The sequence below is a fragment of the Enhydra lutris genome, unplaced genomic scaffold (genome assembly GCF_002288905.1).
Source record: "Enhydra lutris kenyoni isolate GAN:26980312 unplaced genomic scaffold, ASM228890v2 scaffoldscaffold66, whole genome shotgun sequence".
Taxonomy (NCBI): Eukaryota; Metazoa; Chordata; class Mammalia; order Carnivora; family Mustelidae; genus Enhydra; species Enhydra lutris.
Window position 1 is genome coordinate 8520686 of NW_019154150.1, and position 72089 is coordinate 8592774.

The following is a 72089-nucleotide window of genomic DNA, read 5'->3' on the forward strand; positions in this document are numbered from 1 at the left end:
AAATATGAGGGATTTAATACCTCTTGTAGCAACTCTGACCATTGGGGCATGGGAGATAACAGAAAACTGCTCCAGTCCTTGAGCAGAAAGTTCTGGGGTAAGCTATGCATGACCATTTAGAGGAATCTAGCAGTACTGAGTCCCATTTGCCAGAGCAGTGACAACCTCAACAAAGTAACCTTGGAGTTGCTTTCTCTCTTTTCCTCTTTTGTACCTGTCTTTTTCCTATTCTTGTACCCTGGGATTACTTCCTAAATAAACTACCCACTTGTGTACATTTTTCTTTGGCATTGCTTTCTGAGACCCAGACTAGGACGGGATACTCACTAGCCATGATGAGGAAAGACACTTTCCAATCCTGACTTATCATGTAGGGTTGCCTCAAGACTTTCTACCCACATACACATGCTGATTTAAAAGGGACTCCTAGTTTCCAATCAAAGAATGGATGTGTAAAACCAGGGGAGTAAATACAGCCAAGTTTCATGTGCTTCAAATTAAAGTAAACTCTAAGATTGAAAAAAAGTAATGTCTTCCAAAACTAGTTATAGGGAAAATGTGAAATATAAAGGGCCATAAGTTTTATCCAGCTCCCACCATGTGACTTTAGGATCCCAGTAACATTATACTAGTGCAAAAACAATTAACCTGCATTGTGGATCACAAGAATGATGATTCTAAAAATATTTGATGATCACGTTACCTGATTCCAAGCTTTACTACAAAGCTGTGATCACCAAGACAGCATGGTACTGGTGTAAAAACAGACACATAGGCCAGTGGAACAGAGTAGAGAGCCCAGATATGGACCCCCAATTCTATGGTCAAATAATCTTCAACAAAACAGGAAAAAATATACAGTGGTAAAAAGTCTCTTCAATAAATGGTGCTGGGAAAACTGGACAGCTATATGTAGAAGAATGAAACTCGACCATTCTCTTACACCGTACACAAAGATAAACTCAAAATGGATGAAAGACCTCAACGTGAGATAGGAATCCATCAGAATCCTAGAGGGGAACATAGGCAGTAACCTCTTCTATATCAGCCACAGCAACTTCTTTCAAGATATGTCTCCAAAGACAAAGGAAACAAAAGCAAAGATGAACTTCATCAAGATCAAAACCTTCTACACAGCAAAGGAAACAGTCAACAAAACAAAGAGGCAACCCACAGAGTGGGAGAAGATATTTGCAAATGACAGTACAGACAAAAGGTTGATATTCAGGATCTATAAAGAACTTCTCAAACTCAACACACACAAGACAGATAATCATATCAAAAAATGGGCAGAAGATAGTAACAGACACTTCTCCAATGAAGACATACAAATGGCTATCAGACACATGAAAAAATGTTCATCATCACTAGCCATCAGGGAGATTCAAATTAAAACCACATTGAGATACCACCTTATACCAGTTAGAATGGCCAAAATTAGCAGGACAGGAAACAACGTGTGTTGGAGAGGATGTGGAGAAAGGGGAACCCTCCTACACTGTTGGTGGGAATGCAAGTTGGTGCAGCTACTTTGGAGAACAGTGTGGAGATTCCTCAAGAAATTAAAAATGGAGCTTCCCTATGACCCTGCAATTGCACTACTGGGTATTTACCCCAAAGATACAGATGTAGTGAAAAGAAGGGCCATCTGTACCCCAATGTTTATAGCAGCAATGGCCACGGTCACCAAACTGTGGAAAGAACCAAGATACCCTTCAATGGACAAATGGATAAGGAAGATGTGGTCCATATACACTATGGAGTATTATGCCTCCATCAGAAAGGATGAATACCCAACTTTTGTATCAACATGGATGGGACTGGAAGAGATTATGCTGAGTGAAATAAGTCAAGCCGAGAGAGTCAAGTATCATATGGTTTCACTTATTTGTGGAGCTTAACAAATAACATGGAGGATATGGGGAGATGAAGAGGAGAAGGGAGTTGAGGGAAATTGGAAGGGGAGGTGAACCATGAGAGACTATGGACTCTGAAAAACAATCTGAGGGTTTTGAAGGGGGGAGTGGGAGGTTGGGGGAGCCAGGTGGTGGGTATTAAGGAGGGCATGTATTGCATGGAGCACTGGGTGTAGTGCAAAAACAATGAATTCTGTTATGCTGAAAAGAAATTAAAAAAAAAAAGTACACAAAATTAAAAAAAAATTTGATGCTAACAGTTTGGAGGGATACTTTAAATAAATGAACTCAAAGACCGTGTTAATAAAATCTGTAGGAGGTGTGTCCTTAGATATATAAGCTAACATAAGATGAAAGATAAAAACAGTAATATGAAGAAACTAGGTGTGGTAAGGCGGAGGTCTGGGGATAATAACACATATGTCCATCTATTTTTAACTGAGAAAGACAATCTCTAGTCTTGGGTCTACTTGTATCTGTGTATGTGGTAATCCCATTGAGACTTGGGACAGTTGGAAATGTGCCTACTAAGCAATAACTGCTGACTGTTGGGTTGAGCATCTTCTGACTAGAAATCAATGTGACAAACAGAAGAGTGTATTCAAGATGCTAGACTCAACTTAAAGGGAAAGGATTCACTGGACATTTAGTCAAAATACTTGATTTGAGTAGCTTAGTAGCTATGTGTCTTGGACAAGTCACAGACTCCCAAGGTCTTGCTTTGCTGTTGATAAAAGAGGATGTTAATTCTTTTTTTTAAATATATTTTTAAATTTTTTTATAAACATACAATGTATTATTAGCCCCAGGGGCACAGGTCTGTGAATTGCCAGGTTTGCACACTTGAGGATGTTAATTCTTGGTTGACCTGTCTTACAAGGTTGATAATGGTATCAATGGAATATATATGTGATAGAGAATTTTGATCATACAATATCATATACATTTGAAGTATTCTTTCTTATTGGAGCCCTTTTAGATCAGGCACAATGCCTGAGGTTTTGTATTTTCCAGGGAACCTGGAACAGACTACTAGAGAAATGAAGCCTTTTCCAATGAGTCCTCTGAAGATTAAGAAAACAATTCAAAGGCTGAAGGGACTGATCTACAGGACAAGATTAAAGGAGAACATGAGTTTATCATTCTGTTAGACAATGCCTAATGGAGGGTCAGGACTGAAAAGGTATATTTTAAATGGGTAAACATTAAAGGTGGGGAAGCATTATTTCTGTTGAGACAAAAAGAAAAAAGTAGTAAGATCATTGAAAATGAAATAAAAAGTATCTGGATACCAAAAAATGATCAAAGTTCTTTTATTTGGAATAAGCTAACAGTAAAAAGCCTAGATTTTCCCATCTTTGCTCCAGTTTATCATTGAGATGGTTTCCAATGGTATTGCTCTGTCCCACTGACCCCCTTATTAGATAGACACTCTTCCTAAATCACAATCTTATCTTTTGAATTCAGATATTGGGAGAAAAGTCATCACAAAATATGTTGTTTGTGCCAAGGTATCAAATTCTTTTCCACTTGGTGTTTAATTTTTTTTTTAAATTGTCTTTCTACAAACTTTTCATTTCATACTTTCCTTGGGGAATGCTTCTGTAAGTGTATGAGTGGAACTAATTGAAAAGATCAAATTTAATAGAATTTAAACTTACTGAAGGGGGAGATAAGTTTAGTCACAGTACTATCTGGAGAGAAGTGACAAGACCAAGTGAGAGCCTAAGAACTAAATTACTAGAACAGCTCTGTGAATGTTGTGAAGGCAGGGGTCTGCTTTTATATATATATATTTTTTTTGCAAGAAGATTGAAGCAATTCAATATAAATTGTGATAATTTTTTTTTTAATACAGGGGAGCATCAGTATTTCCCCCCCACCCCGGCAAAAAATTTTGATCCAAAGATAGGAAGAAAAAAAATTAAATTCTTCCCACTCTCAAAATAGGAAGACTGTGTTTCTCTTCAGATTCAATAAAGAACTGTTGTTTCATTTGAACAAAACAATGGTTTAAAACGATAATCTTCAACGGATAAACTCTTGGCAAAACTGGGACATTGGGCAAGTTTGTTTTCAGCATTGTTTAGAGTCAATTTTGAGTTGGTCTTGAGCCCTATACTCCTCTTTTCACATTGGTGAGAGTCAGTTACCTGGATTCCCATTTAGGTCTGATCTCACTGGGTGGGGCCTGCTGATAGTAAATGATGATGAGGTCTTGCTGCCCAGCTTAGTGCGGTGTGTGTATTTTCCCAGGAATACTAGGCATGTTGATTCCTAATTCAGAGGTCCCTCCACTTGCTCCCATTATACTAAAGTTTCAGGTTCTGGTTCTTTTGACCCTGGATCTTCACCACCATCAAAATTAGCCATTCTGTGACTTTTTATAATCTGGGAACTGTCATTTGCTAATACTGAAGTATGTAGGGATTTAGTCTTTAATATCAGTGTTGCCAATAATCATTTGTGATTTCTTACATTAGTCACCCACTTCTTTGACTCTGTTTCTGCGTGTAATTTAAAGACAAGATGATTTTTAAACATTGTGTCCCCTGACCTTAAACCAGGACTTCTCAACTTTTGAACTATTGACATTTTGGGCTGGATAGTTATTTGTTGTAAGAGGTTGACCTGTGCATTATAAGGCATTTAGCAGCATCCTTGAACCCTACCCAGTAGATGCCCTGGTAAACAGCACCCCTCCAACAGCCATCAAAAATATCCAGACATTGTTAAATATTTTCCGGTGGGGCCAGGGGTGGGGGAGCAAAACCACCCACAGTCAAGAGCCACCAATCTAAATTCATGTTTAAAAAAAGCGTTTCCTCTTACGAAATGATAACACAGGTCTCAGGCAATTATCTTGAGGAAATTCCTCAAGCATAAGGTGACCTAAAATATGAATTCCATTTTTAGTAGACTTCCATTGTCCCCTTACCATTCCTGCAAATATAACAGACACATCTTTTCTCTTTTTTCCCTGTCTAATGCTGCTATCACATCGCCAGACGTGGCCTGATCAAGGCTCCCCTGACACTGTGCTCTGAGCCAGTTTGCCACAGCTGGCATTGCTACAATCAGTTACAGTCTCTGTCTGAGGCTGCAAGTAGGTCTGTTTCAATATCAGTGTATGTGCCATCTGGTTCTGCTCCTTTTCTCCCTGACGTCCTATCTGCACACTCACCTCACCCTAACCTGCCCCACCTGAAAGAGGTTCACAGTTTCCTTTTTGTGGTTTACCCACCCCCACCATGACCGTTAAGGGGAACCACATCCGTGAAGAACTGTTTTTTCACCTGGACTGTGTCTGGGAGAGACCATGCTGTTGTGTTCTCTGTGTGATGTGCCCACATCTCAACACTGCACTGTCAGGGAAACTGTATGAATAATAATAATGCACAATGCATGTGCAGTCTGATGCTATGCAATGAATATTTGAAGTTCCATGCCTTATATTTACACACTTTTTACTTTTAATTCCCAGCATGCTATATAATGCCAAAATTAAAAATCATTCATAAGCATTATTTTATGTACTCGCTAATAATAACCCTATATGGATTAAAAGTGTGTTGATATTTGTTGAAGACTCATAACAAAATTTTAGTTTTCTTTTTTGTCAATAATGCAAATCTTTTGGATTCTTTAAATAATTATCCATTCCCTTATCTAAGGCCCTGTTAGGAGGATCATTTTATTTGAATTACTAGGGGACAAAACTATGTCATAAATATATTTTCTGGAAACATTATGTGGTTAAATTTATTCAATCAGGCCATGAGGTATGCCAGGCAGAAGAAATCTCTACCTACCTAGAGATTCAATAGGCTGTGGAAGCTCTGACAGGTAGTAATACCTCCATTCCACAACTCCTCATTTCTCTAATACTTCCACCTCCACTGGTAAATATTAATGAGAAGAACTGTTGTAATTAGTAAGCACGCTGGTGTCTCTTAGCATGATTATTGCGTTTAATAACTTCAGAGTTGATTAATGGCCTGTTTGCATTATCAGACCTGCTCCAAGCAAGCCTAACTAGGACTGGACTTTTCTTTCTTGGGCCATGAAGAAACCACGGAAGGCACCTTCTCATTTAAAACAGTCACAAAATGGGGGCACCTGCGTGGCTCAGTGGGGTAAGCCTCTGCCATCGGCTCAGGTCATGATCTCAGGGTCCTGGGATCGAGCCCCACATTGGGCTCTCTGCACAGCGGGGAGCCTGCTTCCCCCCTCTCTCTCTGCCTGCCTCTTTGCCTACTTGTGATCTCTCTCTCTCTGTCACATAAATAAATAAAATCTTAAAAAAAAAAAAGTCACAAAATGGAATCCTTAGTCTGAACTAAGAGAGGCAGAAGCCTGGATCCCGCCATTGGTGTGTGTTCTGAATTCCTCGGCTCTAGGCAAAAAGAACAGCCCCAGAGTAGTGAACAATCTAGTTAGAGACATGGACTAAGCACCAAATACATACAGGGGAGAAAGTCAGGGGACATATCCATGTGTAGTTCTTCACTGAATGGGATGGTCCACACAATAAGTGGAAATAGTTATCAGGAAGAAGATAGTACCATCTAGGATTCATTTTTAGAGATAACAACTCTGCCCTTAAAATTCAACTAGAATATTTCCCATCTTGTAATAAAACCCTCATAGTATATATAGTCCATTGGCTGCCCTTAAATAACATTTTGTAAAACATCTTTACTCAGATATAATTCACATGCCATAAAATTCATCCGTGTAAAGGTATATAATTCAATTATCTTTGGTTTATTACATGATTAATTTACTTAAGTTGTGGCAAAATGCATGTAACAAAATTTGTCATTGTTACCATTTTTAAGTATATAATTCATTGGCTTTAATCACATTTACAATATTATGCAACCATGACTCCTGTTTCTAAAACTTTTTTATCATGCCAAACAGAAGCTCTATAACCTTTAAGCAGTAGTCTCTCCATTTCTCCCTCTCTCCTGCTCCTGAGGGAGGGGTCTAATCCACTTTTTGTCTCCTTACATTGTCCTATTTCAATTATGTCATACAAGAGAAATAATATAGTATTTGTTGTAGTTTTATCTGGCTTATTACAATATTTTCAAGGTTTATCCATGTTGTAGCTTGTTCTGTAACTTCATTCATTGTTACTGTTGAATAATATTACATTGCATATTGCATGCAATTGCATGTATATTGTACATATTGTCTTTTGGGTTGTATCTACCTTTGGGCTATTGTGATTAATACAGCAATGAACCTTGAAATACAGATATCTATTACAGTCTTGCTTTCAGTTCCTTTGGGTATATACCTAGGAATGGAATTGCCAGGTCACATAGGAATTCTATATTTAGCTTTTGGAGGAACTGCCAACTCTTTTCCATAGTGGCCGCATCCTTTTACACTGCCATCAGCAGAGCATGAAGGTTCTAATTTCTCTATATCCTGGCTACAACTTGTTATTTTCTTTTTTATTATGACCATCCTAGTAGATGTGAAGAGGTATCACACTGCAGGGTATTTTTTTTTTATTTGTCTTTCTCTAACAATTAGCAATGTTGAGGATCTTCTCATACGCTTATCGGTCATTTGTATATCATCTTTGGAGAAATGTCTATTCAAGTTCCTTTGTCATTTTTTAATTTGTCTCTTTTTATTGTTGAGTTGTATATATTGGGTATTAGCCCCTTATCAGATATATGATTTCCAAATATATTCTCCTATTCTGTAGGTTGTCTTTACATGTGCTTAATAATGTACTTTATACACAAAAGTTTTTAATTTAGATGAAGTCTTTTGTCTATCTTTTTTATTGCATAACTTTTAATAAAGCAAGGATTAAATAGAAGATGTCATTGGGACTTCTATTTTCTGTACTTTTTGAGCAATATTATTTTGAGGTCACTTGTCCATCTGCTTATCAAAAACTTAAAACTTATGTTATTAGTAACACAGGAAAATGTCAGACTACTTCCCAAGCAGATAATTCAATGTCCTTATACTTACCTTTTGTTCAAACATTATTCAAGTATACCAAGGGCTTAGCAATACATTAGGCACTGAGGGGAAAAAAAAATTTTAAAAAAATACAGTATTACCCCTACTTTGAGGGAATTCACACATTAGCAGAGAGGATGGATATATAAACAACCTTCTTAAAAGCAAAAGGGTAAATTCTACCATTGATATTTTATAAAGTACAAAAAGAACAGAGGTAACAAATTAACAAATGAATTCCAATTGTTAGGGGTAAAGAAGCAAGTGACATTTAAAAAGGGACTTTGTTTCTACTTTCTTTTTTTTTTTTTTAATTCTAGTAAGTTAACATTTAGCATAATATTAATTTCAAGTGTAGAATTTAGTGATTCATCATGTGTATACAGCACCCAGTGGTCATTATTACAAGTGCCCTCCTTAACCCATCACCCATTTAATGCATCCCCCTACCCACCTTCCTACCAGTAACCCTTAGGTTGTCTCCTATAGTTAAGAGTCTGTTTCCTGGTTTGCCTCTCTTTTCTTCCCCATATGTTCTTCTGTTTTATTTCTTCATTCCACATGAGTGAAATAATATGGTATTTGTTTTCTCTGACTGACTTATTTAGGTAACATATTACTCTTTAGGTCCATCCACATTGTTGCAAATAGCAAGATTTCCCCCTTTTATGACTAATATTCTATTTTATATATATACCACTCTTCTTTATCCATTCATCAGTTGCTGGATATTTGGGCTCTTTCCATAACTTGGCTATTATTGATAATACTGCTATAAACATTGGAGAGCATATATCCCTTTGAATCAGTATTTTTTTTAAAGATTTTATTTACTTTTATTAGACAGAGAGAGACCACAAGTAGGCAGAGAGGCAGGCAGAGAGAGAGGGGGAAGCAGGCTCCCCACCGAGCAGAGAGCCCAATGTGGGGCTCTATCCCAGGACCCTGAGATCATGACCTGGACCGAAGGCAGAGGCTTAACCACTGAGCCACCCAGGAGCCCCTGAATCAGTATTTTTGTACTTGTTTGGTAAATACCTAGTAGTGCAGTTGCTGGATTATGGTATAGTTCTGTTTTTAACTTTCTGAGGAAACTCCATACAGTTTTCCAAAGTGGTTGCTCTAGTTTGCATTCCCAATAATGGTGTAAGAGTGTTGCCCTTCCTCCACATCCTCACCAAGACCTATTGTTTCATGTGTTGTTAATTTTAGTCATTTTGACCAATGTGAGGTGATATATTATTGTAGTTTTGATTTGTATTTCCGTGACGATGAGTGACATTGAGCATCTTTTCATGTGTCTGCTGGCCATCTGTATGTCTTCTCTGTACGTCTTATTTATGTCTTCTGGCCATTTTTAAATGGGATTATTTGTTTTTTAGGTGTTGAGTGATAAGTTCTTTATAGATTTTGGATAGTAACCCTTTATCAGATATGTCACTTGCAAATATCTTCTCCTGTTCTGTAAGTTGCCTTTTAGTTTTGATGATTGTTTTCTTCAACGTGTGGAAGCTTTTTATTTTGATGAAGTCCCAATAGCTTGATTTTGCTTTTATTTCTCTTGCCTCAGGGGACATATCTAGCAAGAAGTTGCAGTGGCTGAGGTCAAAGTTGTTTCTGCGTGTGTTCTCTAACATTTTGATGGTTTCCTGTGTCACCTTTAGGTCTTTCATTCACTTTGAATTACTTTTGTGTATGGTGTAAGAAAGTGATCCAGTTTCATTCTTTTGCATGTTGTTCAGCTTTCCCAACACCATTTGTTGAAGAGACTGTCTTTTTTTCCACTGGATATTCTTTCCTGCTTTGGCAAAGATATATTTGTGGGTCTATTTCCAAGTTCTCTGTTCTGTTCCACTGATTTCTATGTGTCTGTTTTTGTGCCAGTACCATACTATATTGATGACCACAGCTTTGTACTATAGCTTGAAATCTGGAATTGTGAGGCCTCCAGCTCTGCTCTTCTTTTTCGTGATTGCTCTGGCTATTCAAGGACTTTTGTGTTTCCATACAAATTTTAGGATTGTTTCCTCCAGCTCTGTGAAAAATGCTGGTGGTATTTTGATAGGCATTGCTTTAAATGTGTAAACTGTTTTGGGTAATATAGACATTTTAACAATATGTATTCTTCCAATCCTTGAGCATAGGATATTTTTCCATTTCTTTGTGTCATCTTCATTTCTTTCATCAGTTTTTTTATAGTTTTCAGAATAAAGATCTTTTACCTCTTTGGTTAGGTTTATTCCTAGGTATCTCACTTTTTTTGATACACCTGGAAATGGGATTGAATTGTTGATTCCTGCTGCTTCATAATTGGTGAATAGAAATGCAACAGATTTCTGTATGTTGATTTTGTATCCTGTGACTTTACTGAGTTCATGTATCAGTTTTAGCTTTTTTTTTTTTTTTTTTTTTGTGAAGTCTTTTGGGTTTTCTATATAGAGTATCATGTCATTTCTAAATAGTAAAGTTTTACTTCTTCCTTGTCTATTTGGATGCTTTTTACTTCTTTCTGTTGTCTTATTGCTGAGGCTAGGACTTCCAGTACTATGTTAAATAACAATAGTGAAGGCAGATATCCCTGTCTTGCTTGTTTCTAACCTTAGATGAAAAGCTCTCAGTTCTCCCCATTGAGGATGCTATTAGTTGTGTGTGTGTGTGTGTGTGTGTGTGTGTGTGTTTTATGGCCTTTATTATGTTGAGGTATGTTCCTTCTATCCTACGTTGTTGAGGGTTTTTATCATGAATGGTTGCTGTATTTTACCAAATGCTTTTTCTGCAACTATTGAGTGGATCATATAGTTCTCCTTTTTTTAATTAATGTGGCATATCACATTGATTGATTTGAGAATATTGAATCATCCTTGTAGCCCAGGAGTAAATCCCACTTGATCATGGTGAATGATCCTTTTAATGTTCTGTTAGATTCAGTTTGCTAGCACTTTGTTGAGAATTTTTGCATCTGTGTTCATCAGGGATATTGGCCTGTAGATCTCTTTTTAGTGGAGTTTTTTCTGGTTTTAGAATCAGAGTAATGCTGACCGCATAGAATTAGTTTGGAAGTTTTCCTTCTATTTCTATTTTTTGGAATAGCTTGAGAAAAAAATAGGTATTAACATTTCTTTAAATGTTTGGCAGAATTCCCCTGTGAGGCCATCTGACCCTCAACATTTGCTTGTTGGGAAATTTTTGATTACTGATTCAATGTCTTTGCTAGTTATCAGACTGTTCAAGTTTTCTATCTCTTCCTGTTTCAGTTTTGGTAGTTTATATGTTTCTAGGAATTTGTCCATTTCTTCCAGATTGTCCAATTTGTTGTTATATATAACTTTTCATAATATCCTCTGACAATTGTTTTTATTTCTGTGGTTTGGTTGTTATTTCTCTTCTCACATTTGTGATTTTATTTATTTGGGTCTTTTTTCTTTTTGATATATCTGGCTAGGTGGTTATCAATTTTATTAATTTTTTTCTAAGAATCAGCTCCTGGTGTCATTGATCTGTTCTATTGATTTTTTAAATTTCTAATTCATTTATTTCTCTTCTAATCTTTAGTATTTCCCTTCTGCTGGCTTTAAGCTTCATTTATTTTTCTTTTTCTAGCTCCTTTAGGTTTAAGGTTAGGTTGTTTATTTGAGATTTTTCTTGCTTCTTGACTAGGCCTGTATTGCTATATACCTCCTTCTTAGGACTCCCTTTGCTGTATCCCACAGGTTTTGGACTACCATGTTTTCATTTTCACTTGTTTACATGTATTTTTTTTTAATTTCTTCTTTGATTTCCTGGATAATCCATTCATTCTTCAGTAGCATATTGTTTAACCTCCCTGTATTTGTGGTTTTTCCAATTTTTTTCTTGTGTTTAACTTCAAATTTCATGGTGTGGTCAGAAAATATACAATGTATGATCTCAATCGTTTTATATTTGTTGAGGTCTGATTTGTGACCCAGTATGTGATCTATTCTGGAGAATGCTCCTTGTGCACTTGAGAAAAAAAAATATGTCTTCTGCTGCTTTAGGATGAAATGTTCTGAATGTATCTGTTAAGCCCTTCTGGCCCAGTGTCCTTCAAAGCCATTGTTTTCTTATTGATTTTCTACTTAAATGATCTGTCCACTGCTATAGGTAGGATGGTAAAGTCCCCTACTATTATGATATCATTACCAATCATTTCCTTTATGTTTGTTAATAATTATTTTATATATTCAGGTGATCCCAAGTTGAGGCATAAATATTTACAAATATTTATTTTGTTGGATAGATGGCTTTACTGTGATAGAGTGTCCTTCTTCATCTCTTGCTATAGTCTTTGGCTTAAAATCTAGTTCATCTATTATAAGTATTGCTACTGCAGGATTTTTGTTTTGTTTTGTTTTGTTTTTGTTTTTGTTTTTACCTAAAAAGAGACTTTAGATTTATAAGATGAACAATAGATAAGGAACATTTAAGCTAAAGACACAAACTTGAGTAAAGTGTTTCCTTAGCTTAGAAATATGGGTTGGAGATTACTAATGTTGAGAAAGCAACACATCTTTATTCTTTGGTTTTTCAGTTTGTCGTTTTGGTGGTCATTTTTTCTTTTTTCTAAACATATTTGCTAAGATATGATTCCCATACCATAAAGTTCACTCATTTAAAGTGTGCAAGTTAATGTTTTTTAGTATATCCAAGAGGTTGTGCAACTACCACCAAAAACTAAGTTTAGAACTCTCCCCTCAAAAGAATACCATGCCCATTAGTAACAACCACGCATTCTTCCTATCTTTTCACACCCAGTCTTCAGCAACCACAAGTGTACTTTTTGTCTCCCTGGATTTCCTTATTTTTGGTATTTTGTATAAAAAGAATCTTAGAATTACGTGATCTTTTGTGACTGGCTTCTTTTCACTTAGCATAATGTTTTTAAGGTTCATCATGCTGTGGCATGCATCAGCACTCGACTCCTTTTTATTGCTGAAAAATAATTCATTCACAGTTACTATTATGATTAATTTTGTTACATTTGCATCTGCCATTTTGCTGTTTCCGGTTTCTTGTTTTATTTATTCCTCTATCCCTCCACGTACTAAGGCTGGCTACCTATGTATCAGCATAAACAAGTTGTTAGTGAAATGTTGTCCTTGTGTCCCCTAGCTATTCATTTTTTATCTTTTGATGTTGGGTGTGTTTGGCTTTGTGACTGGCTATTCTGACTGCTATTTATTTACCTATCTGCCCCTGCACAACCAGGGAATGGTAGCTTGGAGTTTTTCCTCTTTAAATGCTCCAGAAAAGGTAGACTGGGGCATGTACACAAGCTTAAGACTGTTGAGAATGAGTATGATTTTTTTTTTTTTTTTAAAGTCTGGCTTCCTAGAAATTTCCACTGGGTAAGAAGAACTTATGACTTAACCAGTGTTTGGTCAAAGGTTGTGTCTATATCCTGTGTCAGTGAAGATTCACCCTAGTTGATGGATCTGTGTGTGACTTGGAGAATGCTTGCAAATCTTCCTGCCATGGTTTCCTTGCTCCTGAGTAGATGAAACCTCACACAAGTACATGGCCTCCCCAATCTCTAAGGTTGTCTGTGATCCTGGGAGGCCTTTTTGCTATGTCTTCTCCTGGTTCTCTCTATTAAATTTCAAGCTGCTCTGCCATTATATATATTTCTGGGAGAGTTAATTTTGCTCCATCAAGATGACCATTGCTTGACAAGGTTTTCGTTGTTTAAACTTGGAATTCTTTAAATGATGTTCCAAATAGTCAGTCCTCTCAATAAAACTGCAGAGCTCTCCATTTTCAAGGCCTGTTTCTCACCTTTGCACAATCTCTTTGCCACTAAACCAGAGCTGGGAGTGTAAACAGTGGACCTGGAGAGCTTCAGTATCCACAGCCTGTCATGTTTCATGGGATAATTTACCCTATGAGTAGGGGCTGTTTGGTGGGAAAAAAGTCTGTCCATTTATGTGCTTAGAGCTCTAGAGTAGAGCTTCTACACCACCAGACTGGAGAAAGTGGGTAGGGGAATGAGAAAAACCAGCATCTCCTTGGTTGAAACCATGTAGCCCTAGATTGGGAGCCCCTATCTTCTTGGCTATACCCACTGGTTTCCATAACATGAAGCTGGGTTGGGAGATAAAGGGACACAACTTGGTTATCTCCTGTATCATATATTCCTATATTTTAATGAAATGTAGTCGATTTTGTTGAATAAGTGTGTTTCTATTTTCCATGTGCTTTTTGGGAAATTTCCAGAAACTTCAAATAATTGTTTTTTTTGTTGTTGTTTGTTTGTTTTTTGTATGATTTGCACCAGATAAATTGTTGTTTTGCTTGGGAGAGGGTCTGAAGGGCTACTTGCTCCATTCTGTAGCTCCAGCCCTCAGTAGGTTTCTAATATATAGTTAAATAAAATTGTTCTGAATAATAATTCTCTTTCCTTCAATATCTAATTCCTGAATCATTTCACCCTTTTTGACCTCACTGAGTTAGACGTAAATAGCATGGTTATGAATTTGGTTGACACCCATTTCTTGAGGTTTCCTATCTTGGACATATTGCCCCTAACCTCTCCACTTCTGTTTTACCTATTATTTAAAATTTTATTTATTTTTTATTATTTATTATTATTATTATTTTTAGTTTTCCCAATTCCTTTAAATATTTGTTAATCTCTCTGATTTCCTAATATAGCCAGAAGGGTAATGTGAAGATATATGCTTTTGCTGTTCATAACGTAAGGAGTCATCATGGACCCTGTCAAAGGAGACCCATATCAATTGTTGTTAAGATGAACACCTTTTTCTTATCCAGAGGATTTATAACTAGGGGATCTCAGATTCTATAGAAGGGAAGAACATGACTCTAATTGCATTTAAGTTAACAGCGTTTAAATTGATAATCATTTTTCAACATGCTAATTTTTTTGTGAAAATAGACAAAATTTTTCAGCAATTTTGCCTGGGTAGAAACTTTATGCCCAATATTTTTAGAAAACCTTACCTAGTTATTCTTGTGGCTTAAAATTTATCAACTAGGAACATCCTTAAGACTTTAACAAAATTAATAATAATGTTCACATAATAATTAACTTTCACAATTATTCATCAAGTATTTTCTCCACAACAGCTCGATGATGCATACATTTTGCATTTTTTTGATGAAAAAATTAAAGCAAAGATCACCATTCGATTTCACATGTTGGTAGCAGAAGTCTATCCGAAGCCTATCTTCAAAGCCTAAACTCTTTTAAGTATATTCTAAAGTGATTGTTACAAATGGAACTTGCCTTCACCACTATTGTGTATCTGGGAAATAGGAAACAAAGACCAGTGCAAAGACACAGAGGGATAGAAAATGAACTTTTTTTTTTTTTTTTTTTTTTTGCAACAACCTGCTTGTAGACAGGAGCCCTTGAAGCTCAAGCAAGGCACAAAGAGACCAGTTTATGGAAATTAATTCTTTTGGAAAAGATGCAATCATCTAAACTCACAATGGAGAAATGAATTAATTCAAAGATTTATATCATAAATCACAATCTCTCTTCTCCCTGTTATCCTTGGTCCCTGCCCTCTTCACCTGGATAACATATTCTTTTTCACGTCTTACTTAGGACTCTTCTCTAGTAAGTCTGCTCTGTAATTTACCCTCATGGTGCTGATCCCATGCCATTAGACTTGTTCTTTACCATTTACATGCTTCCACTGGACAGGGAGGTCTTCTAGGAGAATTTCTTGAAATTATCCCATTGCATCTGAAGCATTTAATATAAATGTTTTCAATACAATCACAAACAAAAATAACCCTTCCTATTATTAAATGCAGAAGATGATTGCAGATCATAAGAGTATTCATGTCTCTATCGAAACATTAGCAACTTGTTATCCCTTCCTCTTATTTTCTACTTACCTTTCCCTGATTTTATATATTACTAATGAAGTTATTATTTGACTTTCCTTCATTAAGTGTACCTCTCTGCTTAAACAAAGTAAATAATGTAGATATTACAGACTTTTTGGACTATACTCCTCAGCAATCTGGATTGCCTAGAATATGAACTTAGATTTTTAATGATGAATATAAATCCTTTCCTCATTTTACCATATTATCCCTTTAAATATTTTTTAGAATTTAATTGTGAAAATGCTTTCTCCTTTTATGCCCATTTTTGTTTTTCAGACCAATATATACATTTATTAATGGCAATAATGTGAAAAGTACTCTTTGGTTGTTGATGCTGGTGAATAAAACGCAAATAGGACATGCATATGTTCTCTAGGACCTTACTATCACAGGGGAGCCAGACAAAAAGAAATCACACCACACACACACACACACACACACACACACACACACGGCAAGCTGTTACAAGTATTCTGAAAAGATGTTGCTCAGTAAAACAAGGTCCCCTGTGTTCTAACATTAAAGTCTGTGACTTCAGATCCTATGCACAGTACATGATAGGAAAAATCCATGATTCTAGACTCTAGGCAGATATGTCCTTGAAAATATCAGGATGTCAGGAAGGAAAGTGAAATCACTTGGCACGGAATATTTACTGAAAAGAAGAATGGCAGAGTAGGTACAATGTTTTGGAGAGTGGAGAAGAAAAGCAGTTTCTTTTTTTTTCTTTTTTCCTTCCCCCCCCTTTTTTTTTACATAAATAGTTATATATCCTCCTTTGTAGAGGAACTGCATTTCCTTGACCATATACTACAAAGAACATTCCCCAAACAGTAATATTTATCTAGATGCTTGTGGCTAAAACAGTGTAAATCTATACTTCCCTTTGCTGTAAATTCTTTATTTCATGATAAACTCCTGTGCTCTTTGTTGCTTCAATTCACTAGTGTTTTCACCGAGCTTTCAACCTAAATGTTATTTGAACTTGGGTAAATTCAAAATTGATGCCAGGCTTCAGTTCAGCTCATTTCCCTAATAGCCCACTCCTCCGACTCTTCTGAGATCATCCACCAGAACACTTGTAAAAAAGGGTTTCCCCCCTTTACTTGTATGACTCAGAGTCAGTCTTCTGCTCCATGCTCTGGAAATATTAAAATCTATCTCAGCCATTTCTTCAAAATGTGCACTAACACTCAAGGGCTATTCTCATTTCTTCAAATATGCACTAACACTCCAGGACTATTCTCTACTGGAATTTCCAGTAAACATCAATTGAGTCTTCTGACATTAAAATCAAAACAAAACAGAACTAAGTTTGAATGTTACAAGAGGAAACAATTTTTTTTTTCTTGCTCTTGGGTTTCTTGGTCATCCCTTTAGTGTTTTAAAATTATATACAGTCTGCTTCTTAGAAATCAAGGCCTTAGTTTCTTCTTAAAATTACATTTACAACAAAACAGAGCTGAAGTTTGATTTTCTCTTTTCTACATTTAAAGTCATGGTCCTTTAGTATGACTTCACTGTCTAGCTGGATCCTAAATCGATCAGGTCAGTATTATTTCTAAGAAACAGGAATTCTCAATTTTCCTATTTTTTAAAGATTACGTATTTAGTCATAAGATTTCTACTTCTTTAAATCAGAAAATTGTTTCACTCTCATTAAAGTAATAACTCAGTAAGGTGTTTTTTGTGGTTGTTACAACCCAAAATTGAAAGACTAGAAAATCCCAGATTAAATGTCTCTATTGGTGAGCATGTAGCTGTATCTTGAAACTTCTAGGCTTAGAAAGTTTTCAGAAAGTATTTCACTTTGAGAAACTGCTTTTTGATTCATTTTGTGTTGTAGTTATTTCTTTAATTTGGAATAAGTTAAAACTACCTTGCAATGTTATTGGTTATATTATAGATATTGACTTCAGACACACAATGATCTATAATATAAATAGAAGAATTATTTCACAGACTGCTATAGCTTCCATTTGGATTAAATAGAAGCAAAGTCTGTCAAAAGTGCACATCATTAACAGAGAAGAAAACTATCCAATTATATTTTAAGAAAACTACTGAAAGTGTACAAAACATGCTTAAAATTTGTGGTTATCCTCTTTCTTCTCCAACTCTGCCTCCCCCACCGTGTTTCACAGTGTTGCTCATACTTTAATACAGAAATAATGAACACACTATATTATATGCACTTCCTAAATCTATGGATTTCTCTAGACTGACATAGCACTGTTATATTTAACCCAGGTGGCAAAAGCTTTGAAGAAAGAAGGTGCATCCCGAGGTCTAATGGGGAGGAGGGTCCCTCATGCTCAAATCTTTGCTCTTATCTGTAACGAATGCAATTGATACTGTTAAATTCTAATTTTTCCTTTAAGTGAAGCGTAATACCAAAGAGCTATTTTTAAGGAAATATTGCAAACCAGTTAGCAACATGTTAAAAGAATCCATCATTTTAAGCACTCGAGAGTGCTGAGTGATACCCTTTCTTGTCTTGTGAAGCATGGATAATATACAGAATGCTGACAAGAAATCCTGCCAATCTGGTACCTCCAGATGGTTGGGAGATAGGAATTTATCAATTGGATTGCTACCTTTACCAAACACATCATACATTGCTGGTCATTTTTCTCCTTATAATATGCCTCATTAAGTAAAAGATTTTAAAGATGCTTGGATAAAATTGTGCATAAACTACTATCCAGGTGTCCTGAATAACTTGACTCAGCTTCCCCATGAATCTTAACTTGCAGATTTTCTCAGCCTTTGGACATTCCAGTTCTCTGAAACTTTGAGGCATTAACTAGCACATGTGTGTCCTCTTAGGAAAAGTGAAGGGACATGACATTGTTTTGGGAATATTAAATTCATCTTCCCATAGAATGTCATTGAGTTAAACCCTTTGATATTTTTATGCCCCCAGATCAGATATAGTTATCCATACATGTGGTTAGGTTGTACAAAAATGGAATTCAAGAGTTTCTGTTGACAAATAAGTTAAAGTAAGTTTTAAAATTTCAAATAAACTAAATGTAATGCAGCCATAGCATATAATCACATTACTATTATTGCCCTACTACCAAATAATTGACATAATTTCAAGTGGCAAGTGACATAAATTAAAGTTTTTAATTGTAGCTTAACATACCATGTGCCCTCATTTGGTAGGAAATGGATGAAAATGAAGCTGAACTTGAAAAGAAATATTATGGCTATTAAGTTTCATCATGGAATATGCAAGAACTGACCATCACACATCAAGCTGAACTACATAATGAACTTTCTTCTAAATCTAGATCCAAACCACCAATGAGCATATTGGACCCCTGATATCACCAATATATTTTCCTGACACATTTTCCTGGTCAGTTTAAGGGAGACCACCAGGGAACGGTGGAGCATCTTAGGGTGAATGGCAGAAGTAAGCAATTGTCAAACATAAGCCTGATGGGATAAATAGGAAAGGATGTTTACTACAACATAGACCGATAGCTGTAAGTCTGGACTCGCAGCAGGCTGTGGCCTGTCAGAAGGAAATACACCCACCACCAACCCATGGGAGGAGAGATCCAGGAAAATTAGTACGCAAAACTGTGTCTCTTTCTTGTTCTGATCATCTGCTTAGGTCTCCTATTGACTACACACAACCTGACATCTTAGGACAAGGAAGTGTTGGCTCAGTCTTCCAGGTTTTGGGGCATGGTAGAGACATGTGAAAATTAGGTTTGGCATTTGAAATTTGCTAAAGGAGTAAATCCTAAAATTCATAATCACAAGAAAAAAATTGTATTAGCTATATGAGGTGATGGATATTAGGTAAACTTACGTGGTAATCATTTCACGATGTATACATATGTTATCATGCTGCAAGCCTTAAACTTACATAGTGTTGAATGTCTATTCTATGACAATAAAACTGGAATCAAATAAAAGAAACTAAAAGTAGATTTGATGCAGCAAACAGGGAGTAATACCTGGATTCAAGGACTGTGCTGATTCCCAGTCCCAGGTGTGGCTGGCATGCATCTTTTACATTACAGTCATAAAAGTAAATTTTGTCTGACTTGTTTATTACTATTTATAGAAATTCCATTTATGGAAAACAAAAGTGACCTCTGTTCTCTAAGCCCCACATCTGGAAACAAAAATAGAATTCCATTAATAGCTTCAAAATATATTTACAACCCTCTTAAATATCCATTCCTTTTTTTCCACTGAAGTACCTCCCATTTCATGATTTACAGTAGTTTCACAGGGCCTGGACTAGGCTGAGACAAATTAGACATTCACATGAGGTATAAAATTAAGAGGAGAGCAAAATCTCAGTAATCAAGATAATAATCTTAGTGCAGCACCTTAGCACAGTATTTTAACTTACCAAAAGCAATGCAAAAATCCATAATGAACAAAATATCACAATTTTAAATGAAGGTCAGATCCAACCCCACTCTTGAACAATGCTGCCTCACTTGTCTTACCCTAATCCTTCCTTGTCCAGTAGCACAAACATCTCCCTTCATGTCTTCCCTGAACTGCACTGTAATGGCAAAATTTAAGCATGACACAAAAGCAAATATGTAAGGGGAAGGAATAAAAGAAAAGTTGTCAATTAACTAGAAGATATATAGTGGGTGAGATCAATTTTAAAGAAAAATCACATTAAATTATAGCCTACTACACTAAAAGTAAGATTTATAAGCAGAGTCCCAGAAATGCTCAAAGCGGAATCAACAAACGTAAACTCAAAAAATTTTCAAGTGTAAAATAAACAAATGGAAAAAAAAAATAGAAGCCAACAAATGTAAAGAACAAGAGAGATCTCACATAGAGGAGTATATGACAAACAGTTGAGAATTTTTCCTGAACCATTTTAAAGTAATTTAAGTTAATTTTATTTTAATGTTTTATAGAAGTAGGATATTTTCATACTTAAAAATGCAAATAATAGAAAAGACCATATATGAAAACTTAATAAAGAAAGCCAAGTATGAGAGAGAAGAATGAGGATATATAAACAGAACGATGCTACATAAACAAGAGAATAATTCAAGGCAGAAATCTTAATTTGATAGATTCCAGGAGATATTGCAGAAATAAAAAATAAAAACAGAATACAATGGAAAGGGGCAAGCAGATAACTAGAAAAACATCTTAGAAATTAACATTATAATTACCAAAATCATTTATAATATTTAACACATAGGTTGAAAGATGTGCTCTGACAGCTGACAACTAAATTCATTTGAAGGTAAATTCTGTTATATTATGAGAATCCAGATTAAAAAAGCAAGGAATACCTGTTACCGTACTTCAAATGATTTGCTAAGTAAAACAACTGTGTCTAAAATCCATGTCTTTAACTGAAGTAAGTCAGCACTTCTGAGAAGCTCTTGTCTAACCAAAGATTCAAGAACCCAGCCTTCTTTCATCTTCAACTCACTATCTTATGGCTTCCAAGTTGCACTGCCATCTGTCAGCTTTCAGATGAAGGAAAGAGAAAACATGAGATAAACCACTTGCTATTTACATCAACTGGTACTGAAAAGATACAGGTAACTTTGTTAACTTCCCAAAGGCCAGAATTAGTCATATGCACAGGGGCACTGGGAAATGATGTTTTATTGAGTTAAAATGGGAAATGATGTGGTTTAATGACCATAAAGCCTGTATCCATCACAGAAGGTGATAGATAACTTGAGAGAGGAATGTAGAGGTTTGAAGAAAATATCCAAGTAGTCCATCATCTTTTTAATAAGAATTCTAAATGGAGAGGAACAGAAATAAATGAAAAGAAGAAATAATAAATTAGAAGAGAAGTGTTCTGGAATGAAGAAGTAATTATATAATGAGGTGACATATTGAGTGGAAAACAGGATTAATGAAGTATTGTCCACATGTACATGCATTGAAATTCCATAACCTCAGAGACAAAGGGAACATTGTAAATGCTCCCACAGAGCAACAGAAAGTTATTCATAAAGTAGACAGGCTTTCTCAATAATATTGAATAAAAAAAGAATGAAAAATGTCCTCAATTTCTGAGGGGGGAGAATCACTTTTGAACCTATTCTGTCCCCAAATAAATGTGGGAACAAAGTAAAAATGTTTCATCCATGAAAAAGGCTGGGACTTGCATGATCAAAACTCTCTTTATAAAACATATTCATCAGGATGTAACTTTAACAGAATTAAAAGTAATTTAACATAAGGAAAGACATGAGCTAAAATAAACAATGACAATTGAGTATGATACAGAACAGGAAAGCTAGAAAAAAAATGTAACTTAATATACTGAAATACAAATACAATTCATGGTGATAATTTCAAAAATTTATAGGATTTAAGGTTAATTTTCTTTTCTGTGATTTCAACTACAGGTTCTCATTGTTCTATGAATAAGCTATCCATGTACATAATCATAATATGAATTCTACTCTTTTTTTCATTTTGGAAGTCAGAATAAAAATCACAAATAATTTAATGTTATTTAAGAACAAAATGTATATACTGTAAATCTTATTAATATAAAATGCAATATTTATAATAATTGGAATAAGAATGTGAGGTGGGAGAAACAGTAAGACATTTATTTCCTTCTCTTTTATAGTAGGAAATTAGTAGGTACTTTCAAAGTTTAATAAATCAAGAAGTGGGAATTAAAGCTTAGTATTTAATCATAGAAATGTCAACCTTTGCGAGAAACACAAAGAATAGTAATCACTTCAAAATTATTTGGCATGGAGTGTGAATGGGAAAAAGTGGGAAGATGGGAAGCAATGTATGAACCAATTTTCTAAAGCAGAGAGGTAATAAAGCTTGTCTAGAAAACAAGAATCTGAAATGGAAGTATACATGTACTACACAATGTAAAAAATGATAACCAAGGAAAAACTAAACCAGAAATGTTTACTGTGTTCTTTCTCTAGGAAATGAGATTGAAGAAAAGACTTATTTGTTATTATATTTTACTCACTTTGACACTTTTTCATTGAGAAAATTTCTCATCTTTATACCTATAACATAAAAATGATATAAATACTGTCCCCAAATAATGCTGTTAGTCCTCAGGGATTATTTTATATATATTTCACATGGATTCTGTCATTTTTTCTTACAAAGACATATGTTCCACTTATAATTTTTTGTGGCCTGGGAACATTCATTAATAATGCTTATTTTTAGCTATATGACACTTTCTAAAGATAGATGCTATAAATTAAATGGTACTCATGGAAATAAATCATGTCCATTACTCTCAATTGTTCATCCTTTGAGAATGCAGTTAGAAGAAACTTGTAGGTTGATGTCATGAAAGTTAAAAATAAAACTTAAAGAAAAATGAAGCAAATGACTGCAACATTAAGGCAAAGTGTGAAAAAGTGCAGAAAGCTAATGTTCAAAGAGGAAGAATTTGAAAGTCAATGAAGACAGAATTTGGAGAAGTATGGGAAAGATCCAGTTAAGTGCTTTGCCTCAATATCATTGGATTGCAAACTGATCTCAGACTTAAGAACCAATGTCAATTTTCATTTCTGGGCTGATACTAAAACCTCATTTAAAAAAATAAGTAAATAAATAAATCTATACCTGTCAAGAAGTTGTGATCTTTACATTTCTTTGAAGAATATAAACAGCATTCATGTGTTGTCATGATTGTATTTTTACGCAATTTCGGTTTTGATTTCATCTTTGTGTTTCATTAGGTTAGTCTGTTGAGGCTTTCTTTAAGGCTTTTCATAGAAATGATTTTGTAAAATTTTCACGAGTGGTTAAGCAGAGGCTTTTACAAGAGTATTAAGCTTTCACATATATTCATTTAATCAACCTTATTAATTACTTTCTTTAGACAATCTGCGTCTCAATTTTATGATCTGTATAGGACAATATAAGTAAATACTTCTATAGTGTTTCTGTTATTTTTCTCTTGCAATATCTGAGTTATCCATTTAAATTGATATGTACTGGGGAGGAGTCAAGATGGTGGAGAAGTAGCAGGCTGAGACTACTTCAGGTAGCAGGAGATCAGCTAGATAGCGTATCTAAAGATTGCAAACACCTACAAATCCAATGGGAGATCGAAGAGAAGAAGAACAGCAATTCTAGAAACAGAAAATCAACCACTTTCTGAAAGGTAGGACTGGCGGAGAAGTGAATCCAAAGCAACGGGAGGATAGACCGCGGGGGGAGGGGCCGGCTCCCGGCAAGCGGTGGAACAACGGAGCAATGGAGCACAAAATCAGGACTTTTAAAAGTCTGTTCCACTGAGGGATATCGCTCCAGAGGATTAACCGGGGTGAAGCCCACGCGGGGGTCAGCGTGGCCTCAGGTCCCGCAGGGTCACAGAAGGATCAGGGGTGTCTGAGTGTTGCAGAGCTTGCAGGTATTAGAACGGGGAAGCCGGCTACAGAGACAGAGCCAAGGAGTGAGCTCTCAGCTTGGGGTTACCTTGAACCGGTCGCAGGCTCAGTCAGCTCAGAGCGCGGCTGGAGGCCAGGGTGACGGGAGTAATTGGGCGCTGTTCTCTGAGGGCGCACTGAGGAGTGGAGCCCCGGACTCTTAGCTCCTCTGGGCCGGAGACTGGGAGGCCGCTATCTTCATTCCCGTCCTCTGGAACTCTACGGAAAGCGCTCAGGGAACAAAAGCTCCCTAAAGCAAACCCAAGCGGATTACTCAGCCCGGCCCCTGGTAAGGACGGTGCAATTCCGCCTGAGGCAAAGACACTTGAGAATCACTACAACAGGCCCCTCCCCCAGAAGATCAACAAGAAATCCAGCCAGGACCAATTTCACCTACCAAGGAGTACAGTTTCAATACCAAGGAGAACAGCAGAATTCCAGAGGAGGAGAAAGCAAAGCACGGAACTCATGGCTTTCTCCCCACGATTCTTTAGCCTTGTAGTTAATTTAATTTTTTTTTTCTTTTTCAATTTTTTTCTCTTCCTCTGCCAAATTTTTTTTAACTTTTACCCTTTTCTTTTTTACCGTTTTTTAACTAGTTTATCTAATATATATATATATTTTTTTCTTTTTTATATTTATTCTTTATTCGTTTTCTTTTTTTCTAATTGTTTCTTTTCTTTCTTTCTTTTTTTTTTTTCTGAACCTCTTTTTATCCCCTTTCTCCCCTCTCATGATTTGGGATCTCTTCTGATTTGGTTAAAGCATATTTTCCTGGGGTTGTTGCCACCCTTTTAGTATTTTACTTGCTCCTTCATATACTCTTTTCTGGACAAAATGACAAGGTGGAAAAATTCACCACAAACACAAAAAAAAGAACAAGAGGCAGTACCAAAGGCTAGGGACCTAAACAATACAGATATTGGTAATATGTCAGATCTAGAGTTCAGAATGACGATTCTCAAGGTTCTGGCCGGGCTCGAAAAAGGCATGGAAGATATTAGAGAAACCCTCTCGGGAGATATAAAAGCCCTTTCTGGAGAAATAAAAGAACTAAAATCTAACCAAGTTGAAATCAAAAAAGCTATTAATGAGGTGCAATCAAAAATGGAGGCTCTCACTGCTAGGATAAATGAGGCAGAAGAAAGAATTAGCGATATAGAAGACCAAATGACAGAGAATAAAGAAGCTGAGCAAAAGAGGGACAAACAGCTACTGGACCACGAGGGGAGAATTCGAGAGATAAGTGACACCATAAGACGAAACAACATTAGAATAATTGGGATTCCAGAAGAAGAAGAAAGAGAGGGGAGCAGATGGTATATTGGAGAGAATTATTGGAGAGAATTTCCCCCATATGGCAAAGGGAACAAGCATCAAAATCCAGGAGATTCAGAGAACCCCCCTCAAAATCAATAAGAATAGGTCCACAACCCGTCGCCTAATAGTAAAATTTACAAGTCTTAGTGACAAAGAGAAAATCCTGAAAGCAGCCCAGGAAAAGAAGTCTGTAACATACAATGGTAAAAATATTAGATTGGCAGCAGACTTATCCACAGAGACCTGGGAGTCCAGAAAGAGCTGGCATGATATATTCGGAGCAATAAACGAGAAAAACATGCAGCCAAGAATACTATATCCAGCTAGGCTATCATTGAAAATAGAAGGAGAGATTAAAAGCTTCCAGGACAAACAAAAACTGAAAGAATTTGCAAATACCAAACCAGCTCTACAGGAAATATTGAAAGGGGTCCTCTAAGCAAAGAGAGACCCTAAAAGTAGTAGATCAGAAAGGAACAGAGACAATATACAATAACAGTCACCTTACAGGCAATACAATGGCACTAAATTCATATCTCTCAATAGTTACCCTGAATGTTAATGGGCTAAATGCCCCAATCAAAAGACACAGGGTATCAGAATGGATAAAAAAACAAAACCCATCTATATGTTGCCTACAAGAAACTCATTTTAAACCTGAAGACACCTCCAGATTTAAAGTGAGGGGGTGGAAAAGAATTTACCATGCTAATGGACATCAGAAGAAAGCAGGAGTGGCAATCATTATATCAGACCAATTAGATTTTAAGCCAAAGACTATATTAAGAAATGAGGAAGGACACTATATCATACTCAAAGGATCTGTCCAACAAGAAGATCTAACAATTTTAAATATCTATGCCCCTAATATGGGAGGAGCCAGCTATATAAACCAATTAATAACAAAATCAAAGAAACACATCAACAATAATACAATAATCCTAGGGGACCTTAACACTCCCCTCACTGAAATGGACAGATCATCCAAGCAAAAGATCAAAAAGGAAATCAAGGCCTTAAATGACACACTGGACCAGATGGACATCACAGATATATTCAGAACATTTCATCCCAAAACAACAGAATACACATTCTTCTCTAGTGCACATGGAACATTCTCCAGAATAGATCACATCCTCGGTCCTAAATCAGGTCTCAACTGGTATCAAAAGATTGGGATCATTCCCTGCATATTTTCAGACCACAACGCTCTGAAGCTAGAACTCAATCACAAGAGGAAATTTGGAAAGAACCCAAATACATGGAGACTAAACGGCATCCTTCTAAAGAATGAATGGGTCAACAAAGAAATTAAAGAAGAGTTGAAAAAATTCATGGAAACAAATGATAATGAAAACACAACGGTTCAAAATCTGTGGGACACAACAAAGGCAGTCCTCAGAGGAAAATTTATAGTGGTACAAGCCTTTCTCAAGAAACAAGAAAGGTCTCAGGTACACAAACTAACCCTACACCTAAAGGAGCTGGTGAAAGAATAAGAAAGAAACCTTAAACCCAGCAGGAGAAGAGAAATCATAAAGATCAGAGCAGAAATCAATGAAATAGAAACCAAAAAACAATAGAACAAATCAATGAAACTAGGAGCTTATTCTTTGAAAGAATTAATAAGATTGATAAACCTCTGGCAAGACTTATCAAAAAGAAAAGTGAAAGCATCCAAATAAATAAAATCATGAATGAAAGAAGAGAGATCACAACTAACACCAAAGAAATACAGACAATTATAAGAACATACTATGAGCAACTCTACGCAAACAAATTTGACAATCTGGAAGAAATGGATGCATTCCTAGAGACATATAAACTACCACAACTGAACCAGGAAGAAATAGAAAGCCTGAACAGACCCATAACCAGTAAGGATTGAAACAGTCATCAAAAATCTCCAAACAAACAAAAGCCCAGGGCCAGATGGCTTCCCAGGGGAATTCGACCAAACATTTAAAGAAGAACTAATTCCTATTCTCCTAAAACTGTTCCAAAAAATAGAAATGGAAGGAAAACTTCCAAACTCATTTTATGAGGCCAGCATCACCTTGATCCCAAAACCAGACAAGGATCCCATCAAAAAAGAGAACTACAGGCCAATATCCTTGATGAACACAGATGCAAAAATTCTCGCCAAAATACTAGCCAATAGGATTCAACAGTACATTAAAAGGATTATTCACCACGACCAAGTGGGATTTATTCCAGGGCTGCAATGTTGGTTCAACATCCGCAAATCAATCAATGTGATACAACACATTAATAAAAGAAAGAACAAGAATCATGTAATACTCTCAATAGATGCTGAAACAGCATTTGACAAAGTACAGCATCCCTTCCTGATCAAAACTCTTCAAAGTGTAGGGTTAGAGGGCACATACCTCAATATTATCAAAGCCATCTATGAAAAACCCACTGCAAATATCATTCTCAATGGAGAAAAACTGAAAGCTTTTCCGCTCAGGTCAGGAACACGGCAGGGATGTCCGTTATCACCACTGCTATTCAACATAGTACTAGAAGTCCTAGCCTCAGCAATCAGACAACAAAAGGAAATTAAAGGCATCCAAATCGGCAAAGAAGAAGTCAAACTATCACTCTTTGCAGATGATATGATACTATATGCAGAAAACCCAAAAGACTCCACTCCAAAACTGCTAGAACTTGTACAGGAATTCAGTAAAGTGTCAGGATATAAAATCAATGCACAGAAATCAGTTGCATTTCTCTACACCAACAACAAGACAGAAGAAAGAGAAATTAAGGAGTCAATCCCATTTATGATTGCACCCAAAACTATAAGATACCTAGGAATAAACCTAACCAAAGAGGCTAAGAATCTATACACAGAAAACTATAAAGTACTCATGAAAGAAATTGAGGAAGACACAAAGAAGTGGAAAAATATTCCATGCTCCTGGATTGGAAGAATAAATATTGTGTAAATGTCTATGCTACCTAAAGCAATCTACACATTTAATGCAATTCCTATCAAAATACCATCCATTTTTTTCAAAGAAATGGAACAAATTATCCTAAAATTTATATGGAACCGGAAAAGACCTCGAATAGCCAAAGGAATATTGAAAAAGAAAGCCAAAGTCAGTGGCATCACAATTCCGGACTTCAAGCTCTATTACAAAGCTGTCATCATCAAGACAGCATGGTACTGGCACAAAAACAGACACATAGATCAATGGAATAGAATAGAGAGCCCAGAAATAGACCCTCAACTCTATGGTCAACTAATCTTCAACAAAGCAGGAGAGTGTCCAATGGAAAAAAGACAGCCTCTTCAATAAATGGTGTTGGGAAAATTGGACAGCCACATGCAGAAAAATGAAATTGGATCATTTCCTTACACCACACACGAAAATAGACTCAAAATGAAGGACCTCAATGTGAGAAAGGAATCCATCAAAATCCTTGAGGAGAACACAGGCAGCAACCTCTTTGACCTCAGCCACAGCAACATCTTCCTAGGAACATCGCCAAAGGCAAGGGAAGCAAGGGCAAAAATGAACTATTGGGATTTCATCAAGATCAAAAGCTTTTGCACAGCAAAGGAAACAGTTAACAAAACCAAAAGACAACTGACAGAATGGGAGAAGATATTTGCAAAAGATATATCAGATAAAAGGCTAGTGTCCAAAATCTATAAAGAACTTATCAAACTCAACACCCAAAGAACAAATAATCCAATCAAGAAATGGGCAGAAGACATGAACAGACATTTCTGCAAAGAAGACATCCAGATGGCCAACAGACACATGAAAAAGTGCTCCATATCACTCGGCATCAGGGAAATACAAATCAAAACCACAATGAGATATCACCTCACACCAGTCATAATGGCTAAAATTAACAAGTCAGGAAATGACAGATGCTGGCGAGGATGCAGAGGAAGGGAAACCCTCCTACACTGTTTGTGGGAATGCAAGCTGGTGCAACCACTCTGGAAAACAGCATGGAGGTTCCTCAAAATGTTGAAAATAGAACTACCCTATGACCCAGCAATTGCACTGCTGGGTATTTACCCTAAAGATACAAACATAGTGATCTGAAGGGGCACATGAACCCAAATGTTTATAGCAGCAATGTCTACAATAGCCAAACTATGGAAAGAACCTAGATGTCCATCAACAGATGAACGGATAAAGAAGAAGTGGTATATATACACAATGGAATACTATGCAGCCATCAAAAGAAATGAAATCTTGCCATTTGCGACGACATGGATGGAACTAGAGGGTATCATGCTTAGCGAAATAAGTCAATCGGAGAAAGACAACTATCATATGATCTCCCTGATATGAGGGAGAGGAGATGCAACATGGGGGGTTAAGGGGGTAGGAGAAGTGTAAGTGAAACAAGATGGGATTGGGAGGGAGACAAACCATAAGTGACTCTTAATCTCACAAAACAAACTGAGGGTTGATGGGGGTTGGGGGGTTGGGAGAGGGGTGGGGTTATGGACACTGGGGAGGGTATGTGCTATGGTGAGTGCTGTGAAGTGTGTAAACCTGGCGATTCACAGACCTGTACCCCTGGGGATAAAAATATATGTTTATAAAAAATAAAATAAATAAATAAATAAATTGATATGTACTGTGATGCCCATAGTTGGGTTCAAATTGTGTATTTCACCCTTATCACTTTACACTCTCTTTCTCTTGTTTAATATTTTTGACCTTAAATCAAATTCATTGGCTATTTTTATTGCATTCCAACTATCTTCTTTATTAACATAAATTTAGCAGTTGTTTTCCTATTTTTTTAATTTAGAAAATTTCTGCATTCAGCATATAGGTTGAGTTTAAAATTTTGAGAAAATCTAGTTATTTTAAGATGTATGAATATTCTATTTGTATTTTATAATTAACTCTGTCTTTATTCCTCTTTTTCAAATCTTTTTTTTTTTTTTTAAATATTTTTTTTTTAGAGATTTTATTTATTTATTTGTCAGAGAGAGAGAGAGCGAGCACAGGCAGACAGAGTGGCAGGCAGAGGCAGAGGGAGAAGCAGGCTCCCCACAGAACAAGGAGCCCGATGTGGGACTCGATCCCAGGACGCTGGGATCATGACCTGAGCCGAAGGCAGCTGCTTAACCAACTGAGCCACCCAGGCGTCCCTCAAATCTTTTTTATACTTCTAATTTTCTGTACTTCCATTGTTTACCATACGAATATTCCTCCAATTGTTTTGTGGTACATTTATATTTGAATAAGCATATTCTCCCTGCTAATTTTGTATGGATTCCTGTAAGCTTCTAGAAATTACTATTATAAACAGGAGTGGGCTGTACTCATAGCTCTTGTCTTAGTCGTCAAATTATGTGGTCTGCTAGGATACACAAGGAGAACAGAGAAAATTAGCACAATCATATCAGTCCTACTTCCTCTCCCTATTTTCTTTTCTTTTATTGAAGTAGACACAATGTTACATTCGTTTCAGGGGCACAACATAGCCATTGGGTAAGTCTATACATTATGCTGTGCTCACCACAAGTGTAGTCACCATCTCTCACCACACAATGCTGTTAAAATACTGTTGACTATGTTCGCAGTGAATGGTACAGTATAGGATTATAGATAGAGCTTATTATCTCCCACTCCCCTTCATCTATTTTTCTCATCTCCCACTCCTTTTCCCCTCTGCCAACCACCAGTTTGTTCTCCATATTTGTGGTCTGTTCCTTCTTCTTGTTTAGTTTTTTAGATTCCACATATAAGTGAAATCATATGGTATTTGTCTTTATCTGATTTATTTCACTTAGCATAATACTTTCTATATCCATCCATTTGTTTCAGGTAGCAAGATCTCATTCCTTTTTATGGCTGTGTAGTATTTCATCAATTGTGTGTGTGTGTGTGTGTCTGTGTGTTTGTGTGTGTGTGTCTGTGTGTGTGTGTGTGTGTGTGTGTGTGTGTGTATGAATTGATAAATACCCAATAGTGGAATTACTAGATTATATCATAGTTCTATTTTTAATTTAGTAAAATAAAAATGACATACAATTTACTTATTTTCATTTACTGGTTTTATATGGTTATAGTCTTAGTTTCAGTTTTTGTTTTGTTTTGTTTTTCTGGCATTTCTTTCATTACTTTACATATTATACTTAAACTGTATTTTAAAAATTGCTATTATATTTTCTTCCCCTTTCTATCTATCCTAAGTATTTATTTGTTACATTGTTGTTTGAAGATTGATTGATTGATTGACTTATTTTAGAGAGAGAGAAAGAAAGAAAGTGAATGAATAGGGGGAGGGGCAGAGGGAGAGAATCTTCAAGCAGACTCCCCACGAGCATAGATCCCAAAGCCTGGCTCAATCACATGACCCATGAGATCATGACCTGAATTGAAACAAAGAGTCAGACATTCAACCAACTGAGCTACTCGGTGTTTTGAATTTATATTTTCAAGATTTATAGCTAGTACTTTATTAAAAATATTTTATAAAGTTGATATGTCACTAGATCTACATTCTAATAAAGTGGTTCCCACCTACAACTATCAAGGGTTTTTCCTCTGAACTCTTTTTAGGTGGACATGTACACTGGTGTCTGTGTATGTGTGGGGGGGTGTGATTAGTCATAATTTACATTGTTATTGTGGTCCTGAGCCATTTTGGTTTGATTAAAATTACCTGAAAATTTTATATATAACTTGTAAATTGACTGTGTATAATATTCTTTTGACATGGCTCTCCTCAAAACTGTTTCTCAAGCTGGGCTGCATGTTAGAATCATCTAGAGAGCTTTTATGTGTTTTTTTTTTTTTAAGATTTTATTTATTTATTCGACAGACAGAGATCACAAGTAGGCGGAGAGGCAGGCAGAGAGAGAGAGGAGGAAGCAGGCTCCCTGCTGAGCAGAGGGCCCCACGTGAGACTCGATCCCAGGACCCTGGGATCATGACCTGAGCTGAAAGCAGAGGCTTTTACCCACTGAGCCACCCAGGTGCCCCTAGAGAGCTTTTAAATCTTTCAGTGCCCCAGGCTGTTTCCCAGACCAAATAAATCAGAATCTGTGGATTCTGGGGAACAAGCATTTGTTGTTTGTCTTTTTTTTCTTTTTATATGAGTTTTCATTAACTGCTTATTTAATTCCAATGAACAGCTAGTTATCGAACCAGTGTCTTAGTTATAGTGAAGCTCACTCAAGCTCCGTCCAGCCCTGGATTTGGGGTCAGCCCAATATTGCATAGACCTCAGCCTCAACCTGACTATGAATTTCATTTAACTTCCTTTTTAATATTTTTTAAAGAAGTCTTTCACTGTCTTTAGAATTCAATCACTTAAACACGTGTCTGTGTACTCCATTGTACAAACATGCTATTAGAATATGATATGTCTTTAGATCTCACAGTCTATTCTCTAATTCAAGAATAGTCTTGCTTTTACCTATGATCTTTTTTCATTTAATTTTATCTTGATCTGAGTTTATACCTGTTAAACATTTCAATATTCTTTCACATCTTATTGATCTAAGAATAAAATGTAAAATTTTTAAAAATTTTTTCTAACTTTGAATTTTCTTTTTCTTAGATTTTCATATATCTGATAATATGTGTTTATTTTCATTGCACTCTTTGAAAATGCTATTTTATTGTTCAGCATTGGAACTTATGATTATGTTTTGTCCATATTGGACACTTTCCTATTTCCCCATGTTTATACCTCCATAATTAAATCTTGCATATGTAGGAATTTGGTGGCCTGTGGAAAAGGAGGAACCCATAGCCAAAGGAATCTTATAGAACACATCTTCTCCCCTTGTCATCACCAAAAATGAACTTGAGGAGCCTTGTCTTTCCTCTGACTACTAACCCTATTTGTTCTCAGGTAGTTATGCCAACAGTTTTGCTTTATTGAGCAGGCTCCCATGCTAGTAAAGCTGGATATATTTACTGAAGCTAACAGCAACTCAGGTTATTGCTGGTACATTTCCAGCTGAAATCTAACCGCATCAACTGCACCTGGATGTGCCCCTCTCCCTAGTCTTAATTCTGAGCCACACATAGGCTATAACTTCCCTGCTGCTGGTGACTCATTAACTTTTATTCAGTTGTTTTGGCTGCAGGAATTAGTTGTGATGCATACCTGATATCATAAGTTACTTTTGCTTCAGCCATTACAAAGCCTAGTAAGGATTGCTAAATGCCATGGGCAACTCTAATGATTTTTTTGACAAACCAGGTTTGCTCTAATCTCTTCTAATTTCATCTTGTACAATGTGGGGCTTTGCTTGTCCCAATATCACTGTCCCAAACGGGCTTTACTTATGCATGTGTGAAATTGCTGGTATTAAAAGCTCCTTCCATCCCATCACACCAGAACAATGCCTTCCAGAAATGCTGAAAATTTCATTGCTGACTTATTGCCCTCTTCTTCTATATTTTTGGTCATTTCTGAGAGAATTTGGAAGAGAATGAAGGCAAATGTGGGACCAACTCTCCCTATCTTTCTTTGACTTGGCCCCACATTTAACTTCTGGCTCTTCTTTCTTCTCTATAAAATGTCTATAAACTTATGTAGGGAACTAGTTATTTCTTCAAAATCCATAATTAATTGTCTCTAACCAGAGGAAAAGAAAATTTCCAAAATCATATGAATATAAAATGTGATCATGGATTTGGTGACTTCTCTTTCAGATCTGAGGGGCCCCTGTGAAATCTAACTTCAGAGTATCATGTTGCCAACCACTTCACATTATCATCAATTCATGGATAAGTGGAACATGATATATTTGGTGTGTGATTCTCTTCTTAGAGATTGCAGAAATTTACACACACACACACACACACACACACACACACACACACACACACATACACACACACAGAGACAAGATAGTCAATTCTTTGAATTTCCCAAATACTGTTCTTCAAGATCTGTGGCTTTGAAGAACAGGTCTACTTAAATGTTTATTAGTGAACAATTATATGTGAACAAACTGGACGACCTAGAAGAAATGGATAAATTTCTAGAAACACAAAACCTTCCAAGACTGAATCAGGAAGAAAGAGAAAATCTGTATGGACCAAATACTAGTAAGGATGTTGAATCAGTAATCAAAAACCTTTCAGTGAACGAAAGTCCCAGACCAGATAACTTAACTGATGAATTCTATCAAACATTTATAGAAAAATTAATACCAATCCTTCTCAAATTCTTCTAAAAAAAAGAAAGAAAGAAGGAACACTTCCAAACTCATTTCACAAATCTAGCATTACCATGATAATAAAACCAAAAAGGACACTGCAAGAAAAAAATTACAGGGCAATATCCCTGATAAATATAGATACAAAAATCCTCAACAAAATTATAGCAAACTAAATTCAATAGTACATTAAAAGGAACATATCAATTATCAACTGGGAGTTTTAGAGGTGATTTAACAGCCACAAATCAATCATTGAATGTGCCACATTAACAAAATTAAGGTTAAAAATCATATCAAATCTCAATAGAAGCAGAAAAAGTATTTTTCCTAGAAAAAAAATAAAAATTAAATATTTCTTAAAAAAAGAAAAAATATTTCTTAGAAAAAGAAATTTTTCTTAGAAAAAAGAAAAAAAAATGTTTGACAAAATCCAATATCCATTCATGATAAAAAAGCTCAAAAAATATGGGTATAGAGAGAACATGTCTCAATATCATATAGGCTGTATGTTATAAGCCCTCAGCTAACATCATACTCATTGGTGAAAAACTAAAAGCTTTTAGAAATAAGATAAGAATGCCCATTCTCACTGCTTTTATTTAATGCAGCACTAGAAGTCCTAGCCAGAGCATTTAGGAAAGAAAAAAAAAAAAAGACATCCGTAAAAGACAGGAAAAAGTGAAATTATCTCTATTTGCAGATGACATAATATAACATAGAAAATCCTAAAGACTTTACTAAAAGAACTGTTGGAAGTAATCAACAAATTCAGTAAATTTACAAGATGTAAATTCAATATACAAAACTCAGCTGTAATTCTACACACTAATAATGAACCATCAGAAAGAGAAGTTAAGAAAACAATTCCATTAACAACTGTATTAAAAAGAATAAAGTACTTTGGAATAAAGCTAACCAAGAAGGTGTAAGATCACTGAAAACTAAGATTCTGATGAAAGAAGCGGAAGAGGACACAAACAGATGGAAAGATATACCATGGTAGTGGATTGGAAAAAATAATATTGCTAAAATATCCATATACCTGAAGTGATCTATAAATTCAGTGCAATTCCTATCAAAGTTCCAATAGCATTTTTTACAGAAATAGAAAAAAAGAATCCTAAAATTTGTATGGAACTGCAAAGGACCCTGGATCACCAAAGGAATCTTGGGAAAGAATAAAGCTAAAGGCATCACACATTCTGACTTCAAACTATATTATAAAACTATAGCAATCAAAACAGTATGGTATTTGCATAACAAGGATACATAGATTAATGGAACAGAATAGAGAGCCCAGAAACAAAGGCAGGCACACCTGGTAAATTAATTTATGACAAAGGAGCAAGTATCCCACTTCTGATTATATATCCAAAGGAAATGAAAATTGAATCTCAAAGAGATATGTGTACACCCATGTTTATTGCAGCATTATTCACAATAGGCAAGGTCTGGGAACAATCTAAGTGTGCATCAGTGGATGAATGGATACAGATATAGATGCACACACACACACACACACACACACACATACTATGTGCATATATGGAACAAATATAATGAAATATTATATATCATATTTAAATATGAAATATTAAAGAGACATGACAAAGAAGGAAATCTTGCCATTTGCAACATGGATGGAATTGACAGCATTATGCTAAGTGAAATAAGTCAGGCAGAGAAAGATAAATACTGTGCTATCTCACTTATATGTGGAATCTAAAAAAGCTACCAAATTCATAGAAACAGAGACTGGAATGTTTGTTCCTAGGAGCCAAGAGGTAGGGAAAATGGAGATGTTGCTCAAAGAGCACAATAGTCTAGTTATAAGATGAATAAGAACTGGAGATCTAATGTATCACGTGGTAATTATAATTAACAATACTGTATTATATTCTTGAAAGTTGCAAATAGATTTTTAATGTTTTCACCTCAAAAATGAAATAATTATGAGGTAAGGTAGAGGAGTCAGCTAACACTCTGGTGGTAATGATTTTGTAATATGTGTGTATCATATCAACACTTTGTATACCTAAAATTTGTACATGTTACATGTCAATTACATCTCAATAAAATGGGGGAAAATGCAAACAAAACCCCACAAATGTCTATTTGTCATTTAATTTTTTAAATTTTGTATTTGTCATTTTAAAAAAGTAATTTAATGATAAGTTTACTTCTAACCTAATGTCAATATATGTTTTTATTTTTTTTAAGATTTATTTATTTATTTGACAGAGAGAGAGAGAGATAGATTACAAGTAGGCAGAGAGGCAGGCAGAGAGAGAGAGAGGAGGAAGCGGGCTCCCTGCTAAGCAGAGAGCCCGATGCGGGGCTCAATCTCAGGACCCTGAGATCATGACCTGGGCCGAAGGCAGAGGCTTTAGCCCACTGAGCCACCCAGGTGCCCCAATATATGCTTTTATTGACAAGCAAACTGATGAGTATTGCTTGTAGAATTAGAAATCATTAGAATTTTGAAAAATTTTAGAAATCATCTACTATCTATGGGACCACAAACCTAATTGCCTAAAAGATGAGTACCAGGGACCATAACTGTGAACAGAGAGTGTTTTACAGCTCTGGGCCAGCCAATCCAAATCAGTCTGAGGGTCAGTTTGTGTACATGGCCTTCAGAGAAGAATAGTCATAATGCAACTGTCTCCTTAAGCTGATGATAAAAATGAGGTCAAAAGATGAGACCTTATAATGCAATTGTCAATGCCATTGCTATGTTAGATAAGGGTAAGACATGTAAGTACCCTTGTCTTCTAATTTTCCCCCCAGGATACTCGTCTGTGAGAGAATAGAAAACTTAAGTGTGTATCTTTCAGATGATCCATCCCAAATTTTTCTATTAAAACTTTAAAATCTTACACCAGAAACTAAAGAACACAAATGATTTCTACAGTTGCATACTGCACGCAGTTCAGAGAATGACTAAGACCAATACTGTAAGGCCTAAAATGCCCTTCTGAGATGAATGAATTTGTTTTGTCCTCATAATGAAGATGTAAGGAATTAATTTATCTTAGCAAGTGATATAGATTTCAGAGAGGCCTGAAATAAATATTATTATGTAACTGTGGAAAGCTCTGAAATGGATTCTGAATGACAAATTGCTGCTAAAGGACATGGACTCTATTTCCTAAGTGACACCTATTGAACTCATTAGACAATTAATACAAAATGGGATTATATCTTTTGACGCTGTTTGCAGAAGTGACATCTAGCAGCTTCAGATTACTAACTGAGTTAATAAAAACAAAACAAAGAAATACAATAATACTGCAAAGCCATGTATATTTATATAATATACATATGAATATATAGTGATATAATATGTAGATTAAGTTATATATTTACGAATCATGGTTTGTTTTTGTTTGTTTTGTTTTTGGTGGAGTGGTGAGGTAGTGCTCAGAGGCAAAACATTTCAAGGAAATCATGAAAGAATTCCAAGAACAGGCTGCTAATAAACTATTCCTTTAGAGAAATACAACGTGAACATTTGATGCATAAACTAATTCAACACTTCAAACCCTGCGCATCTTTTGTCCAAAATTTTTTATTATTACCCTAAGCCTGAATGGTTCCAATTAGTTATGCAATGGAAAATAAACTTGTAACGTTTAATGAACCAGGTCTAAGGGGAAGATGGAGAATCTCAAACTTCTGATATTTCAAAATCAACTAAACTTTAGTTTCAGAAAAAAACAGACAAAAAAACTGGAAAATAATCATACACAATAAATGTGAGTAAAAATGATATTTACTTTGTTCTTGGGGGTGTGGATGAGTTCAGTTCTGGATAAAATTGTGCTTTAAAAATAGGACCTAGAATATGTAGAGTTTTGTATTGTAGATTACTTTAATTCCTTCTAAAAATTGCTAACATGGTTAACAAAACTCAGCTATTTTAGTCAAGATACAAAAGATTTCAACCACATATGGCTAAATTATATATACAATAAAAAAATTGTCAGCTGAGATTGCATTTTCTTTTCAAGAGATCACTAACCATCCAATTTTAAGAAATCTATTAAGATACTACATTATTTAAAAGGCTAAGGAAGGGGAAAAAACAATTATCTTCATAGATGTAGAAAAGGTGTTTGATTAAATTCAACATCCATTCCTGATGAAAACTCTTAATTTAGAAAGTAATGTAACTATTTTAACATTAAAAATAGGTATTGTGAGAGTCACAATCATGCTTATGATCACATTAATGGAAGCATTCTTGTTAAATACAAAATATGACAAATAAAGTTATTATCTCCATTGCTACTGTAAAGTTTCTAGGAGTGCTTTGAAATTATACAAGAGAAAAATGCAAGCGGTGTTAGAATTTAAGCTCCATGAGGGTTACAATATGTCTCTAATTCAGAATATATTTATTATTGAATTAATTGTCAAAGTACATAAATTGAAAAGAAAAAATATATTTTCAAATTACTATGATCATTTATTTAAATACCCCAGAGAAGCAACTAAAAGGCAATTAGATATAAATAATTAACAATAACCACCACCACAAAATTTAGGTTTTATATAAAGTCTAAGACAAATAAAGAATATATGAATAAATGGTATAGAAGACCTAACTTGGACCTAGACGATATTCATATGTTAAAAGTAGTAATTAATACTAAATTAATTGATACATTTGGTTTTTAACTATTAAAATTGATTAATCAGCGAAAGACAGATATTATTCCAAACAGATTCTTAAATATGGAGAACGAACTGGTGGTTGCCTGAGGGGAGGTGGGTGATGGAGTGAGAAAAATGGATAGTGGGGATTAAGAGGTACACATTTCCAGTCATAAAATACATGAGTCATGAGGAAGAAAACTACAGCATAGGGACAATAATGAATAATATTGTAATAATATTGTATGGTGACAGACTGTGATTACACTTATCTTGGTGAACACTGAATATGTATGGAATTGTTGAATTGATATGCCATACACCTGAGACTAATATAACATTGTATGTCAAATATACTTCAATAATAATAATGATGATAACAAACTGATTATAAGTTAAATATGAAATAGGAATACGCAGGAGCAAGGTATATCCTACTGGGCATTAAAATGTGTTAAAATCTTGCAGTTAAAAGAATATGTTAATAGTTCAGAAATATACTCTTTGATACAAAAAAAAGTACAGAAATAGTCTCAAGTAGATATAAAATGAGATTTAAAATCCAAATTAAAAAAAAAATGGATCAATTAATGAAACCCACAGCTTAAGTTACCAAATGCCTGATTATTCTACCCTAAAGAAATTCCGTGGTAGTTGACTGACCACCCATGACTACTAAAGACTGGAAAATGGAGAGAATTCTTGCAGATACCAGAAGGGAAGAGAGAAAGAAAGTCACTTTACACACCCTGAGATCTCCTTTCCTTCTGCTAGTGCTGGCGCTTTGTACTGACAAGGTATGTACCTGTGTATCAGCGGATGACGCCTGCGCAGACGCAGCCACGTCTTTCCCCTTTCATCACCTTTTCCCAACCTCCAGTCACCTATATCCACTTTCAAAACCCGTAAAATCCATAAATAATCAACTCCCCTTATCCTCTCAGAGGTGGATTTGGAAAATTTCGTTCACTCCCCTTGCTTGGCACTCTACAATAACACTTTTTCTCTGCCGCCAAAACTAATGTCAGTGTCTGCCTTACTGCATACCGGATAGCAGAACATTGTAGGGTAACGTTAACAAACTGAGGCACAAAAACCTGAGAAGAGTTAAAGCAACTTACTTTTTTACTTCTTACTCAAACAATGATGCTGGAAAATACTATAAGGAAAATACTATACTATAAGGAAAATACTATAAGGAAATACTATAAGGAAAACCTTTGAGAACTCAGAAGTCATAACAGAGTGAGAACATGAAAGATGACTGCATTGCTTTTTTAAATATAAGGTAATAAACATAGAGTCAAAAGACAAATGATAAAATGGGGAAATAGTAGTTTTGGACACATATACCTTACAGAGGGTTAATTATATCTTTATATTTAAATCATGCATATTCTCTGACATTAATAAGGAAGAGACTCATCCGGAAAAAAAGAATGGGGCATAGATATGAAAAGACGTTTCACAGAAAGTAAGATATATAAAGGAATTATTATTATTATTATTATTATTTTAAGATTTTATTTATTTGAGAGAGAGCACACACAAGAGCATGAGGGGGAGGAGGGGCAGAGGGAGAGGGAGAAGTAGACTCATTACTGAGGAGGGAGCCCCATTCAGGCTCTACCTGGCTTTAGGTGTAAGTGTCTTCTTTTTAAACATTTTATTTATTTATTTGAGAGAGAGAGAGATTGAGAGACAGAGATAGCGACAAAGCAGGAGTAGGGAGGAGTGGGAGCCCAAGGTGGGACTATGTCCCAGCACCCTGGGATCATGACTTGAGCCAAAAGCAAATGCTTAACCGACTGAGCCACCTAAATCCCCAAGTAAAGGAATTCTTATAAATATAATAAAATAACTTTAATGCACTTGCAATTAAATAAATGTATATTAAAATAACAATGAGATAGTACTTTTTAAACAAACAGATTGGCAAAATATAAACTATTGATTTTGTAAGTGTTGGTAAGCATATGGAAAATGAATCTTTTCATCCAGTTCTGGTGATAATATAAAGCGTGCTTGTAAATTTGTCATTGTCTATCAAAATTTAAAATGCATACTCCCTTTGACCCAAATTTCACTTCTAGAACTCTCTTATGGGTACATGTCTTCTGTGAAAGTCTGTGTGTTATTCAGGAGAAGAGGATCAGTTTAAACAATTCTAATGTAATTTTATCTACTAGTACAATAATATCCCTTTAGGTCTGATCTTTAACCAAACCAAAGCTGCTCTAAAAGCAAGTATTTTTTGGTAAGGGTTAAGCTGGGACTGGTATGAGGTGGGGAGGTTATTCAGCATATTCTTACTGCCAATGATCTCAGAAAATTCACTCTAAGCACAAAAGTCGTTCCCTATTAAACATCTAGGAGACAGGCACTGTCCTAGACATTTATATAAACATTGCTTCTAATTCCTCCATTGACTCATCAAGGTAGGCGATCTCATCCACATATTAATGAAAAGGGAATTTGCCTTTCAGGAATGAAAAAGCAAGTTTGGACCCCCAAGGGGAAGAGATATGATAAGATAAGATGGTGGCATATATTGTGTAAGAGGGGAGTGGAGAGAATTTGCATTCTGGCAAAAGCTACTGTCTATGGCTGAGCTTGGAGAGCAGAATTCAGTATCACTTTATGTTAATCTCTAGGTCAATGCAATTAGTTTCACCCTGAGAAAATTTGCTTTCCTCAAATTTATATAACTTAACACCGGAAGCTAGAAGTCAGCAGAAGTTAAATTTAAATTTATAGAAGTATTCTACTAATCATCTTGCAGTATAAAGAAGGATAAGCTTAGAGGCTCTTTACACTGAAGGTAGACAGAAGAAAATATTCCTGACCAAGTTTGTTTGGTTCACTGGAATATTTACATGAAAGGGATTGGGTAATTCCTATTTATGAGAGTCTTGATCTCAATTAGGATGCTTACAGCAAAGCCAATAAACATGACTTAAAGAAATAGGAATTTCATAGCTTCTTGTAACAAGTAGAGAGGCAGAGTAGGCCCAGAACCATTTAATAAATTGGTTCAATGATGTCAGGGCTTCTCATCAGCTTCCCTGTGACTACGTCAGAATTTTAAGATGACTGTCAGATAATAAGCATCATACCCAAAAAAGGGAAGGGGAAATATTAGATTTGTGTTTCTCCTTACAAGTAACAATAACTTTCCAGAAGCCCTCTAACATTTTCTTCTATGTCTCCTTCACATGTGTTTCATGCTCATATCAAAATAATCTGGTCATGTCAGGAATCCTATGGGCAACTCATTTTAATGAACAGTTTATGGAACTGGTGAGAAGCCCACAAAATACATAAGACCAAGCTTGAATAACCAGTGTCTGCAAAATTTTTATAGAACCACTTTGTTTTTAAATGCAGGATGATTCCTCAAAAACTAGAAAAATTGTTTCATATTATCTATTCGTTTCTCATAAAAGTTCTTGTCTAAAATATCAAAATGGATACATTTCTTTCTTTATTTTGACACATTAACAAAACACACACACACATACATATCTTATAAATATGTTTTGTAATTATTTAATGAGTATTCTAATTCTGATCTTTTTACCAATGGGACCAACATTGCCAGCACACTTTTCACATTGACCATGGTAAAGCAAAGAAGTAATTCTCATAGTCGAGATGACACCACATCGTGTGAATCTCTCACTTAAGTAAATAATGAAATATTATTTATCAGACTGTTCATTCACTCCTTCTTTAAAAGAAGTTTAAATTCAGATGCTTCTGTAGTTTTAGTTAATTTTGAAATCTCAGGGCTAAAAAAGCCCACTAAAGTAGAAAAAAAAAATCCATGGATTTATTTTATTTCTACTGATTGAAATATATTGGTTTTTAGAGGAAATGTCTTTTGGTTCCAAATTATGTATATTGTGTAGCCTCTGTATGTATTTTCCAAGTGATTTAAATGAATTTGAATCAGCTCATTAGGTTCCAGACTGGTGCTGAACATAATGACTCATTCCTAAATTAATATTGTCTACCCTGAACTACTCCTGTCTAAATCACTTTAATCACTGGAAAGATTCATACTTTTCAAAAGGACGGCCACATTCAAATGAATTCTGCAACAGTTCATTAGGTAATGATGTCATTTATGTTCCCTGGGTCAGCAAGTGTGTTCCTGCTCAGCTTTAAAAATGGACTGACTATGAGCAGATAAACAGGTACTTTGTATGCATTTGACATTCGTACATGCACAGAAGGGAGGCATTATGTTGGCATGAAATGCTTCAATTTGGGACATTGCTATATCTCAGATTCAGCCTCATTTTTTTTTCTTTTCTTAGCTTAGCAGCTTTATTGGACACATGTTCCTGTCTTTCAGAAGCAGTTCATCTGTCAAATGCTTTGTCACATCTCACTGACACCAGACCGTTAAAAAGGAAGTTCTAAGTGGACTCTAGCTTGGGCACAATATAAAGCATGCTTTTATAGAGAACACCATATTTGACGTTTAAATGAAGGCTATTTCAGGAAGACCCTGGAAGCAGTAGACCTGATTACATTTCTATGGAAGAGCAGATAAATAATCTAAGACTTCCCCCTCTATCTCTTCCTTGAAATTAACAACAACAACAACAACAAAATAAAAACTGGGAGTTGAATGTGCTTGCCATCTTAGCATACTGATGACTGATCTTTGAAATCAACTTGTCCAGCAGTTCTTGAAGTTGTATCCAAGGGTAAATGTCAGGCCGATTCCACATGAGTCACCAGGGGAAGAGTTCCCTACCCTCTACTGGAAGGTCCTCCTTCAGGTGAGACCCACAAGGGCATGTGATTCATCTTAGTTCACAGTGCTAGATATAAAACAAGAATTTAAACTGTGATTCTAATAGCGGATTCGCTAATTTACTAATCTGTTAAATCATCCAAAGGAATTTAGTATGTAAAATATCTACCTGTTACTGAGTGAGCTAGACCTTACACAAGAATTTTTAAATATTATAACTAATTTAATCCTTATAGCAGTTTTATGTTATGGGCAGAACACAGTTGGGACAGGTAATAGCTGCTCTGTGATTATTGGCATCTCAGTGTTGGAAGACTTGAAGCTGGAGGTGGCTCAGTGGCTAGGGACTAGAATGTTTTTGGTATTAGCTTCATTACCCTTTGATGATTGATGCTGGCCAGCTGGTGGGAGCTCACCTGGCCTTCTCAGCTGTGACACCTACACGTTACCTTCCTATGAGGCCTGGGCTCCTCAAAGCATGGTGGCTGTGCTCCCCGGGGGGTGGGGAGCATTCCAAGAGAGCCGGGATGAAGCTAAATCACCTTTGCATGACCTGGCCTCAGAAATCAATTAATTTCACTTCTGCTCAGGTCACAACCCTGACTAAATTCAAGAGGAGGGAACATACAGACACACTTCTCAATGGAAGGAGGATCAAACTCACATTAAAGAGTATAAGAGATTGTTATGGCTGCCTTTAACCCTCTACTTGACTAAAATCATGGGAAAAAGCCACTAGACCAGAGAACATGAGCAAATAACCAAATACTATGGATTTCTCTGTAGGCTTATGGGTACAAGGCCCCAAGTAAAGCTTTATAATGAAATTCTAAACAGCATGTTTAAAATGCTATGCTGGTGAACCAGTGACTATATTTATGTGATTCTTTTCTTTCAATCAGGGACTTTTTCTTTATTCTGTATACTCATGCACAGAGCAAAGTATCTCTCGGTCTCCTCAGGCAGAAAAGTTGCCCATTTTCTTTATATTAAATAGAAGAAATGGTTTGAGGAAAGACACACAAGTTAAGGGAAAACCCCGCAGGAGAACACACAGTATCGAAATCTGAAAAAATGGATTCTGCTAAAAACTTGTTTCATAAAAATTTTAATTTTTTTTTTACAAAGTTCACAATTAGATTAAGGTATGAAACACAAATATTTTGAGAGTGTGACTCTAATTGTAACTAACATATTTTCTCCTCTTGTAGGGATGATTCACATGGATAAATCGTTTTCTAACCTGTCCTACCTCCAAAGTTATCCAGGATATTTTTTTTTCCTTCCATCCAGGACAAGAGTGACAAAATATGAAACATCCAGGAGCTCAAGAGGTGAAGGTAGTAAGTAAAGGGGCTGGAAACAAGAGAATTCTTTAGACAAGGCATATGCTATAAATATGATATGTGTGTGCGTGTAAGATGGGAAGAGAGAATAATCACCTAGCAGCGAGAATTCTGCAAAATAATGGAGTGTACATTCTCAATCTAAAGAATGTATTAAGCATTGCGCTTCAGATAATTGCTCCCTGTAGGGAAGTGACACTAATGTTTCCTAGTGTATTAAAAATCTTATAAAACCTGTTAATCTAGATTTTATCCAAAAAACCCCCAATACTTAAAAAAAAAACATTATTGATGAGAAATTCATTTTCTATAAAATATTCTAGCACAGGAGAGGAGTTTCTTCATATTCTGCTGTCTCATGGTATAGTACTTTGGGGAAGACTCTATTCCTCCACTTTCTTGTCTTTTAGGAATGATTACCCCATTGTTGGGAGGGGGAGCTTTTATGTGTGAATCAAGGTCTTGATCATGAGATGCTTTAAAGGTGAGACTGACTGTCCATCACATAATCCTGAATCACTGGCAACCAACACAAAATCTGGTACCAGCAGTCCTAACAAAAGAATGAAAAAAATATATCAAAACATTGTTTCAAAGTTTGATAACTTTTGTAACCTTGGTCTAATTCCAAAAGACCAAGGAATGGACTTCAAGCCTGAAATAGACAGGGATAGAAATCACATGAGGTAAATCTTTCTTTCTTTATAGTCCCTGATGGAAACATAGAATATAGTCAATTGGCCCAGCTGGGTTGAAATAAATCATTTTATTCTAATATATTTTTTTTAATTTCTGAAAAATTATGTATAAACACATCTTCATTTCAGGAAGGTTCCAACAAAAAAACCTATCCATGCTCATACCTCAAAGTCTCCCTTCTTCTTTACTCCCAAGCCCCTTCTCAGAGACAACCTTGGTTTACATTTAGACATGCACTTCTTTTTCTATGTATATATCACATTTATATAGTACCCAAATGAATCATTCTACGTATTGTTCTGAAATTGGCTCCTCCACACACACTTTTAAGCGGAAAATTTTTGAATTGGTGAGTGCTGAATTGCTTTCTTTATCTGTGTTTCTTCTTTTGCAAGATTGTGTAATACCTCATATTGCCATATATTTAAAAAAGCATTTCCTTATGGATAAGTGTCTCTGTCCCTAGTATTACTTTTAAAATCAATCTGCAAAAACAAATCTTAGATATGCTATTTAGGCATATGCACATGTTCCTACGGTACATTTCTAGGCATGTGTTGTTGATGAAAAGAACTGAATCCTTTAAAATATTGAATTCAACAAATATTAAATTTCACTTGTTAGTACTAACCTGCATTCTTTTTAAATGCCTAACAAATTTAATATTCCACCACAAATGAGGATATCTGTTTCTTCACATTCTTGCTAACACAAACATTATTGATGCTTATGATTTTTCCAATTTAATAAATGAGAACTTATAATTTATTATCAATTTATGTTTCTCTGAATGTTAGTGAATTTTGGTATAGGTTCATATATTTATTGATCATTTTTTTCTCTTTATATGAATTACTTGTTCGTATTTGCCTAATTATCTCTCAGTCCTTTTATTCCTTTTTATTATTTTTATATATTGTACATATTTAATCCATGATTTCTTAAATATGTTTAAAATTTTTCTTTCTGCCTATATATTTGACTTTAAGATAATTTATGTCTTTGTAAGTTGAGAATGAGAGAATGTGACCTGGTCATGCAACTTAATCTCTCTATGCCTTATTTTTCTCAGCTAGAAATGATAATAACATAATATGGCATTTTGACAGTTGAGCAGATACAGTGTGTTAGTACACATAAATTGGGTAGCACTGTACCTGGTACATAATAAGCAGTCAATAATGTTAACCACTATAGTTTTTGTGAAACTACTTCGTGTTAGTTAATAACTCTTTAATTGGTGGATTTTGTTGTCATATTTTATTTTTGTATCAGTGTTCATAAATGAGCCTGGCTTACAGTTATGTTCTGTACTGAGCTTTATGAATTATTCTATTAGTTTCACAAAATCAACTAAGCAAAGCAATGTAATTCCTCTATGTTTTTGTTCTCTTCAAGAAGGAGGCAGGAATTTATTTCTGAAGGTTACTCATTTAGTTTCAGAGGTTCTTAACTCCAGTGTCTACTTAAGAAATAATCTACAACTGGATAAACATACACATGGCGCCTATCCAAGTTTTCCAATCAGTGTTAATGATGAAAGGTCATGTGTCTGAGAGATGATACAAACAAGCTGAAGTTATCATAACTGCACTTCATTCTTCACTATAAACTTTTCTCTCCCGAGTGAGTAGTACTTGTCAATATAAAGGGTCTTGATGAGGTCAGAATTCATTGCCAAAGTCCCACAAATTCAATTCCTATCATTTGTTATCCACTCACAGCCATGCAAACTGTGGAGATGGGAAATGAATACAGCCATATAGCATTACTTGGCCACAAAAAAATCCCAGTGATGTAGACATTAAGATAAAGTCTATGATGTATCTTATTTTGATGAAAACACTGACCTGAAAATTAGAAGGTTGATGTATTTCTATATCAACTGTATACAAGGAGAACTCAGAGAAGACATCGACAAAATATTTATTGAAACCAGGCAGAAGTCAAGTCTCTGAATAGAGCCCTTTTAAAAAGAGGAGATATATGGAAGCAAATGTTGACCAACTAATAATTCTTCATGAATGACATTCCTGATACTGGTGGAAGAAAGAGATAAAAGTAAGGCAAGATGGAGGAAATGGCAGTGTGGGAGATAGTATTTGAAGAACACAGGTAAAAGGAAATGAGGATGAAGAAGGATTAGAAAACAAGGGCAAATAAGAGAACTCAAAATTTCAAAGACTTTTATCTTTTAAAATTTTTCTCTAGTCATTCATACAAATAGACAGCATTTTTTCCTTTTGTCTTATGTTTCTGTTTTATTCAATTACACCAGTCCTTGAAGGCTTTCTTTTTTCTGATTAATGTCATTATTCAAAACATATTTTGGAGTGAAAGATCTTAAACTGAATATAGCAAGAAAATCACGTTTTTTATGTCTCAAAACAGAAACTTCGTATAGAATCAGCATATCACAATGTTCTAAAGTTTAAAAAGAAAAAAAAGAAAATCCTTTTCTTCCCTTATCTCTGCCAGAAGCTTTAGAATCCCAGAATTTTATATGTTAGGATATACAGTCATACGTTTTATCATCTCTTCTATACAAACCTCGGGGTGTACATTATTTTTGTCTGAAAGTAGATGGTACCCTAGGCAACCACATGGTTTCCTATTCCCCACTATTTAAAGGAAAACAAAAAATAATACTTGTGTTAAAACAACTGAATGGGTTAAATCAGCATGTTGAGCTATCTTCTGTTTAAGAATGTTTAGTAATGATGTCTATCAAACAACTTTGTAACTTATACATTCATAAGGAAGGTATAGTTCCATATACTGAGTAGGTACTCAAAAAATAATTATGATGAAATTATCTCTCAATAAAATGGTAAGATTTAATTATTTAATAAAAGTTAATTATTTTTTGTTTTTAATTCTTCTTATTAAGTTATTGAGAGAAAAAAAATGTATTCTTTTTTAGACTTTTAACAGTTCAAGTCATGTTCTGTTATAAGAAAAAAAAATTCAGTGTTAGAGCACTTTAGTCCCAGTTAAATTAAGTAGATTTCAGAAGTTTCAGTCAGCTGATGAATTATAAAACCTAGATACATTACAATGTTTATAATTTAAAGCAGCAAGGGTTGTCAGAAAATGAGGGCTAGTGAATAGAAGTCCAGAGAGGAGAGACCCAGCTGAGGTGAATGGAAGACCCCAGTCATTTTTGCACTGGTGGCATTTATTAAGTGTGAGTTAGGAATTGAGATGTGTGGCACATTTCAGGCAGAGGGATCTTCCTAGGGAAGAGAAAAAGACAGCAAATCTTTCATCCATTATGCAGAGCTAGAATGAGAAAGGACACAAACGGGGAGACCTCTTATGCTGTTGTGCACTTGCTTCTAAAATCTTATTCCTGAAGCTGTGCTGAAGACTAAAGAAATAAGCCTAAACATTCCAAATGGCAAAGGACTGTCCTCGTCTTTATGCGAACACCAGGGAGTAGGCAGTGTGCAGGCTAGGAGGTGAAATACAGGCTTGGGAAGAGTAGAAAACCTCGTGCCTTAGAAATAGAGGCAACCAAAGATCTCTTTACCAAAACTGTAAACTGATTTGGATTGAGGTTGTCAGCCCCACATTCTTTCTGCCTAAAACAGAGCACAATGTTTAACCTGTCTGGCTGAGTATTATATAGTATGGAGTCTCTGGTTCTTTTTTACACAATCAAAACACTAAACTTGAAACAATATCAAGACTATGTGACCAGTAACCAACAATTCAAAAAAAAAAAAAAAATAGAGAGATTAGAACAAGATCCATGGATATTGGAATTAGCAGAAGATTATGAAATATACAAAAATAATTATGAAACATATGCTCATGGGATAGACCCAAAAATGGGGAAAAGAGATAAGAGGATGGAAAATTGCAGCCCCAAACTGGAACGTATTAAAAATAAATGGACATTTTTGAACTAAAAGGTAAATATCTGAAATTAGGAATTTTGGGGTGAATTTAACAATAGATTGGACGTAGCATGATTAGTGACTAGAAGAACAGGTAAATGAAAAATACAAAACTGATGCACAGAAAGAGGAAAGCAAAAAAAGGTGAGAGACATGTCACACACATTCAATTAGTCTAATAGTTGCATAAACGGAGTTTCAGAGGGAGAAAAGAGAAAGAACATGGCAGTAGAAATAGTTAAAGAGATAATCACCAAAAATTTTCCACAACTAATGAAGACATCAATCCAGACACAAAAATTAGCAGAAGAAGAAACTGAAAATCTTAATCTCACATCTGAATCTGAATCAAGAACTTGAATCGATCATTAAAAACAATCCCAGAAAGAAAACCCCAGACCCACATGGCCTCAAAGTGAGTTCTTGCAAATATTCAAGGAAGACATAATACCAATATTGAATGAATTCATCCAGCAAATAGGAAAAAGAGGCGGCACTTTTCCAGCTCCTTTGTAAGACCCAGGGAAACCAACACCAAAACTTTACCAGGATGTTAAAGGAAAAGGAAAATTACCAACTAATTTCTTTCAGCCACATAAATGCGGTGATCTTAATTCCAATCCTAGATCCAGCAACATATAAATAGGATAATATATCACGAAACGTGTGGTTTATTCCAGGAATATAAGGTCGCTTTAGCATTTGGAAAAATGCATGCATATGTTCACCAAAAGACAGGGCCATGAATATTCATAGCAGCAGTATTCATAAAGCCAACCTGGAAACTACCCAAAGGGTTATCAACAGTTGAATGGATACATAAATGACGGTATATTCACACAAGGCAATACTATATAGCAATGAGAAGGAACAAAATATAGCCACTCACAAATATAGTATTGAGGGAAACAAGCCAGAAAGGAAAAAAAAAAAGTTCCTATTTAAGATGCAATTTGCATAAAGTACAAAAAGAGGCAAAGTAATCCATGATGTTAAAAGTCTGGATAATGGCTCCCCTGGGGTGGAAGAAAGATCATGATTAGAAGGAGGCACAAGGGAGGCTTCCGTGCGTTGCTACATTGTGTGTTACATTTGTAAAAACGTATTAAGCTTTACACTTACACTATATCTACTTTTCTGTATGCATCGTCACTTCAATGCCAAATTAAGGAATAAATGTGTTCTACTTGGGAGAAATGCCTCACTTCAGGACTACTATCTAACTAAAAAAAAAAAAAAAGAGTTTAGTCCCCCCATCGACCACTCATCATATTTGTTATTTCAGTGACAATATTCAAGTAAATAAAAGGTGTGGGATGAAGTTGTATTATTTAAAGTATCAGAACTCTGGTTATGATTCATTTACTTAATCGAGGACAGCATTTGTCTTTCAAATATGATTACAGGTTTACTTTCTGCAGGTGGAATTATTTACTCCAGGATGAAACAGAAGATACCTACTGATCAAAAGTAGAAAATAAAAGATATGGCTGGGGAAAAAAAAATCCTCTCTAACAAATCCATTAGAGAAGTAGTTTAACTTTGAACAGCATCGTTTACAGAATCAATCTCATAATTTTCTCTTTTGGCAGATTTTCAAAGTTTTCAAAATATAGCTAGTTCTGTAATTTAAGTCCCACAGCAGTGGTGCTGAGTTAATTTTCTAATTTCTTAGTATGAGAGTCAATCTGCATAATCAGTTTCCGAAACAATGGTATATATTTCCTCTGTTAAATATCTGCTTAAAAGAGAGAGTATTCTTTGATCTGTGACTTACAACAGAGAAAGATAAGGAAGCTAAATACAATGGCTTCAAATCAACACATTTAAAAAAATTATTTAAATTCAATTTAATTAACATATACTGTATTATTAGATTCAGAGGTGGCATTTGGTGATTCATCAGTTGCATATTACATGAAGTGCCCTCCTTAATTCCCATCACCCAGTTACCCCATCCCCCCACCAACCTCCCCTCCTGCAACCCTCAGTTTGTTTCCTATGGATGGTACTAGAGGGTATTGTGCTAAGTGAACTAAGTCAGTCAGAGAAAGACAAATATCATATGATTTCACTTATATGGGAATTTAAGAAACAAAACTGATTAACAAAAGGGAAGGGAAGGAAAAATAAAACAAGATGAGAACAGAGAGGGAGGCAAAGCAAAACATATTTAAGAGCATCTAAAATGTGCTAAGTCCAACCACTAGCTCTGTGGTAGTTAATATGCTAACAGTGGCTACTAGTTTGTAAATAATAAAATTAAAGCAACTTTACTTTTTTAAAAGATTTTATTTATTTATTTGACAGAGATCACAAGTAGGCAGAGAGGCAGGCACAGAGAGAGAGGAAGGGAAGCAGGCTCCCGCTGAGCAGAGAGCCCGATGCAGGGCTCCATCCCAGGACCCTGGGATCGTGACCTGAGCCGAAGGCAAAGGCTTAACCCACTGAACCAACCAGGTGCCCCTAAAGCAACTTCAAATAGTTGAAATTAATAATGTGAATAAAGAATATGTAGGTAGAAAAGAAGCAAGGATTTATGTTCATAGGATAGAGTTGGGGAGGTGGCTAACCAGGAAATGCATTTATATACATTCCTCAGATAGATAAAGTAAAACTGCCCTCCTGAAAGAAACAACTTTTTGCAGAATATTGTGTTTTCATGGAAATGTAAAAAAATATAGTACAGATCAATACAGTTGGCAGTTGGCAATAGATTGTCAGAACGCTGGCTTTTGCGTGTTCCCTATAGGCAATGGGTCCTTACGTAAGGGTAAGGGCAGAGCCATGGGCAGAGCCATGACTAGGTTTCCTTCTTAGTGAGAAGACTCAGGCATTAGACTGGAAACAGATCTGCGACGGTGAGGAGCTGAGCAAGAAGGGTGGCCATGGATTCATAGAGGACCTCCCAAAGGACATGCATGGGAGGGTAAATCATTAAGTGAAATTTGGATACAATTCTCGGTGATAGTCTGATTTTTTGTGTGTTTGTTGTTTCAATTTCTTTTACTGGTCATTTTAGATGCTCTTAGAGTGATATGCCCAAGAAATGCCCCCTACCCTCCACTTACAGAGTCCTAGTTTCAGATCTGAGAGTAAAAGCATCTGGAAATCCTTCCCAGATAGCTGTAATATTCTTTGTTAAAGGAACATTTCCAATCAGTGTTTCTGATGTGCTGTGTAAACATTCCCATGAGACTTCTGCAAATAACTGTGGACCATTGTGGGTATGCATTTGTAGGTATCCTAAGATATTTACCCACTGACTCATAATTTTTTAGCCCATAATAACAGAAGCCCTGTATGTGCCTTGAAAGAAATTAACCATTACTCTGCTGGCCCATCACTCTTCCCCACTGGAGGGGTTAGGTAATCTTGCAAAACGCCAGTTAATGCAAATACTGGAAATTTATTATATTCTAAGGTAGAGGAGCTGAAACAAATACAAGTTGGGCTTTTATCTTCAAGTATGGGTTCAGTATCCTGAGAAACTAACACAGGGCTGGTAACATGGTAGAAGGTCAGTACATGCTTAACTGAACTGAACAGACTGGAAGAACTTAGTATTTTTCACATGTGAGAAGCCTTTTTTATTATACCAACTGGAAAAGCCTTGATTTCTTCCACAAATTGGCCAAAAGCTATTTCTGTTCTAATGTTTATATCATTGTCTCCCTAAACTTAAATTATTAAGCTCTGATCATTAATTTAGTAAACTTCATGGGGAACAGTGTGGTCACAGTGAAGTATTTCATAGTACATCATCTGTATTTCATACAGGAGTATGAAAATCAAAATTTTGTACTTGAGCTTATCTGTGACTTGGGTTAAGTCACTGGCTTTTCTGTTCCTTACGTTTGCCATTTAGATATGTAATTTCCAACTATGAGCTACTTTTTATCTAGGGGTTTTTGTAAAAGGTAAAGTGGTTGTTAGTAAGGACCTTTGAGATTATTTGAGGAAAAGATCTGATCTGTGACATGTGATAGCTTATTGTTTTCTTAAATCGGAGTCAAGTGGAAAGTTCTAGTTAAAGAAATTATTAACAAAATAGTACTCAGAAAGACTCAAGGAGTAAATGTCCAGAGAGTGATATGCACAAAAAATATGCACGAATGATATGCCTCCTGCCCCCCCACAATTTTCATTTTTGTAGGCAACCGTGAAAAAAAACAGCTTTAACAAGCATATCTACCTTAAAAATTGTTACTTTCGTAAAGCAAGGGAGTTTCATCTAAATTATAAAGAAAGCCATCAGACAGTTGAGTTTTTGGAAATGATAAACTTTAAACACTGAAGATTAATTTCTTTGGTCCATTTTGCATTTTTCCCTCAAAACCACAGCAAAGATAAGCTTTATAGTTTATATTTTTGTTGAAATCTCTTTTTACAAAGATATTCTTATTTCAGAATGCTCTTGAGATATTAATTTAATTGCATCAAATAATTGGACTGTTTTGCATACACAAATAACATTTTGTTATTTGGCTGGGTTGTGGCTTCCATCCTTTGTTGAAAAAAAATTAATTGTAATCTAACTGAAACAAAGATTAGATAAATTAGTGTTAGTTCCCGATGTTAAAATCAAGGCACTATTAATATTTTCTAGATCAAATATTAGTAGGCCTCCTAAATATTCATTAATTTTCAGAAACCTAATATATCTAGAAATTCATTGCATGGTTTCCCTCCCTCCCCGTTCCACCACTGTATCCACTGTTGTATTTACTATTACTAACAATGGAGTTTTGGTTGGCTACCTACTCCTTATATCACTCTGCAAGACTGGCTGTTGTGCTTCCTTTGTAAAATGCAAGGAAATTAAGAGCTCAAGAAAAGAGAAAGGAGTAAGATTTGCTCCAGCTAAGAGCATTCTGTGTTTTTGGGTTATATTCTAGAATTGCTGCCTGTCCTCAAATTCTTTTGAGCTAAAATTTGCCCAAGTAGAGAAGACAATGGCTAAACTATTGATTTTATTTGCCACATGAATGTTTGTCTTATTATCCCTAATATCCAATGTTCTAAATCATCTATGGTGCCTAATACAGATCCAGGCACTGGGGCAAAATTTACAAAACATTATCAGTGGTGACACAGTTGTTATGATGAAGATGAGCTTCTATCATAAAAAGTTTCTGACAAGAATTTAGCACATTTATCAAGTACTCCTAGAAAATGAGCATGCACCAAAGGATTTCACACGTTACTGAAAAATGAGTCTGGGGTAGAAATGGTGGTATAAATTGCAGTGTAATGTGATATAACATAAATATGAATTTTACAGTATATCACTTGACTTTTGGCTGCTGTTACTGAATATTTAAGTGTCCTCTGGGTGCCTGCAAATTGCAAAGCTTCAAAAATAGAATGCGGTGAGCAGTCCTTTTTGTTTAAATAGCATGCCACAATAACTCACCTGCCATCAACAAAATGGGCCTGCAGATGAAAAAATGGTAGCATCTGGAAGCCAGTTGATAATGTGTTTTTGGACTTTGGATAAGCTGCTTATTTTGAAGAGCTGCTGCCAATATCTCTTCCCACCACCAAGCTGTCAGGAGCATTTTGTAGTCGTGCTTAGTGTAGTGCATTTATGGATATGTTTGCCTGGGTGTTTGAATGATGAGATCACAAGCCTGTGTGTCACTTGAATAAGAAAGCTGGAAAACAGTCTTGCCTTGCTAGGTGTTCAATAACATTAAGGGTTAGGGAATTTGGGGGCGGGGAGGAAAAAACGGAGGACGAAGGAAGGGAAGGAGGGAGGAAGATACTGCCTAACTACGTATCAGACTTCCTTGACTATAATAAATCCAGATTGTCATTCTACAGCAATGTTATGCAGTAGAAATAAATACAAACCATATATGTGATGACCAATTTTCTGGTAGTCACACTTAAAAAGTAAAACCAAATGGATGCTATTTGTAATACTATATTTTAGTTAATCCATACTTGTACCATTTCAACGTGTAATCAATAAAAAACTACACATGGCATATTTTACCTTTCTTTTGTACTATGTCCATGATCTGGTATGTATTTTACATTTGAGAACATCTCAGCTCACGTTAATCACATTTCAAGCACCTAATTGCATGGCCAGTGGCCACTGTACTGGACATACTGCAAGTCCCTAGTTCCTTATAAGATCAGGCTAAAGCCAATCCCCAGAGAAGAATGCATCACTTTTTAGCTTCTACTCCTGTCCTATCCTGCTTTTCTCATCCCGTTTTCCCCCCAAACATCATTTGTACAACATTTCTCATTTCAGACTTTGCTTCAAGGGAAATTGACCTAAGCTAGGGCTTAATAAAAGTCTGTAGTGAAAAGAAGGGCCATATGTACCCCAATGTTCATAGCAGCAATGTCTACAATAGCCAAACTGTGGAAAGAGCTGAGATGCCAGATGAATGGATAAAAAAGATATGGTCCATATATACAAAGGAATGTTACTCAGCCATCAGAAAAGATGAATACCCAATGCTTGCATCAACACGGATGGGACCGGAGGACATTATGCTGAGAGAAATAAGTCAAGCAGAGAAAGTCAAGTATCATATGGTTTCACTTGCTTGTGGAGCACAAGGAATAACACGGAGGACATTAGAAGAAAGAAAGGAAAAGTGAATTGGGGGAATAGGAGGTGGAATCCAACCATGAGAGACTGGACTCTAAGAAACAAACTGAGGGTTTTGGAGGGGGACGGGTGAGCATGGTGGTGGGTATTAAGGAGGGCACGTAGTGCATGGAGCACTGGGTGTGGTGCATAAACAATGAATCTTGGAACACTGCATCAAAAACTAATGATGCATTTTATGGCGACTAACATAACACAATAAAATAAAAAAGTCTGTGGTTCTTAATGATGAATCCAACAGATTTCTTCTTGATATGACCTCATACTTGTCATAACTCCTGTCTCCCTTCTCAACTTCTACTCACCTCTTTCCATTTCCACTTGAATTGGCAAACACAGTGGTGTTCTGTAGGAACCGCCATAGTCAGCCACAGCACCTCTCCCTCTCCGTTGAAAAGGACACACCGAATCACATGGTAGGGTAACCAGCATTGATAACTATGGATTTGGACTTTATTTTCCAATATGGAACTAACTTTTGTGCAAGGTGTTCATAACACTTCTATCTCTAGAATGGGTTCTGCCTGTTTGTAATTTCTCCAAATGCAATCCCAGGGTCAGTAAGAGTTTTCGGTGTGAACGATAAGCACACTGAGGTAAAATGTCAAAACAGAAACCCTTTTAAAAAGACTAGTGTCAAAAGGAGAATGGGATTTTGACAATTCCCTGTGAGATGTATTTGAATACGTCCTTTAGTTTATTCCTTTTTTAATATTACTCACTCATTCCACTAAGAGAAACAGCAAGCATTTTGTTCCTCTCATCATTTGGGAGCAAAGTAAAAGACCTTACAAGCATTCCTGTTTTTACGCAGCCCAAGCATAGTGATGGGTAGATTGCTAATTGTTCCCAAGATGGCAGAAAATTGGCTAACAAAGAAAAGTGTTATGTATCCTCAGATGGACTCAAAGATAACATTGAAGTCGTCTGTCTGTCAAGCAGCTATGCAATTTTATTTTATTGACTTTTTTTTTTTTTGCTGGCTTTTTGTTTGTTTATTTTTAAGACTTGAGCAGAAGCAAACTGGCAAGCTGCAAACATGCTGACTGGCAAGTGGTAAGAACATTAATGACATTTTAAAATCAGTTCAGTTCAAAAGAAGTTGAAAGTAGAAAGTAAACTTCACAATTTGTGAATTAAGCTTCAAACAGTTCTGCAATTTGTTCTCATTCATTTGAATTCATGGTGATCTCAATTGCACTTTTTCTAAGGAATTCTTCAGACTCAGTCATAATAGGAGGAACAGGTTGGTGAATGCAAATCTTTGTTTATTTCATCAGTGAAGATAATCAATTGAAATGGAGGATAAAAAAGATAATACTAAAAGAAAAAAAGAAGAAGAAGAAAGTAAACTATATCAAAGTAAACCAAATTGTTAAGGGAGAGGTAGAATATCATTATGGATGAGTGTCTCAATCCAGTCAGACGGCTGTAACAAAATGCAATAAACTGGGTAATTTATAAATGACAGAAATTTATTTCTCATAGTTCTGGAGCCTGGAGAGTCCAAAATCAAGGCACCAATAGATTTGGTGTCTGATGAAGTTCCATTTCCTTATTCATAAATGGCCAGTGGTCTTCTGCCTGTGCCCTCATGTGGCAGGAAGGTAAAGGGAGCTCTCTGGGGTCTCTTTTATAAGTGAGCTAATCCCATTCATGAGGGCTCTGTTCTTATGACTTAATAATCAACTCACAAAAGCCCCACATCTTAATACCATCACCTGCGGGATTCGTTTTCAACATGTGAATTTGGAGGTGGAGTTGGGGCAGGGCACATGTACAAATCCTCAGTTAATTGCAACAAATATAAAACTTGGAGTTAGAAGATTGGAGTTATATTCGTAACATCTGACCTTGCTTGAAACACTGAACCTCTTGGAGCCACAGTGTTTATCTCTAAGTGGGAAGACTGGACTAAGATTGTTAAGGTTCCCACCAGTATGGTAGTTCTCTGATTCCAAGTTAGCTTGTCCAAAGATGCTTGATGTGGTACTGCCTGCTTTGCCCTAACTGGAGGTATATTCCTGGGTCAACAGGGATGGTGGGAAGAGTTTTGAGAACAGATACCTTCAAGTTTAAATTCTACACCTACCACTTATCTATATGACCTTGAGCAAATTACTGGCTCATCTGAAAACCAGAGATAATAATACCTACTTCCCAGAGTTTTGCTGACATCCTTGAACAATGTCTGGAACAAAATAGGCTTGGGGGTGGTGTGGGGAAAGCTTCCTTTTCTTTTCAATTACTGGAAGGCCATTTTCTTGACACATCTCCCCTGTATGCAAGAAAATAGTTCTCCACAGGAAACTGGTTTCTTCCTTAGCCTGTGCAAAGCAGTATGGGTGATAGAGAGGCATCTGGGACTCAGTCCACTTCCAGAAACAACTTGTGATGCCCCAGGGGATGCCATTCCCCATTAACCATCTCCCCAGAAGGCCAGCGGAACCTAAGAGGACCAGGTGGCTGTTGAAGTAAATACGCAGACTGATACAAAGAAATGTTTCCTGAGATTCAAATTTACAACAACAGATCTAGAGAAATAATACATGACATTACAGGAAAGGGGTAGAAGAGAAAGGGAAACTGACCTATGGATCTGTCTGACTCTTGGCCAGGGCACCAGTGACTTTCAGTAAGCTTGGCATTTTGATCCACTGCAGAAGAGAGGATTTGGGACTTTTCCACAGCAAACTGCAAAAAGAATACTGCTTTATATTTCTCATAATATAAAATAAAGCCACTGGCATTGTAGTTCATCTTCTCTGGTGCTTTCTCAGTGGATGATAAGCAGACCAGGTTATGATGGTGATATATTTTTGCATGACTTTTCTGAATAAATGAAGATATTTAGTATGTCAAATCATCATTATATCTAATATCTCCTGTTTAACGTGTCCAGGAATGTAATTTTTGATTTGAGCAATTTGTATATGCATATTGTCTCATTATCTTAATACAATACTGTTTAGGAAGACTGATTCCTAAATACATGATGGGAATACAATTACCCTGATGAGCTCTGGCTTAAATTATCAGAAAACTTTCTAAATGTGTTTACATTTTGGATTGTATAAATTAATCATTAAAACAAGAATTAAGGATTTAGCCGAAAGGTTGTATGGCTTCTTAACTAGGTTTTCCTTTTTTTTTTTTTTTTTTTCCTTTTCTACATGTATACCGAGACGTTCCCTATTAACTGTGAGTTATGTCTAGACTATTAATACCCTGGCAGAGAAGGGAAAGGAAAGCAAGAGAAACCTGGTATTTAGGAGAATCACATCAAGGCAAAAAGAGGTTGAATCTTTTTTTTTTTTTTAAGAAAATTAGATTTTTACCAAACCTATAAATACTAAATAAAATTTAGTAATCTTTAGTAGAACTTATTTGCATGAATAATACCATTTTATTTTATTTATTTTACGCTTTTTGAAGAACTGCATTTTAAATATGAGCGTCAGCTTTGACGTTTCATGTCTATTATAAACTGTTTGAGGATAATAATCAGTACAGACTAAAGGAACACAGATAATCTGTCACGTTACCTAATCATTCTTTCATATATTCATTCATTCCAGAAAACATTTACTGACCACATGCTATGTGCCAGGCACATAGCCAAAAGCCAAGAGTATAGCAATAGCGATGACAGAACCTGTGTCACCGGGAACCATCAGCTTAGTGGAACAGAGATGAATGAGCAATTACCATTGACTTTTGTGTGGCTCAAAGCTGAGAGCAAGACCACTCCAAAAAGCACAGCACTCTCATGGTCGTAATTAATATGCCTTGTTCCCCCTACCAAATGCACGCAGATATTTGGGTTTTAAAACCTTCTTATGCTCATAAAGACATGAAAATGCTGTACTCTCGCTGAGATTTGCATCTTATACAATTTCTTGTTCTAGCTAGTGTTCTTTCTATTCTATAAAAATACCAAGTGAATTCAAAGGAAGAGAGGAAGAGAAGAAATGGGGACAGGAGGAGGAAGAATCATTCTACTATTGCATGGTTGCAATGTATGAACTCTGGAGTCAGAAACATCTAGGATTTAATTCCCTGTCCTCCATTTCTGGTTATGTGACTTCGAAGAAAAATCATTTCAGCTTTCAGAGACTCATTTCCTTTTTCATACTGTGAGGGAGGAGATACCTATGCCACAGAGTGACCAAAAGGATTAGAAAATGTATTATGTGCATGAATACTGGCAGGGAATATAATACTGAAATGCCATGGATGCAGGAATCCTACACAAAAAAAGTTATAATTCAGCAGACATATCAGCATTTGACTGCTTAGACCACTGAACTGACTCAGAGTTCTAAAAGCTCTCCCTTTGAAAAACCTTCTTGGACCTCTTCATCTACCCAAATTCTACTGAAATTTCGAAGGCCCCCACTTAGCTCCACTCCCTCATGGAAGATGTTCTTTCATACCCCAGCCCTCCTTGAGCTGTTCTCTGAACAATCCTAAAGCATCAGAATTTGAAAAATGGATAAATCTATAGGCAGGGCATTTAAGGTGATGATCTTAATAGAAGAAACAAAAGCAATGACCAACGTTTGCTAACATAGTGTTGTCATCAGCCTCTTTGAGTCTTGGTTCTTTCATCTTGAAGCAAGAGTAGAACTCCCTATGAGTAGTCAGTGAACAATGGAATGTCCAACATAAACATGAGGGCCTATAACATGAATCATGCAGATTCTGGTTTACTCTCTGTGCCAGGTTCCTAGGGCTAACATAACAAATAACAAATAACTGTAAACTGGGTGGCTTAAAACAATGGAACTTTATCGTATGACAGTTCAGGGGCCAGAAATCCAAAATCAAGGTGTCAGCAGTATTGGTTCCATCTGGAGGTTCAGAGGGAGAATCTGTTCAATGCCTCTATCCTAGCTTCTGGTGATCACCAGCCATTTTTGACATTCTTGACATAGGTTGTAGCTACATCACTCTGTTCTCTATCTCTGTCTTCACGTGGCCTTCTTCCTTGTGGGCATCCTCTGGATTCTGTTTCCAAATTTCCTCCATTCACTGATTTAGATGCCAGTTGTTGGATATTTAGGACTGTGGTATGACCACATTTTAATTTAGATAATTATATCTGCAAAGGTCCTATTTCCAAATAATGTCACAATTTGGGACTCCTAGTGAACATGAATTTGGAGGTGGGGCCACTATCCAGCTCAGTAGATTTTAATTCTATTCTGGTAACCCCCCCCCCCCAAATAGCATCTTATATAATGCTGAGCATATCAGAGCTCCTGAACAGGTAATATTTAGGTGATAATGAGCCTAAGCTTTTCCAAGAAAGTCCTTAGCTTCATAGTTAAAGACTGTATCCCTTAAGCTTCAAATGTACTGTCTGAAAAATTCACACACAAAAAAATTATTAGCACAGGAAGACTGAAAGTGTTTTTTTAAAACCCATACCCATATTAGTGATGACTAAGTAATAGCATAAATGTAAGAGGCAGGAACACTTCCTGCTTAAAGGACAGACCAAGGCCAGCGTTTTCCTTATACTGTGAAAATGTGTCTAAAAACTAGAATTGTACCCACATGCAAGCAGGAATAATTTTTCAAATGAATTAGATCTTTTTATTCTCATCTCAATACCCACATTTCTGTGATACTGTGTGTGCTCTTTGCCTACGGTTTTGTCAGTGTCCTTTCTAAAGTTGGAAGTCGTGAACTAAGAGGACTGAGTTAATTCTAGGATCTTTTCCATCTGAGATAATAGGTCCAGCTAGCCTTTTATTTTGCCATTACAGTTTCTCTTGTGAGGATGTAGGAGATTTTGAATGTCTAACCCTTTTTGGGATTTGCAAAGATATGCTTTTGGCAAACTGACCTTTGCAGAAGTGGTTTGGGATTTAACAGTCCCTCTCGCACTTATTTTACAAGTCACCACCTCTGTTTCTTAATATTATAGCAGAATATCCTAATATAAACATTTAAAACAACATACACAGAAAATTACAATATGTTGTGATTAAGGGTGTATTACTGAATAAGGAATTCAGCCTGAAAAGTTACTCTAGCAAGGCATCCATGGATGTTACTCAAATGGGGGTATACAACCATCTTTGGGGATTGCCGATAGAGTTCATGCTTTTATTTTGGGATAAACTCTATAGTCCTGGGGCGCCTGGGTGGCTCAGTAGGTTAAGCGTCTGCCTTTGGCTCAGGTCATGGGTCCTGGGGTTGAGCCCTCTTCTGGTTCCCTGCTCAATCATTTTTTAAAGATTTTATTTATTTATTTATTTATTTATTTATTTGAGAGAGAGAGAGAGAGAGAGAGCGAGAAAGAGCAGAGTGCTCCTGCAAGAGAGGGAGCACGAGCTGGAGGGAGGGGCAGAGGGAGAGGGAGAGTAGTCTCTCCTCTGGGCAGGGAGCCAGAAGCCAGGGCTTCATCCCAGGACCCTGAGACCATTACTTGAGTAAAAGGCAGATGCTTAACAAACTGAGCCACCCAGGTGCCATCCAGGAGCCCCAAATAAATAAAATCTCTCATAAAATATAAAACCAAAAACGATAGCCTTTGGTATGCCAAGAAAAGCTTTCAGAATCTATTTCTACTTTGCCCCTTGTCCACCTGTCTTCAGCTACCATGACTCTGCCATAATCATTCATCCCTGAAAACTAATGACCCTGAGCATTCTTTGAATATACTAATCTTCCTGACTTCTATGTCTCTGTGCATACCAATTTTCTTAACTGGAATGTCTTCTTTCCCTTTGGGTTATACGTTGTGTGTAATTAGAGATGTATGTGTCTCCAGGGGAAAACAATCTAGAGTACTGTGTCTCTTCTTAAGTACACAAAATTAGGTTAATTATAATTATTGATTATAAACAAAAATAGAGTCAGTATTATCTCTGAACGAGGCAGGTGGCTTCCAGAAGTGGAACGAAGGGAAGGCCTCCAGCTCTGCTCTTTTGCCATTCTCCTGTGTTGGCTGCATCCTCAGAATATAGATGTTCCAGGAGGTGCATCCAGGCATGGGCGGCAGAAAAAATTAGTCACTTTTGTCTTATGGTTCTTTTCTAGGAGAGAAAAGAAAACTTTCTCTGAGCCCACAGCAAACATCCTGATTCATAGGACTGTGCCTTATCTTCCTAATTCCTGAACCAGATATTGGATTTTTGGGATTCACATAATCTAATTATTTGAGGAGAATAGATGTTGAGTTTCCACCACTTTATTAGGTTGAATGCAACAACACTCTGGAAACGAGGACAGAGGCAACTGATATTTGTCATAACCTATACATTTCAAAATCCAGGTCCAAGGATACTTTATGGTCTTGTGCACCCAGGTCCTCACTGTGAGGGAGAAAACAAAGTCTTCCTTTGATAGCTCCATATACTAATTATATGATATTCATCAATTAACTTTGCTCCTCTAGAATACACTTGTGTTTAAAATAAATAATTTTGGTAAGAAATTACCCTCTCTATGGGTTTTGTGTGTATTGACTATGATTTTTACATCTGTATCTATGTTAAAGTTAAAACTCCAGTGCATTTACAATGCTATAAAAATATACATAGTAGTTTAAGTAAAGCTGGATAAATAAGAGAGATAAAATAGTATGTTTAAGATGGGACTGATAAGGTGGTTCAGCAGTTCCCATCTCTCATTTGCTATTCCTTCAGTCTCCATCCGCACTATTTATGGGCTTGCAAAGCTGTCACTTGGCCATTGTCCATTATCAGAGATGTACCAAAGATCTTTCTGCAGTAATTGAAATGTTCTATTCCTATGCTATCCAATATGGTAGCAACTAGCCAAATGCCCATTGAGCATTTGGGATGTGGCTAGTGTGACTAAAAAATGGAATTTTTAATTTTATTTCATTTGAACAAACATATGGCACTAGGCTTAACTATATTGGACAGTCAGATCTATAGTTTTAATTCCTACCTTGCCTCTCTTCATACCATCTATTTCAGGTATAATCAACCATTTATGCCAAGCCATTTCATGTCTAATGTACCTCTGTCATCATCTTTCCCTTGCCTACAATGTCCTTCCCTTTTTATCTACCTGATAAACTTGCTCCTGTTTTTATTTTTTTAATTTTTATTTTTTATGATTTTTAATTTATTTGACAGAGAGCGACATAGTGAGAGAGGGAACACAAGCAGGGAAGAGAGGGAGAAGTAGGTCTCTCACCAGGCAGGGAGCCCAATGCGGGGGTCGATCCTAGGACCCTGGGATCATGACTTGAGCCAAAGGTAAACACCTAATGACTGGGCCACCCAGGTGCCCCTGCTCCTCTTTTTAAATCAAATTTTCATTTCCAATTAACCTATTCAACTTTAATTACTCCTCCCTTTGAAGTTCCATGATAGTGTGCACCACTATTATACTGTTTAAAATAATTTTAGGTGAAACTATTATGTTACTGCTCATTGTTACTCATCTCAATGTGTTTGCAAATAAACTTAGCTTTAGGCATGTATTTTTTTTATAGAACTATAATTTTCATAAGATTCATCGATATTGTGACTAAGAAGTGTCAGTATATCATTATGGGGATTATAAACTTGCTATCTGGGAATCCATGGAGACAGTGGAAATAACTCTGTGAAATTAATTGGCAATATCAAATTCATCTAAATTAGGTTAATGAAAAATAAAAACAAAGTCAAATTGACTATTGCTGTTATAACTATAAGGGATAACATTTCTAGAGAAGAAGGATGAAACACGGCCCATTAGTAAGAAATACTATATAAAATTGTTCAGTGAGAAATACCCAAACAATGTTATAGACTATGCAGTTCGTAATGAAATATGCTGGGAAGACTACTGAATCCCCAGTATCAGTTTCAGCATTAGTTAGTGAGGTAGTTGCCATAATGGAAACAAGGAAAATGTGATTCTCATCTCACCTTTTAAATTTGCAGGCTCTGTGACCTCGGGTGTCAGAAGTTGAAAGAGCGTAAGTATCCTTCATACTGAGAAGACACTTTGAGACCAAAAAATGATGGAAGCCATCCCATAATGTTTACACAGAGTTTTATTCAGAGTAACTTACTGACAAGGGGGAATTGGGCTGGTGAATGCTCCAGGCAGCTACACCGCTATTCTGCACACCCATTCGCTGCCAAATCCTGGCCTTAATCCCCAGCTTTTATGGAGTAAAGTGCACGGTGGTGAGGTCACAGGGTGGTTATCTACAGTGGTGCCATCTTTGCACTACCTTCAAGAAGATCAGAACATTTTGGTCAGAGCATACATTAACTTTCATGAGGCTCAGCACAGGTGGCCCCCAGAGAGGTCATCGGGCAGGCATGAACAAGACCAAAGGCGGAGCATCACTGTCAGCGCTCCTATGTCGAGAATGTTTCTTGACTATTCTGAAGTTATCCCAACTACAGAATTACCTGGCTCATATGCAATCGCATGAGGTAATGCATGTGAGATGTATTCTATCAACTGTATTATAAAGGCATTGTCATTATGGTGATGATTGTTATTATTATTATTTCCTGGTCAATCTAGTCAATAAACAGTTTCTGAAAACCCGTCTTTTATCTGTCCTATGTTATCATCTCTTTCAACACATCAATTTGGTAGTCACAGGAACAAAAGTTTACATTCATGGAAAAGTTCTAGCAAGTGTCCAGATAGCCAAGTCTAAAAAAACGAAGTGTTTAAGATCTAGCAACCTGAAGGACAAATCAAATTTGATATGACAAATCAATTTGATACAAAAGGTAAGTACAGAATTCTACAGCACCTTATATTCCTGCTCAATAAACATACTGAAAACTATATCTGCAATTTCCTTTTCTACCCACATAAAATCTTCAAATAATCTTTAACCACATCATATTCTTTATTTCCAAAGTATATAAACTCCATTTCATTCCCTCTCAGACATCGTTGTAACTCTTTCATTATCCCTCATTCAGATTACATATTTCTTGATAGGTTTTCTTTCTCCCACGATTGTTCCTTTTGATCTACCTTCCCTGATTTTTCCTGATTGGAATGGATTTTCCAAGTTCAAATATGTCATCATTTTCCTCCATAGATAATTTCTTCACTGCTTAAGCACTATGGATGAACCTAGGTTTCTTAGCTGGTTTACAAGATCCTTTGCCTCATTTATAAATCCATCTCCACCATTCTCTGACCAATCTGTCCATGTTGTCTGGATAGTGTGGTTTCCCTGTGAACAGAGTTTGTTTGAATAGTCTACTTCCTCTAAAACAGCATCCTTTATTACCTCTCTTCAGTCTCTTGACTGAAGAACTTTCATCATCAAGACTTAAATGAACATAATCTGAGTTATACCAAGCTTCTCAAAACAGGACTAATCCATCACTCCTATAGGATTCTCATTAATGTGATCTTAGTTCTTAATAGTGAGTACTTCCCAGGGGTCTGAACATCCACAAATGACTGCAGAAACCTCCCTGAAGTCCTCAGCATGAAAAGGGCTTAAGCTATAATAATAAGAAATAGCATACTTGGTATTTAGGAGCAGAAGGTCCTAATGGGCATCCTCGAATTATCCCTTTACTGGCTGTTCTGGCTAATCATAATTTAAGCCATTAGCGGGCCTCTATGAGATGCCAAGTGATTTCTTTACAAATGTTGCACAGGGGACAACGAGGGAATTGGTTCAGGATAACGATTCTGCCATTTTTATTCCTGCAAGTATTGGATAAAGCAGTGAATAGCCTCACCCCAGGGTTGCAGTGCTCAGGAATTTCAATTTAAAAAAGTAATAAGTTAAATTTCACCAAAAATGTTAACCCAGTGGTCTTCAAGTAGGACCATAAAATAAATGCAGATTTGGAGTTTTATATCAGATTCTATTTGAGTTAAGACTATACAAAATAAAAGATAAAACTGATTTTTTTTTTTTTTTGAGAGCTAGAGAACCTGCACTTCTTTTCAAAGGCTTGTAACTTAAAAACTGCTTCTATATTTCAGTCAAAGTTTTCTAAAAGGAATTTTTCTTCCGGCCAGAGATTTTACAAGAAAATGTTCAAATGGGGGAAAAAAAGAAAAAAAAAAAAAAAAGAAAAAGCTTTTAACAGAAAGTTAATAGGGTGGCCTAAATGGAACCTGAAATGGAAGCATTCACCCCCTTAATGTGACTCTCTGTGGAACTTCAAAAGAAAAGACAGCCTGACAGGCCTTCACTAAATGCAGGAATGAGGATGGGCTGCAGTTGTCATTATCTGGGATGGTTACTTCATTTCTGAATATATTTTCTCTACAACTAAAGCAGTTGTTCATAGTATTTAGATTATTTAAACGTCAAAATACTCATTGGCTAGAAAATTAGTATGTTTCTCTGTGTACTTAGTTCTCAGCTCTGTGGAGAGAACATTCATATTGAGTTGTCATTTTTCATCTTAAGGAAAATGTACTCCTAAGAACAAAAGATATTAGAGACACGTTCTTGTACCCTTGGAAAAATAACTGATAGTGTGATTTTTCCCATTCTCTTACTAATCTTGTCATGAAAATGAGAGCTCGGAATGTGAATATTTGTTTTCTAAATGCCAGTGATGATCTTTCACATTCATACAAATGAATGTTGGTGGACTATCCACTTGTTGTTTGAACAGTGGCTCTTTGCTTAGTATGAGGTGATGCTTGGAATATTACTTCAACTTGCATTACCTCATCCTCAATCTTGCCCAAAACCTGAGACATAAAATACCATTATCTACATGATCTAACCTGCATTATCTAACCTCTGGGTTTTTGAATTTAACTTTAGGTCCATTTATAGTTGAATAGTTTTTTTATGGAAACACAAAATATAAAATTTAATAACCCAGTATAATTGGTTCTCAACTCAGAATAATATTTATCAGCATGTGATTCACACCCAAATGTCTAATAAAGAATATATCTAAGCTATAAATGCTATAGTCCAGTTTTCATCTAAATTCCTTCTAGCAAAAAATCCTGAAAGGGACAAAGCCTATGTGGGATCCCAGGGCCAGGGAAAGAACATTGCACTGATCAGAAACCACAAGAGATGGAGGCTTTCTGAGATGGGTCATGAGATAATGAACAGCCAGATCCCCCCTGTGCCCAAAGTATGAGCACAAGGTTAACACACGAGGGCTCAAAACCAGATGGAGCCAGGAAGCAGGCATAGAGGAAGAGCAGATGATGATCAAGAGAAAGTGTAAGCCCATCAATTGATGCTATTGGAACGGTATTGGGTATGATACATGGTACCATCTGAAAAGGCACAGAAATGGAATAGACATGAACTCCCCCCCCCACCAGATTTTATTTAGTTGAAAGACAGAGGGTAGGAGCACACAGAGGAAGAGGGAGAAGGAGAAACAGACTCTCCAATGAGCAGAGAGCCTGATGTGGGGCTGAATCCCAGGATCCTGAGATCATGACCTAAGCTGAAGGCAGATGCTTAACTGACTGAGCCACCCAGGTGTCCCCAGACATGGACTTCTTTATTCAAACAATTTTTTATAGAAGAAACAACTATACCTGAGGGTCTCAAAAGAACAAAGATAGATTGAGATATGTATAAGATACCTTTTACTGATAACTATAGCGTCCATGCTACAGAAAGCAATTTTCTAGGGGTAGTTCTGAAGCCAAGTTTATTCCACTGATTGCAGAATTTGAATTTCATGTGAACTACTTACTAGCTGTATGACCTTGGGCAAGGTTGGCTTTTTGAAAAATATCCTTTTGCCTCAGTTTTCTCATTTCCTAATTGGGAACAAAATAGTACATCTTGCACAGTGATGTCGTTAATATTAAATGAGTCAATATGCATTTAAGTGCTTAAAGCACTGTGATTATGGGTCATGTTTCCCAGGACATTGGTAGGGTAAGAAGAAAACTTCAGAGCTGTGGTGGCCATGCATGATGAGAGGAATCTGGAAGCTCCCCAAATATAGATCTAGTCCTCCCTGCTTGATGCTCTCCTGGCCCACTACCTGGCATTGTAGCATGGTAGGAGAGGTGGCAGGGAGGTGGGTGTGTGCTACAAGAAAAAAATCTCTCATAGCCACGAAGTATTTATATCCCAAAAAAACTTCAAGAGAAATAAAAATTAAAAAAAAAAAAAACACGGGGCGCCTGGGTGGCTCAGTGGGTTAAGCCTCTGCCTTCGGCTCGGGTCATGATCTCAGGGTCCTGGGATCGAGCCCCGCGTCGGGCTCTCTGCTCAGCGGGGAGCCTGCTTCCTCCTCTCTCTCTCTCTGCCTGCCTCTCTGCCTACTTGTGATCTCTGCCTGTCAAATAAATAAATAAATATCTTTAAAAAAAAAAAAAGCACTACAACACAAAAAACCCCAAGATGCACAATGAATATTTTAAAAGCCAAATGTGAATTGAAACTAATTAAAATCACACACAGCTCAAACCCAGCTCAATACGTGAAAAAAAAAAAATCAAAGGGATCATTCTCTCTCCTTAGCTTCCTGACTATAGAATTTGTATGCCCTGTTTGGTGAAAAATAATATTAACTTCAGTCTCTATTGTTTTTGCTTAAACCTGGTGTCCAGAATACAACAAAAATGTATGAAACATATAGGAGGTTTAAAAACATGACACAGAAGCAAAAGTAAAAATATACAATAAAAGCAGACCCATACAGATTCTGACATTACAATTTAAAAATAATGTATTGGAAATAAGGATTATAAATCTGGTAAAGAAATTACAGGAAAACATGGACAAAAATGGGTTAGATGATGAAGAATTTCAGCAGAGAAAAATTAAATAGAAAAATAAATATTTAGAAATATGTATTATATATGTATACATATAATATATGTATGATATTGTATACCATACATATAAATATATGAGGAAGAATAGAGGAATAGTTCAAAACAGACAACCCAGAAATAGATCAAATATAATCAATTGATTTTTGTAAAAGGTGCAAAGGCAATTCCATAGAGAGAGTATAGGCTTTCAAACAAATGATTTTAGAAAACCTGCACATCTAAGTACAAGAAAATTTAATGTAGATACAGACCTTACACTTTTCATGAAAGTTACCTCAAGAAGAATCATAGACCTAAATGTAAAATGAAAATGATGGGGTGCCTGAGTGGCTCAGTGGGTTAAGCCTCTGCTTTCAGCTCAGGTCATGATCTAAGGTCCTGGAATCTAGCCTCACATCAGGCTTTCTGCTCAGCAGGGAGCCTGCTTTCCCCTCTCTCTTTGCCTGCTGCTCTGGCTACTTATGATCTCTCTCTCTCAAATAAATAAATAAGATCTTTTAAAAAATAAAATAAAAAGTAAAATAAAATGAAAACCATAAATCTCCTGGGAAATAATATATGACAAAATCTAGATAACCTCAGTTTTGGCAATAATAGTCTTAGACATGACACCAAAATTAATAAATTGGACTTCATTAAAATTGAAAACATCTGATCCTCAAAAGATATGGTTAAGAAAATAAAAAGACAAGGTACCAACTAGGAGAAAATATTTGCAGAACACATACCTGATAAAGGACTGGTATACAAAATGTGCACACACTTTTAAAACTCAAACAACCAGATTAAAAAATGGGCCAAAGACCTTAATAGACACATCACCAAATAGGATATGCAAATGGAAAGCAAGCATATGAAAAAAATGTTTCATATCATATGTTATCAGGAAACCGCAAATTAAAAGAACAATGAGAAATCACTACAAACCTATTAAAATGGCCAAAATCCAAAACACTGACAATGCCAAATGCTAGCAATGATGTGGGACAATAGGAGCTTTGATTGAAAGTGGGGGATGCGGGCGCCTGGATGGCTCAGTGGGTTAAGCCGCTGCCTTCAGCTCAGGTCATGATCCCAGGGTCCTGGGATCGAGTCCCACATCGGGCTCTCTGCTCAGCAGGGAGCCTGCTTCCCTTCCTCTCTCTCTGCCTGCCTCTCTGCCTACTTATGATCTCTGTCTGTCAAATAAATAAAATTAAAAAAAAAAAAAGAAAGTGGGGGATGCAATATGGTATAGCTCTTTGGAAGTCTGTTTGGCTATTTCTAACTAGCTAAACATACCTTTACCACATGACCCAGTAATCATGCTCCTTGGTATTTAACCACATTAGTTGAAAACCTACATTCACACAAAAACCTGTACATGAATACTTATAGATTTATTTATCTTAATTTTTCTTTTTCTTTCTTTCTTTTTTTTTTTTTAGTATAGTTGACACACAAACATTAGTTTCAGGTGTATAGCAGTGATTCAACATCTCTATGTTATGCTGTTTGCCACAAGTGTAGCTATGGTCTGTTACCATGAAACACTATTACAATATCATTAACTATATTCCTTATGTTGTACCTTTTATTCTCATGACTTATTCATTTCATGGCTGGAAGCCCATATCTTCCACTCCCCTTAACCCACTT